The sequence below is a fragment of the Prionailurus bengalensis genome, chromosome B3 (assembly GCF_016509475.1).
Source record: "Prionailurus bengalensis isolate Pbe53 chromosome B3, Fcat_Pben_1.1_paternal_pri, whole genome shotgun sequence".
In the NCBI taxonomy this organism is placed as follows: Eukaryota; Metazoa; Chordata; class Mammalia; order Carnivora; family Felidae; genus Prionailurus; species Prionailurus bengalensis.
In genome coordinates, this window is record NC_057355.1 from 130,050,046 (window position 1) to 130,122,134 (window position 72,089).

Sequence of the window (72,089 nt, forward strand, 5' to 3'; positions counted from 1 at the left end):
CTAAGAATTTTGGGGGGCCCAGACATTCCTTCCACTGTAACTCCTGAGTTTATATAGCAGATCAAAAATAAAAAGTCAACGGGGTCCATATCTTCTCTTTGCAGTGTAACCCAATTGCCTTTCTATGTGCCACCAGAAGGGAGATGTTCATGTTTGACTTTTAGTTTTGACTCCACGTCTTGTCAATATCTGATGTCTGTCCCGGAATACCAATGTATTCACATTTCTCTTCCTACTTTTTCCCTACCTCCCCTTCTGTATCTCTGCAATTCATGAGGGAATGGTGACCATGGCAGGAAGTACATTTGCCATCTTGGGCCTTGTATTAAAGTGCTTAGGTTTAATTTATATTTCCACACCTGGTATTTAGCGGCCATCTTCATGGTAGTGGAATCAAGTATTTGAACATGAAGGGGATTAATTTCTTCTTTCAAAAGATCAACAAGTACATTGGGGAAAAAAGACTACCTCCCCTCTTCCATGGAGCTGACATTCTATTGATACAGGCAAAAAATAAATTAAAAAAATGGAAAAATAAATGAATATGATAAGAGGTCAGAGAGTGATAAGAACTGCGTAGAAAAAATTTAGAAGGGTAAGATTGTAAAATGCTAAGATGCAATAAAAGTGCTATATTAAAGAAAAGAGTCCTCCACAGGAAGTTGATATTGGAGTTGAAACATGAAGTAAGAAATTACATGAACCAAAAACCTTGGGAAGAGTGTTCCAGACAGAAAAGAACAGAAGCTGAGAGGGAGAAGGGCATCCGTGAGGATTGGGGTTTGCTTGATAGTTGGCATGAGCCAGACTCCTGGGATAAGGAGACTTCTGTACCTGGAGCACTCAGGACTTTTTCATCCCCAAACCCCCTTACCAGTTCCGTAGAAATCCCAAGATCCTGAGAGACCAGGCTGCATGTGGGAGGAGTGGCCCAGGCAGCAGAGGATGCTGCCATCCTCTGAGCTTCCCATGATGCTCAAGGAATTCCAGTCCATCCTCTTCCTGCCCCTCCATCTGGACCCGCACTTACCCCCCCCTTGCACCCCACACACCCAAAATCCACAAAAGGAATGCTGTGGCTTCCAGCTGTGTCCTGTTTGCCTACTGGGGGACCCCATACTGTACACAGCCAGCCCAAGACAACAATGGGTTTGGGTTACTTTCAAAAGGCATGACGGTCATCGTGCACAGAGCAATGTAATAAGGAGGAGGAAGGAAGAAGGTGAGGAACAAGAAATAGCTATTTGTTCATGTAGGCATTGATAGCACACGGTGCTTCAATTTCATTTTGAGCATGATGGAGACCATTGACAACTTTTGAGTAAGAGAGTGAAATTGTCTAATGTACATTATCAAATGTCACCCCAAATGGTATTTGGGGAACTGACTGGAGGCAGGGAAATCTGTTGGTAGTGTATTTCAGTCCAGGTGAAAGAAGTCTGTGGCTCAGTCCAAGTGTTAACAGAATAGATACTCTGACATGGTCAGATTCTGTGTGTACCTGCTTGTACAGTGAAAATAGCATCCACCAGAATCATTAATGGATTACATGAAGAAGAAGGGAGAGATAAAAAGGAGTCAAAGATTCCTCCAAGGTTTGGGGTCTGAATATTAAATGTTGGGTCTGTGGACTAAGATGGGGAAGAAAGGATGCCATTGGGCTCAGGAGTTCCAAGCTGGACATGCTGAGTTCAAGTGCCAGTTAGACATTCAAGGAGAAGAGGCAGGGGGCTACATATACCAGCACCCATGGGCCAATCAGGGTGGGGATCAACACATGGGAGTCGTGAGCACTGAGATCAGTGTAAGTTCATGACTCCGGATGAGATCACCTGGGGAGGAGTATATGCATTAATAAGAGTAGAAAACTTGCTCAGGCCTGTTGCTGTATGACAAAAGGTGTGATTCTTTACCTGAAAGTTATAGACAGCATCAATCTGACAATGGGGTCATGATTGGTAGAATATAATATACATGTTACTATAAAGAAATAAGAATATTAACGTTACTGTGGTTATCCCACAGCCTCCCTGAAAAAGCAATCATTTTTTTTTTTTAGTCCAAATTTAAGTGTGAATATCTTAATGTCCCACAACATATGAGTCATTTTCACCGCTGAACTCAGTTAATCTTGAGAGGCTGGCAGATTCACTTGTAAAAACTGGTAACACAATTGGGAAGAAAAACTGCTCTTTTGAGTAAATGCTTTATAAGGGCAATTAAAACAGAAAGATGTGTTTATGGGCTTTCACCCTTCAAAATGGCTATAGATCAAGTTTATTAAAAATGTAATTTGGAAGAGAAGCTGGCAATACAGTAATAAAAATAAAAATGAAACTAATTTATCTTAGAAGTCAGTGGTGGTTTGAGCCCTAACCAACCCAAAGATTTTGTTAGTCAAACACAAGTTGGGATTGAAAACTGCTTTATAATCCCAAAGCATTTTTGGATAAGAACCTAGCTGTTGTATATATGGTCACATGATGGATTCATTCTCACAGTTTACAACAGAAAATGTAGGTATAACTTATGTGTGTCTAAAACTTAATGAGAACAATGTTTAGGGGCTCTTTTTTTTTAATCTATGCATAGAATCTGGTAAGAAAAACAAATCTACTGTTCACATGTATATGCATCCAAGGGGTTGAAAGAGGCAATCTTTGTCACATATATTTAAATCAACATTTTTACCTCTTTTTGCAGTTACTCTTTTCTTAAGCAGGTGTTTTTGAAAGACAAAAGCAAATACCTTTTAAGTTTAACAGGACGTTCAAGATATCACATACTGTGAGAAATCAAATAATACTTTTTCTCCTAAAAACACACTTTTTTAAGATTAATTCTATTTATTGTATTTATTTTTTTACATTTATTTATTTTTGAAAGACAGAGAGAGACAGCGTGAGCAGGTGGGGGGGCAGAGAGAGAGGGAGACACAGAATCCAAAGCAGGTTTCAGGCTCTGAGCTGTCAGCACAGAGCCCGAGGCAGGGCTCGAACTCACGAACCATGAGATCATGACCTGGGTCAAAGTCAGACACTCAACCGACGGAGACACCCAGGTGCCACAAGCCTGTCCAACTTTGGACAAAGTCCCTCCCCAGTAGAGAACTAGGTAGCCTGCAGACAAGCCTCAATGTTGCCGTGTTCAAATAAAGATGGTTCTGAAGTGTTTGTGGGTACAGACAGGAAATAGCTGGGCCCCAAATGGGATTAGCTGAACAGACCATCTGCAGGGGAAGGATGATTCTAGCAGGATGGCAGCAAGGTCCACCGTGTCTTCCTGGCCTTGGCTTTAGCTTCTGTGTCCCCAGGATCGGGCAATGTTCTGAAATGTAAATCCCCCCATTTCCTTTTATGCCTCTTCCCAACGTTCCCAAAGATTACACTTCACCTTCAGATCTAAAAGGTTGATCTTTATCTTCGGTTCATTCAACACAGGAAAATGATAATTAAGAGCACACAGAGCAAATAACGATTTCAGGGTCCTTATTATCATATTAGCCTACCTGCAAGGCGATCTCAGAATAAGAAACGAAAGCTATTTATTTTAGCAGACTTTTAAAAGTCTGTAACACCATTGTATTTAAAATCATTAGAGGAGGGGTTCCTGGCTGGTTCAGTCTGTTGAGTGTCTGACTTTGGCTCAGGTCGTGATCTCACAGTTTCTGAGTTCAAGCCCCACATCAGGCTCTATGCTGACAGGTCAGGACCTGGAGCCTGCTTCGGATTTGATGTCTCCCTCTCTCTGCCCCACCTCCACTCACACTCGGTCAATCTCTCTCTCAGAAATAAATAAATATTAAAAATTTTAAATCATTAAAGATAGTTAATGTCTTCACTAACCAGATCATCTTGATATTAGCCTGAATTATCTAGTAAGAATTATTTTTGAAAACTAAGTGTGTTTGCTTATTCATTACAGTTGTAAAATACCATCCACTTATATCAAGTATTCTTAAGTACAAGTCTTGAGTGACAGTTATTTAGAAAAAATAATATCCAAAATATCTGCCTCTGGCCAATTTAATATTAGTCCATACCACACACAAAATAAAGTGTGAAATACGTTTCCAGGATTATTCCCCAAATAGCACTTCCTAGGCACATAGGATAAGAACCCAAAACATCCATTCTGTGTGGTTTTCCTAGTTCAGAAAGAGGCTATCACCATGAAACAAACAAGAATCGTCCTCTCTGCATAAATATTTGCTATTTTGCCATTAGAATTAGTGGAAGGTCATTTTAAAAGAAACAAATACCCAGGTCTCCAGTCCACTTTATATTTTCAGCGATGAAAATATAAAATAAAATCAGAAAGTTTTTATGTGATCAAATAATTTTCCATTTCTGGTCAAAGGAGAGGAATAGCTGATTTGCTGTGTGAATATATTTCACCAATGTCTATATAGAATGTGACAGTTACCTACTGCACAAACTGTATCCTTTTAGAAATGTAGTAAATTTAAAGCTTTTTATGAGGCTGTGTGAGGCTGTGTGAGAGCTAGAAAAACGGCATGTGGAAAAGGAGTTCATTTAAACTTCAGAGTCTGGCTGACGGTGTAAACCACGTCTTTGCCTGGAAGCATAGATCTACCTAAACGAGGATGGGCTAGTGATGTGTTCATGAGGAAACACAATGGAGCCTCCTGTCTGCTAAATAAATATTTAGCATGTAATTTACACCAAGTGTAAATTACATCAAGAATAGTAATTGCTATAAGTTTCGTTCTCCATACTAATATAAACATGTCCAAACACATTTTATATTAAAGGGCAGTTACAAATTTTTTATTAAATGGTTAATCCTTCTCTCTCTGGTTTTCTTCTATAGATACAGAGATATAGATGTAAATAGATGCATTATAGGCAGAGATATAAATGCATCATAGATAAGTCATGGATGTATAGGTATAGATTGATCTATAATAGATCATAGATATGTAGGTATAGATAGCTAGATGTCTGCAGATAGAATGTAGATACATAGACCACAGTTATTAGAACTGTGATAGAGAGATCATAGATAGATTTAGATAATCTAGGATAGATCATAGATCCATGACAGATCATAGATAAGTGATAGATAAATCTATGATAGGGTGCCTGGGTGGCGCAGTCGGTTAAGCGTTCGACTTTAGCCAGGTCATGATCTCGCGGTCCGCGAGTTCGAGCCCTGCATCAGGCTCTGGGCTGATGGCTCGGAGCCTGGAGCCTGTTTCCGATTCTGTGTCTCCCTCTCTCTCTGCCCCTCCCCCGTTCATGCTCTGTCTCTCTCTGTCCCAAAAATAAATAAAAACGTTGATAAATCTATGATAGATCTATACGTATATGATCCATGTACACCTATATATATATAGGAGAGAGAGAGAGAGATCAGGATTGACCATTTTTTTTCTGTGAAGAGCCAAAAAGTTCACATTTTAGGTTTTACTGGCCACATGGCCTCTGTTGTAATTATTCAATCGTTTTGTGTTATAGCACAAAAGTTGTAAACAATGTGTACATAAATGAGCACAACTGTGTTCCCATAAAATCTTACTTATGGACAGTGAAAATAGAATTTCATGGAATTTTTATGTCATGAAACATTCTTTTATTATCAATCATCTAAATTGTAGAAACCATTCTTAGCTAGAGGTCCATACAGAAAAAGTCCTCAGGACATATTAGCCTACAAGGCTGTAAGTTTGTAACTTTCAAAATATATAAAATAACCATTTTTTTTTAATTTCAAAGAATTCTACAGCCCATGTGGCCCATATCATCTTATTGTGATCTGCAACCATCTCTTCAATAAATACTAACTCTAGATAAGAAAATGGAAGTAGTTTCAAAGCAGAGGACTTTTTAAAAAGAAAATGTAATTTTATTGCACAAATTGGAACACAGCCAAGATAGAAAAACTCACACCTCTACTTTAAAAGAAAGTGCACAGCAAGAATATGTCTCAGCTAAACGTTTCATTACATGTAAGTTAAGATGTATAATTAGTCAAAATAAAATTCCAGTATTTTCACAGTGTTGCAAACACAGTACAATATTAATTTTCACATCATATTTTATATGCAAACAAATTGGCTTTGTCTAAAAAAAAAAGTGTTGCTTTCCTCAGAAAAGCTGTCTTTGATAATAAGAATTCCACTGAAAAATGAAACTTTCCATATGTGACAGATTTGGGGAATATGAATCGAAGAGAAATGAAGGCTTCTCTCTGAAATACATGATTCTACAGATGGAACTTCTTAAATTCATGTTCAAAATCTGAACGCCCCAATCCATCCGTTTATGCAGAGAACAAATGGATAAATAAACAAATGGTTTTGTGTGTCTGTTTGTTTGCTTTTAAGATTTCATTGGGCATCCAGGTCCTTGATATAGTGGACATAGGAAGTTAATTTTTCCCTTCAATGCAGTAAAAATTCCCAATCAGAAAGATGGATTTGTCAAGTGACTGCTTCATGGAAGTACAATGAATTTGGTTTCTATCCAATCTTGACGTTCAGAATGGTGCTGATGTTTGCTTGATTGTTCCCATGCGTGTTTGTTGTCGGTGGAGACTTAAAAGAGTCGAGAACTGATACCCGTGCCCTCACCTGAGTCATTTCTCTTTGCCACTCGGAGATAGAAATGGGCCAATTGAATGCACAGCTCCCTTGGGAACCTAGTCTCCAGACTACAATCATAGACACATATCAAACATTTCCTTTCGTGACACCAGAGGAATTTCAGAACAACAACAACAACAATACAAAACCAAAGAAACCTCTGAGCGGACTGGACTTCATCTTTTCCTTTACTCTCCTGTTACAAAAGCAATCAAGTAAAAACAACCATCTCTCATTGGATGAGGAAGCGAACATCATTTTGTAACAAATCTATACAAGAACAGGAAGGGAGAGCTGCTCAAAAAACCAGTGTGAAACCGTATGTGTAGATTGTGGTTTATTTTATTTTATCATTTATTTATTTGTTTATTCATTTATTTTGAGAGAAAGATAGAAAGAGCACATGCACACGAATGGGGAAGGGGAAGAGAGAGAGAGAGAGAGAGAGAGAGAGAACCCCAAGCAGGCTCTGCACTGTCAGTGAGAAGCCTGACTCCAGGCTCGAACCCACAAGCTGCCACAATGACCTAAATCAAGAGTCAGATGCTCAACTGACTGAGCCACCATAGCCTGTGTTTTAAAAATAAATGGATTGTGTGATTAGGACAAGCACTTTCCCTCACCGTAAAAAGGGTAATCCCTTTTTTGAATTTATTGGCTGGGTATTTATCTTTAAAAGATAAGAAAATACAGTTCACAGAGGAAGAGACTTGCTCTCTCATGAGCATCTTTGAATATCTAAATTTGCCATGATAAGCTCTGGGATCAATTATTTCCTTCTAAACAATGTTCTGATACGACTCACAAAAGTGCATATATAACAATATAAATATGAAAGAGATGAAAAGCAAGACCAAGAGAAACGAAAATTGTGCAACGTATTGATAAGCATCTAACATCAATTTGGTCTGCGAGTGGTTAGATTAAAATTTTCCGGTAAAATCAGCAACTTCATGGGGAAGTTCCTGCTTGCACTAATGAGCCAGGACTCCTCTCTTCATACTGATTTTCACAGAATTACTTGGCAAATGCATTGTCTTGTTTGCTCTGTGACATTCATAGCAGTCTTAAATACCACCTCCTAACTGACTACAAGTTGATGTAGAAAATGATCTTAGAAAAAGGCTCTGGCCAAGAAATTTCATCAGAACATCACTGAAATTTAAAGAACCCATTATGATATAAGTGATGATATAGCATACCTATAAACATCTTTACCAATATCACAGAGTCCAAATATATACTTGCTGGTCAATCTCCAGGTAAATTCAGATAAAGAAATCCCAGCTTGGCCTAGGAAGTGTACGTACTCTTTCTAGAATAAAAGCTGCATCATGTGATTTTGTAAGCAAAATCGGAATAGTAAATAACAACAAAAATATTAATAATTTACTCCACAAATATGTATTATTCAATACCTATTATATTTTCATCAACATGAATCATAAGACTTACAATAATTACATTATAATTGATGGATTTTTAGGAGGGCTATGTGAATGCTATTTCTCTTTGTTGGGTGTTGGCCATGATTATGGTGTCTTCCACAGTATTTCACCATGGTCTTGTTATTATAACTCTTGAGCCATCCATGAATTGCTTAAGAAATGATAATAGGGGCGCCTGGGTGGCGCAGTCGGTTAAGCGTCCGACTTCAGCCAGGTCACGATCTCGCGGTCCGTGAGTTCGAGCCCCACGTCGGGCTCTGGGCTGATAGCTCAGAGCCTGGAGCCAGTTTCCAATTCTGTGTCTCCCTCTCTCTCTGCCCCTCCCCCGTTCATGCTCTGTCTCTCTCTGTCCCAAAAAAATAAATAAACGTTGAAAAAAAAATTAAAAAAAAAAAAAAAAAAGAAATGATAATGATGACATTGTTATGGATGTTGCTAGAAGCCCTGTTGGGAACGTGCCTTCTTAGAGGGGGTTTCACCCATTATTACAGTAGAAATTGGTATTTACAGACCCATTTCTGATCGAATGAATGTTGTCAGCAGATGGAAGCAAGGTTGACAAAACCAGACCCACATGCCCTTGGGTCTCACATGTCAGAACCCACAAAGCAACTCCCAACTTCCAGCGTCTTTGTCTCTTGTCCCGCCACAGGTACCCATTCTGTCTATGGCGGTACCAGGAGAGGAAAGTCCCCAGATCAGCTTTCATCCAGTGACTGACAGGAGTAGGTGCTAGGTAGCAATGGCCGCCTGGACCCTCGATTGGGACGACTCTGAGCGTCACATGATGCATTGACTCCTAGGGAATCCTGTCAGGGCTAAATTGCCATCCACCTTGTTGGGAGTTTTCTTTATAACACACGTTTTCTTGGTTTTCCCCGACCTTCTTTTGCTTGTTCTACTTGCTCATGTCAATATGCAGTATTTCCAGGACCACGTTCCAAATAAACAACTTGTGTTTGAATCCTTTGTTTCTGGATCTGTTTTGTAACTTGGTTCTCCCATTTATAAAGTACCCAACTCCCGCCAACCATCTTGCTGTTAACGAATGCTGTGCTAATATAAAAAAGAAAAAACAAAGTCTTTGCCATTATTAATCTTGTTTAAACTTTATGACAGCCATTGATTAAAGATTGTGTGATGAAATGCAGTAACATGCAGGATCATTGTTTAAATTAGAGTCTGTACTCCCTAGCCCTAAATATTTTTCCACCTTGCTTCTATACTCTGAAGCCATTTAATAGACCTCAAATGAGAATTTTGATTCCTTCTACCGCTCAGAAGGGATGGTGTTAAAGGACATACTATCTATTAAAATATATAGCCTATATTAAATCCTTAAGTTATTCTGGCACTGGGATCACCAAATAATTATCATTGCTCCAGCACTATTCTGAGAATTTCCATTAATTCTTTAATTTTCCAAGACTTTAGGGAGCCCTTGATTTCTGCTATTCCACATGTAACCCTAGCCATGGGTCTGCTGATTCTGGCACTATTATAAGATGAGCTCAGAGAGTCAGAAAGTCCTAAAACATGTGGATAGGCTAAGTACTTGAGTGAATGAGAAAAATGTGAAATGTAAAAATATATGTATGCTAACATATTCTACAGCATGCACCCTCCTGGCATTCACCTCATCCCCGTGGAGATAATAATGCACCTGCCAAGTGCAAGACATCAGCTTCATGGAAGCACTCACTTTCAACTACAATCAGCCTGAGACTCAAACCTGAACTAGCAGTACCACCAACTACTGGCAAAAAACAAAACAAAACAAAACAAAAAACCAGCAACAACAATAACAAAGCCAAGACAACAACATCAAACACCAACAACACAAAGAGATTCCCAAGTTAGATAAGATTTTCTAAAATATCAGACAGGTAGTCTTTTCCAAATCTGGAGTGATGCACGCATTCGGTTACATCAAAGACGTTTTCATTACCATTTTTACTTTGCTTTAACTTATTTTATCTTTGTTTACAAACAGAACCAGAAAACTGGGTAAAACGTTCTGAAGGACACTTTCCTCACGCACCATGAGTCATAATATTCATGAACAATAAATAAAAAGAAATTATTGACACAGAAAAATACTGCTGTTATCACAAGCCATTGCATTTCACACCACTTTCCTATCTGAGCCCTTTTAAAATAGTTTTTATTTATCTTGTATTGATTTTTATTAATTCCAAGCCTTCTTGGTTTTTTTTATTTTCTAAGGACAGGGATCCATCCTTAAGTAAGAAACTAAAAGAGCAGATATACAGCCCTGAAATTTTTCACTGGCATTTAAACACCATGTTCTATGCATTCATTTATTCACTAAACATTAATAAAGTGAGCACTAACTTTTGACTAGCCATGTTTATATTTTCTGGGTATACCCTACCACCTGGATTATGACATGGAAAATTCTTTTAATAGAATAAATATGTTAAGTTCAAAGTACAAGTGGAAGGTAAAGTGTGGCCAGAAGGAAAGAGGGATCAATTTTCCTGAATAATAATGGACTTCACGGAAGAGGTCATAGTTGTGCTCAGACTGGAGGCAAATGGAGATATTCATTAGATGCGGAAGAGTCAGGAGGGCATCCCAGTCAGAGGAAAAAGTATGAGCAAAGAGGTGAAACAAACAAGCGTATTCAGGAACGGATATTCATTAAGAATCAAATGAACATCAAATGGAAATGTTTGGATTGGAAAAAACCAGGGGGTAGAATCCTATGTGTCTGGGATTTTATCTTGTAGTTAATGGGGAGCCAGTGAAGATATTGGGGATGGGGTAGGAACAGTGGAATCACAACATAGCATCTACTTTCGGGAAGGGTTTCTTCAAAACCAAGGGGGAAACTATATATATATATATACATATATATATACACACACACATGTATATATGTATACATATATATATGCACATGTATATATGTATATGTATATGTATGATGTATATACATATATATGTGTGTCTGTACATATATATGTATATACAACATATATATACATATATGTGTGTTTATGTACATATATGTATATATAAATATATATACATTATAATGTATATAAATATATATACATTATAACGTGTATATAAATATATATACATATATATGTATATAAAAATATATATACATTGTATATGTATATATATAATGTATATACATATATTTTTTAATGTGTGTTTGAGGGGCACCTATGTGGTTTAGTCAGTTAAGCGTCCAAGTCTTAATTTTGGCTCAGATCACGATCTCAAGGTTGGTGAGTTCGAGCCCTTTATCGGGCATTGGGTTCTGCACTGACAGTGCAGAGCCTACTTGGGATTCTCTCCCTTTCTTTGCCCTTCCCCACTTGTGATCTCTCTTTCAAAATAAATAAATAATTTAAAAAATTAATGTTTATTTTTGAGAGAGAGAGAGAGAGCACGAGCAGGGAAGGGACAGAGAAGGAGGGAGAGAGACACAGAATCTAAAGCAGGTTCCAGGCTTCAAAATAAATAAATAAACTTAAAAAAATGTGCGTTTGATATGGAATATGTTGCAGGCATGAGGGGTGGAGAATGGAAATCACACCTGTCACATACCTTCCAGCCTCCGTAAACATGCAAAGTGTAATCACACGTATTTCTATTAGTACTTAGACATGTGAAGCAAAAGCTGGTGGTGAGTGACAGCGACAACAGGGAACAGAAAATCCACAGAAGAGCGAAAAAATAAATCCTGCCTTGTCATATGTGCTCTGGCCTGGCCAACATTGGTCTCAGTAGCCCCCTGTCCAGCTCATTTGCCACCACTTACTTCTCTACAATGTCCCACCTCCAACCCCCACTCAGAAATACAGTAAAAAAAAAGTCTTTTGATCTGTACAAAAATATCCATCCATGAGAAAGGTGAGGACTTTTTAAAAGAAAGTTTTTATTTCATTTCATTTCATTTCATTTCATTTCATTTCGTTTCATTTCATTATCTCATTTCATTTCATCTCATTTCATTTCATTTCAGACACAGAGAGAGCAGGAGTGGGGGGAGGAGTAGAGTGAGAGAGAGAGAGAGAGAGAGAGAGAGAATCTAAAGCAGGCTCCATGCTGAGCTCAGAGCTCTGTCCCATAACCCTGGGATTGTGACCTGACCAGAAATCAAGAGTTGGACGCTCAACAGACTGAGCCACCCAGGTGCCCCAATGAGGACTCTCGGAGAGCTGAAATCCAATCAGAGACATAAAGATGACAGCGTTGTTTTCACAAGATGCTGTCAACATTAGGGGCCGGGTGCGCGCACGTTTAATTACCAGATGTTTACACTTCAAAACTTGGCCTTTGCAACCACTTGTAAAACCAATGCCTCCACTGTGATTGGACCTGGGGGATGAAATACCTTTAAATTCCCAAGCTCTGCATCCGTCACTAATAATTTTGAACCACGTAAATGGCATTAGAATGTGTATTATGCTTTCAACCTGGTTTTACATCTAATGTGCTTCTTATATAAGCTGCCACGCAGTCCAATGAGGAGCAATTATAGCGAATCAGATTCAGTACCAAATATTTTCCCTTTTTTGATGGCAGGAGGAAATGTCTTCCCCACTCTGAACATCAAATACGTCCATGAGGGCTTGACTGAAATAATGTCGTCAAAAAGGGTAGGCATCTCGTCAGGAAAAGCACACGATGAATTTTAGTCCATGGCCTTGTTTGGGGATAAAACTATGAGGGAAATAAAAACCATTTGTCAGTGGCTGTAAATGAGAATATGGGAGATATTTACACCCAGCCTCTGTTTCTCCTTATCCTTTGTCATCTCTCTTCCTGCCAGTATAATTGTCAACCTGTCTCTGGAGCTTCATACCTTTCCCAAATGTGTTTCCCCCCTCTGCCTTATCTCTTCAAAGCCATCAGTCACACAGCAGATTTGTAATGAACTTGCTCTCTGCCAAGGCAAGGAAAAAAAAAGTGACATCATTTTCAAAAAGGGGAGATCAGCACTTTAATCTCAGTGAGATAGAAAGGAGAACAAAGGGAATGTCTGGCAGGGCTAACAGGGAGAAAGAATGGTATGGAGCACACGCTTTCTTTCCCTCTCCATGCTTTGTACACTACGCTTTAGAAATTTGGACTCCATTTGTTTTCCATTCTCATCGTATCCTCCTGGCCCTGCAAGGTCCGGTCTGGACATGATTACCAAGAATAGGGTGTGGCATTCTCCTCCTCGCTTTTGTGAGTTTGGTGGAATGGGGTGAGGGTGAGATGTTTGAAGTCTTGTTATAGAGTTTCAACATTGATGCAGCATTGTACAATGTTGAGGTGAAGTAGCTAGCACATGAATCTGATCTGGCAGGTGTATTCTAGTTGTGGCTAAAATTAATCCAAATGAGAAGAGATGGCCATCAAAGGAAGAAAGGGCAAGCATTTTTTTTCTTTTAATCACTGCTGATCCCATCAGACTAAATTGTAGACGTGTGGATCGAAGGTAATGTGGGAGTCAGCACTGAAGGCTCAGAGGCTAAGATATTAAAACAGCTGTTTACAATAACTTGTGATGTGCAATCAGAATTATTATATAAAAAAAATTTATAATCCTCTTAAATAACTAAGCTGGAAAGAAACATAGGTTCTCTCCAATTACCATGATTTTAGTTACCGTGGGGCCATGTGCAGGAGATTATCAAATATGTACCATTTGTCAGAGAAATGTGATGAGTCACCCCTGATAAAAGAGAGCAAATGCTCTCTGTTTAAAGGGAAGCTGGTTTAGGATGAGACATGCGTGTTGGACATGAACCTCCCAAGCCACAAGTTCAGGTGTTCCAAGAATGTAACTGTTTAAAATCTTTTCTATTAGTTTCTGTCTGGAATCTTTGCTTCTCCTGTTATCAGGATCCCAATCTTAAGTCAGTTTCTGGTAAACCCACTTCAGCCCAGATTTTGCTTTTGCTTTTACTTCTCTGTGTTGATCCAAATTTCATGGGTTTTACTCAGTTTCCAGGTCTTTTTCCCAGTCCCACCTACAAAATCCAGTATCTACTAAGGTATGCATCACTCCATCTGGTTTCCAGTCTGAGCCCCTCTTGTCTCTTCCTAGTAAGGCATTCGATTTACCATTGTATCACTGGTTGTCATTTCAGGAACTATTTGGTGTCCCTGGGATCATTACCATGAAGTATATACAGCTCCTTTGGCCATTTCTCAGTTATGTTCATATCCCTCGGCACACTAGGATACCACAAGAAACCTCTAGATGCTTTCTGTCCGTCTTGTGGTAAACAGAAACTTGGGGGCCATTCCAGAACTCTGCCTAGATTGAGCAGGCTGCATTTTCTACTCTGCTGATGCCTTCTCACTCTGGCATGGCAGGAGATGGGGGAAATGATGTCTAACATGCTTCTGCCTCCCACATTCCACCCAACAAAGGAAGGCACTGGTCTGTGGATGGTCTGTTGGCTCTAGGTCCTTACCAGCAATCTGGGATGTGGTCCAGAGAGGGACGATGTAGCTGGATTTAGAGCCGTTCCTCAGATATCCATACAACCATCTCATTTCACTTCTTTCCTCACTCCCTACACACATAGATTTTGTCTCCTTTGTGATCACAAAAAAACAGAGGAGAGAATGTCTACCTCCAATCGAATTACTTAAAACCCCAGTCGATTGCGCTCATGGTTTATAATATTAAAAAACTTGAAACTTGAAATAAAAAACAAAACTTGTTGGGGAACTTGGGTGGCTCAAGTCGGTTAAGCATCCGACTTCGGCTCAGGTCATGATCTAGCAGTTGGTGAGTTCGAGCCCAGCATCCAGCTCTGTGCCGACAGCTCACAGAGTCTGGAGGTTCCTCTGAATTCTGTGTCTTTCTCTCTGTCTGCACCTCCCTTGCTCACGTTCTGTCTCTCTCTCACACAAAAATAAATAAACATAAAAAAATTGTTTCCCCTATTATCTCTACAGTATTTTTTTAAAGTCTATTTTGATTATAAAAAACGAGTTTTGATCTTGTTCGTTTTTTTGGTATTTCTGCTAAACATATATACCCTAAATGAAAGTGTATCAGGAAATTTCAGGGAAATATCATATGCTAATATTTCAAAATGCTATCAATTCTATGTTTCTTTCCCCCTATAAATATTTGCCTACCAAAAATAATATGTGATTCTTGCTTACTTGTCCGGCTCTCCTCCAAGAAACAGAGAACTGTGTCATTATCTTTAATCCATTTCTCCAAAACAATAAATTCCACACAGAACAAAAAGAGAATATATATACAAAGTACAGTCCCCTCTACAGAGGTCCTCCAAGATTCTGTGGATAAATCTACACGATGAAGTAAAGATATGTAGCCAAGAGAATCCATCCATTGGCTGAATAGACTTTTATGGACCGATGTCAATGTACAAAGGGTTTTGTCTAGACAGAGTCCAAATGAAGCTGTCAGAGCTTCCTAGTGATGTGTACCATGAGACACCAAAGTTAATCTGCATTTATCGATGGACACTTGAGTTATTAAGGTCATGTGGACCAAATAGTCCCAAGGCTTGCATGAAGAAAAACACATGGACACAGTGGAAGTTAAGAGGAGGGGATAGAGAGACAAAAACAAAGACCTAGAACAAGGGAAAACAAATGGTAAGAGTCACAAAAATTATGACAGAAAAGTGGAGGTGACAGACTGCAACTGATATTTTTTTTAAGAGAGAGAGAGAGAGCAGGAGAGGGGCAGAGAGAGAAGAAGAGAAAGAATCGTAAGTAGTGTCCACACCCAGCGTGTGGGGCTTGATCTCATGATCCTGAGGTCATGACCTGAGCCAAAATCAAGAGTCAGAGGCTTAACAGACTAAGCCACCCAGGTGCCCCTGACTGATATCTACTAACTACTCTATCTCCCTTTTTCTTTCTACCAGCTCCATTTTCTTGACTTGAGCTCATTTGAATGTGTTGCTTTTCCTTGTATCCAAATGAACCCTGGTGATAACAGGTGTGGGGAGTGAGCCTAGTCAGCTTACAGACCTCTTTTCTTTATTTCAGGTGAGTAGCATACTTTCTCATCATTACATTCTTTAAGCCTCACATAAACACTGACCACATGATGTCATGAGCTTGTTGGAAGGGCGTGGCTAAGGGTGCCTATGCAAATCCCAAGGGGCAGGTAGTACAAATGAAAAAGGAGAAAGATAATATACAGCTGTTATATCCAAAGTGGCAGAAGGTCTGGGACCCGGGGAAGCAAGTGATCTTTCTTCATTTACTGACATGGTCTTAAGGGCAGTGAATCGTTCATTAGTGGTCCCCTAATGTTAGTGAACATATTACCAGAGCACTTACTAAAAATGGAGGTTACAAAGTCCAACTCCCCCCAATTAAAATCCCATCAATATCTGTTGTCAGCCAGGCATCTGAATTCTTAGTCAAGACCCCAGATGATACTTAAACCACCAGGTGATCTGAATGATTTTGGCCCTCCAAAATTCACCTGTTGAAATCCTACCCCCCAAAGACGGCAGCAGTGGGAGGTGGGGCACTTGGGAGGAGCTTCAGCTGCACTAAAAAGTGATCAGGCTGACATCTGGATCTTGGACTTTCCAGCCTTCAGAAATGCGAGAAAGAGATTTCTGCCATTTCTAAACTACCCAGTCTCTGGTATTTTGTTATAACAGTCCAAACAGATTAAGACAATACCAATGCAAGGGGTTCTTTAAATACATATTGAAGATAAAAAAAGCTCTAATTTGATCTGTAATGCTTAGAGTGCCATGTTCCCAAGATTCTAACAGTGGTCCCCCACTTCTCAATCCCATCTGCCTCTGAATCCTGCATAACTTTAGACATTCAGAAATTAAACGACAGAGTATAAGAGTAGATGGGATGGAAAAGGTGAGGGTTGGCTCTTGTGTTGGTTGTGGTGGCGTTGGTGGTGATTTTTTAATTAGCTAGGCTTTGTGTTGAATGTCTTGTGTAAAACGTCCTACCTTTAGAGCTGCATGGGACCATTGCAAGAACATAACCAATTGATTAGAGTGTTAACAATACCTGAGATATCAAACTAGCAATGTCCTGGGCCACACTCCTTTCTATCAGGTTCCCCCAAATTGTATTATTTTACTGCCTTACTTCCTACCATCAGTTAGAACTTTGGCACATTTTCTTGCAACTATTAACCTCATGTTTTCAGACATGGAATACATTTCATGAGGTATGTTAGACCCTTTCAGAGGCTACTAGGCACTCTTGAGAATAGGACAATGAGTAACAAATTTAATGCAAACTTTGGACCTTGATGACTATTTTGCCTCAGGGCTAGCAGGGAAGGTCATAATATGAAACCTGGAAACTCATGAGGATTAAGGTAAACCTTTATAATTCCATCCAGTAAGCTCCCTGAATCTGGTGGCTAGATCCAAGAATAATATGTAGGGTTATATAGGTTACTGATTAGATCACATCTTAGATCCCTATCCTTGGACATACTCAGATCCTAGGTCTTTCCAGCTGATTCCTGATTCTTTCTCCTAAAATAAGACCTCCTGAGAGGAAAGAGTTAAACCTGTTTTCAGAAGGTTCTGCCTGACTCTGAAGAGGTCATCCCTCACCACGGCCTGCCTACTTGATGAAAAGTAGCATATTAGGCTTCTAGATAGAGTTATGAGAGAGAGAGAGAGATCAAATAAAGAAAGAAGTACCTCCCACTCATAGACTTACAAAATATATAGCCTTTTGCAAAATGTACAAAGGAGGATTCATAGACTGATGAGCAGTTTGGTGTTCCCAAAATACAGTGTCTCATGTAAGAACTTGAGAAGATAGAAGACCCAGTTAAGGCAAAGCCATAAAAACAGAAGGCAAAGTGAATTCATTTTGTAATTTGTTTTATTATCGCAGGATTTATAGGAAGCAGTTCTACCTATTGCACAAATCTTTTTTAGTTTTGTTCCCTTCCATTTTTTTTCCCCCTCTGTTTTAAACTTTCAATGATAGGTGGTCTTGGAAAGTGCTGAATTAAGACTTAGCGAAATCAAGTCCTATATATCTGGCTGGTCCTATAAGTACTAACAGTCTCACAAAACAGTGCCGCACTTTTGTCTGAGAGACTTAAGACCGAAAGAGTAAGCAACACATACTTACAAACACTCGCAACACACGTGTCTGAACATGGAGACATGGACAAACACAAACACACACACGCGTTACCTTTCTGTACTTTATTCTGGCTTAGTTAGAGAAAGCAGTGTTTGCACCTCAACACTTTCTTCCTTGTACCCTCTCAGGATGCAAAACCAAGGTAGGATTTATTTTGTAAGAAAGGGTGGGAATTATCTGTCTTGCTTCAGTAGCACTCAATAACAGATTCTCCATCATAGTATATTAGGAGACAATAACATTTTAATAGATTTTTTTAGATTTTTTTTTAAATTTTTTTTTTAACGTTTATTTATTTTTGGGACAGAGAGAGACAGAGCATGAACGGGGGAGGGGCAGAGAGAGAGGGAGACACAGAATCGGAAACAGGCTCCAGGCTCTGAGCCATCAGCCCAGAGCCTGACGCGGGGCTCGAACTCACGGACCGCGAGATCATGACCTGGCTGAAGTCGGACGCTTAACCGACTGTGCCACCCAGGCGCCCCAAATTTTTTTAGATTTTAAATGTAGTTTTACAGCCATTATGTATTCATTCACTTTTAACTATTTGCCCAGCACCTGCTATGTGCCAGGCATTGTTCTAGGCTCTTGCGTTAGACTGTGGGCAAAGATCTCTGTGCTCATGAAGATTATATTCTAGAGAATTATCTCACTTGAGACCTCCAATACGTCTGCCATATACTTTCTTTTGAGGGAAACATGACTTGAACCCAGATTGTAATCCAGAAGCTCTGTACTTTTACTGGACTGTGCTGTTTATCTTACAAAATCTAATCAGTAAAAAATAGGGTAATTGTAAGAACCTCTGTAAATATCTACTCCATACTAGGAAACATATAAGTATACTAATCAGTTTAGTAAATGGGTAAATGATTTGGAAGGCCAAATCATTAATCTAAGTAGTAAACTCAAGCACTCCGTGAAGGTATTCAGAAGTGACCCAAGAAATAGTAATTTAGTATCTATAGAAAGTGCAGAATGTGACTTTACATACTCTGCCATGTAGTTGTTTGACTAATTAATTTGACTCTAAATTAAAACTGGGATATAACACAAGAAAGAATTTCTGGTTCCCATTACAAGCGTACTTTAGTTGGTTTCCACCTAAGTGCAAATCTTTTTTTTAACCAAAGTAATTGGTATTACAGCTCTCATTTCCCTTTAAAACAGTGGTATTTTCCATTAGATTCAGTTTTAAATGTTTTTCAAATATTTGTCACATTAGGTTCGCATCTCAAACTGATCAAGTAAAGTGGAAATCTCCAGCCTATCCCTAATTTACTTTTAGTCAAGAAACATGAAGAGCCCGTTTCCATCTTATAGGTGACACAGCTTGTAAGATTTATTTGAGAATTTTAGACTAATTCTGTACAAAAGCTATTCAAATATGAACTAATTAGTGTACCACATAGGGTAGTCTTAAACCCTTATGTTTTAAGTTTTTATTTCACTTTTATGAGAAGAGAAGCTTATTTGATTGTGTTGAGACCATTCTCAAAATGGGTCAATTTTGCCCCATTTTCCCCTCCCTAATGTCTTCCAACATTTTCTATGCTTTTACCTGCAATGCTGAAATCATTACTTTTCTTATACTTGCCCAACTAGCATTAAGTCTTTAGTTTCTAACAACACAAAGCCCCAGTGCAGGTATGTGTTTAAGAAGAAAAAAGATTATGGGGCGCCTGGGTGGCTCAGTCAGTTAGGCATCCGACTTCGGCTCAGGTCATGATCTCACACTCCGTGAGTTCGAGCCCTGCGTTGGGCTCTATGCTGACAGTTCAGAGCCTGGAGCCTGCTTCAGATTCTGTGTCTCCCTCTGTCTGACCACCACCCCCGCCCCCCCTCCCCCCCCACCTTCATGCTCTGTCTCTCTCTGTCTCAAAAATAAATAAACATTAAAAAAAAGAAGAGAAAAGATTGTGACTACAGATTGAATGGGGAAGAGTGTGGAGTGAGAAAGAAAGATAAGTTCCAAATAAAACAGAAATGATCCCACATCACTAACAGTCCACAAATTCATTTAGAAATTCCATATTAAACTTCAGATGAATTTTTGCTTTCTAAAAAAAAAATTCCACCACTTTTATTTTCTTGACAAATTTTAAGCTGGATACATGGTTTTCCTCTACCCAAAGTATTCTTGGATAATATAAACCCAAAATAACTTTTCTTTATATTGAAAGGTTCTAACTGGTAGAGAATTTATCAGATCTTAAGATGAGAACTTTAAAATTACTAGAAAAACAGATGTAATTTTTAAATACTCTGATTTCTGGGGCGCCTGGGTGGCTCAGTCGGTTGAGCGTCCAACTTCAGCTTGGGTCATGATCTCGCGGTTTGTGAGTTCAGGCCCTGCTGTTCGAGCTGTGCTGACAGCTCAGAGCCTGGAACCTGCTTCGGATTCTGTGTCTCCTCCTCTCTCTGCCCTTCCCCTGCTCATGCTCTGTCTCTCTCTGTCTCTCAATAATAAATAAACGTTAAAAAATTAAAAAAAAATACTCTAACGTTCTGGAACCTTATAGAGCACTACGTAGAATTGGTTTGCACATAGTAAAAGACTTGACCAGCCCGCACAATATTTTCTATCAGGGCATCATGCTCTGGGCAGGACGGGGGATAGTTTATCAGACAGGTCCCTGTCAAGAGAAAAAACAAACAAACAAGACCACTAGTTATCTTAACACAAGGATTTGTTTGTTATACATAATTGTCAACCAGACATTACAGCAATGAAACACAAAAGGAAGACATTATGGATTTATAAAAGCACTTACTCTTCCTTTCCAACCCGGGCCGGGAGAATGGCTCCCGCAAGAAGGGTCGCGAGAAGGGCAGTTCTACCATCAATGAGGTAGTGACCAGAGAACACGCCATCATCGTTCACAAGCGCACCCATGAGTGGGTTTCAAGAAGCGTTGCCCCTCGGGCACTCAAAGAGATCTGGATAGTTGCTATGAAGGAAATGGGAACTCCAGATGTGTGCATTGACACCAGGCTCCACAAATCTGTCTGGGCCAAAGGAGAAAGGAATGTTCCCTACCGTATCCATGTGCAGTTCTCCAAAAAACATAATGAGGATGAAGATTCACCCAACAAGCTCTATATGTTGGTTACCTGTATACCTGTCACACTTCAAAAATCTACAGAATGTTACTGTGAGTAAGAACGAATTGCTGATTATCAAATAAAGGTATAAAACTACACACACACACACACACACACACACACACACACAAATTACTGGGAGAAGCAACTGCCATCCCTAGGGCTCAGGGAACAAATGGAAGAGGATGGTATTATTAAAATCTGGAAGCTTAGAAGAGGGTGCGATGGAGTTTGGACACAGAGCTCTGCAGAAGGACCTTGGTTGGCTGATGCTGGCACATCAGAAATTAGGAGGAGGGACCTCCTGAAGTCAGAACCTAGTTTAACTGGTTCTGATAGAGCTGAAAGGCACTAAGAGATTGTTTTTAGGATGTGAAAAAAAAAAACAACTGTAAAATAGCTATTGGAACCCACTGTCAATGCCAGTGGAAAGAGGAACTTCAAGGGTGGCCCTGGTAAGAACCACAGATTATGAACGTGCCCCTTTTTCCTCCTCTTACTTTCCAGCTTCTGTCTCGGGCCCCCTGTTGGCAAAGCCTAACAAAGGCCAGCTGGCAATGGAGAAGTGGAATTAGTTGTTCCTGGAATCACAAAACAAAATATAGAGGGATGGATTTGAAGCTGAGAAAGACAGCCGCTTAACTGCTACAGAAAGAAAACATATCATTAGGGTTTATAAAGCTATATGTGTAGTTCTAGAACAGAGAAAACAATATTAGTAATTGCTAGCCTATAATAGCATCTACTGTATGCTAGGTTCTATGCTACCTGATACCTATGTGCTGTCTTATTTAATTGTCCAGACATCTAATGAGACAGGGATCGTCATGAACCGTGAACACTTATTTAAACTGATTAAAATTGTGGATTTCAAGACAGAAGTTCCCTTAAGCTATCATTTGCATTTGGTCCAGCCCTTTCTCTCTCTCTCTCTCTCTCTCTATATATATATATATATATATATATATATATATGCTCTTGTTATTTGGGTAGATGATATAGATATAGATATAGATATAGATATAGATATAGATATAGATACAGATATAGATTGTAGGTGAAAGTTTTTTTGTCAAAGAAAGAGTTGAATTTATTGGTTACTCTAGATATCAGGTCTTTGAATACTATTTTATTTTATTTTATTTTATGTTATTTTATTTTATTTATTTTGAATCCAGTATAGTTAACATACAATATTATGTTAGTTTCAGGTGTACAATATCGTGATTCAACAATTCTGTACATTACTCAGTACTCATCAAGATAAGGGTACTTTTAATCTCCTCCACCTATCTCACTCATCCCCTACTCACCTCCCCTCTGGTAACCATCTGTTTGTTCTCTGTAGTTAAGAGTCTGTTTCTTGGTTTGTCTCTCTTTTCTTCCCCTTTGTTTGTTTTGTTTCTTAAATTCCACATAGGAGTGAAATGACATGGTATTTTGCTTTCTTTGACTGACTTATTTCTCTTAGCATTATACTCTCTAGCTCCATCCATGTTGTTACAAGTGACAAAATTTCATTCTTTTTTTTATGGCTGTATATATACACACACCATATCGTCTTTATCCATTCAGCTCTCAATGGACATTTGGGCTGCTTCTATTTTTTGGCTATTGTAAACAGCGTTGTAATAAACAAAATGGTGCATATATCTCTTCAAATTAGTATTTTTGTATTCTTTGGGTAAAAACCCAGTAGTATAAGCACAGTATCTTAAAAGCAAACTCAGCTAACAGTGTTACTCTAAGTTACCCATAGCAACCAGGCAAGTTAGAAGTGTTTGAATAATTCTTTCATTGGAACTATAAGCCGCAGCTGTATATAAATATCATAGCCTTTTCTCTTAGTCATAATGTGAGAAAAAAATAGTAATATTTAAGAGGAAATAGTAGCATACTAGAGACATGAATTGGTTGAGCTTAGAAGCACTTTGATTAAAATATATTTATTTTTCAATTCAGACAATGACGATACAGTTGATAAATTCTCTTAGCTGAAAATGAAGGAAGAAAAATAATCAACTCCTAGAGGAGTCATTAAGAGTCAGAACATACAAGTGAGATTTGAAAGTGAAAGTGAGGCAATAAAACTAGTGGTTAGCAAGGTAATAATTACTACTAACATCTAATAGAAAGCCATTGTATTATTATAGCATATATGTTATTTAGATATATAATAGTTTATATATGTACTATTAACATATATCATATCTATATCTATACATAATAGCTATAACTAGTGTTTACTATCATCTCTGTGCCAAGCAGTTTGGTTGACAAATAAATACACAAATATATGTAACTCTCCTCAGTGACACTATGAAATAGTCATTGCTTTCATTGTTTTGTAGATAAGGAAGCCAAGAGCTAGAAGATGGTAGAATGGAATTTAAACTCTGCTTTATTGAATTCTAAATATTTCATTTGTTCTACCTCCCCCATGACCAAATGTTCAGAGGTAACATGCCAGATGCCAAGGAGAAGAACCAACTTGGTTTCTCTTCTTAATTCCTTTTCCCTTTCACCCAACCTTGGGGTACTCATGGTAGCATATGAAGAAGAGAATGGGGCAAAAACTCACCTGTCTCATGCCAAGTCCCTAACTCTAATTCCATCCTGTCTCCCACATCAGTTACAACTAAGGCATTGTCTATCTTCTTTCAATGATAAGATATCCTAGATCTTCAAGTTCTAGCAATACTGCACAAAAATATACAACTACCAATCAGCACAGAAACTATTGGTTTGATGCACAAGCGATATAAAAATGCTTATGAGTGATACACTAGTTATAATTGACAGGAGAGCCTAAAGGTGAAGTCATCCCTTCCATACTTAAATCCTGGCTGAATTCTACTTACTAGTTCCATGGTGTTAGGCCAGTGATTTCACCACTGCAAGCCACACACACATACAGGCACAAGATAATAAGAGTCCTATCTCACAAGGATGTCAGGCTCTAATAGCATAATACATAAAAAGCACTTAGCACAGTGCTTGGAAAATAGTAAGCGCTTAACAAATTTTAGCTTTTGTTAGTGGCATTCAATGGGTTTACACACGGTGTCACATCTTATTTTGTATCCTCTGAAAGTTCTTTATGGGACAAATCTAATATTTATGAGTCGACGCCAATATCCTTGGAAACAGATGTCTACAAACTGTTCCTGGTACAGAAAATGCAGTGGAAGTTAGTCTTGCACACTCCTTGCCTAGCAGCAAGGTAGAAACTCAAGGCAGTCAGATCATGTGACACCCTCCTAGGCACAACTTGAGTTATACATTCTCATTGACAGAACCCGCAGTCCGTTAACACCTCTGCATGGAGCCTCTACCACACTGTTTTACAGTGCCTATACCTGACACAATGCTATAAAGTGAACAATTTCATAATGAGTTCCCTAGCATGGTTGGTATAAATTTATTGCATAAATCCAAGATGGAGCCTCCTCACACCTGGGTCCCATCCACTGGAATACGTTCGGTATGCTTGGGTTTATTTTTGGAAGCCTTTCTTATTTGTTTGTGTCGCCTTCTCTTATCATTATCCTATCTTTACTATTTTAGTCTGGCAGTTAGAAGCTTTTGGTTACAAGTAAGAAAAGGCCAAACTATTGATTTTAGTAAGCAATAAGAACATGTAATTGTCATGCGTGATAGGAAACTGGAGATTGGTTTTTCCAGGGTTGGCTCAAGGCTCAGCGCTGTTGCCCAGGATCCAACCAGCTTCCATTCCTCTTTCTTATTATCCACCGCATGTGTTACTCTCAATCTCAGACACTAGAGGTGTAAGAATGGTATCCAAAACATGCAAGGAAACCAATGTTTTTGAATAGTACTGAATCATCTACAGTCAAAATGAAGAAAAAAAGGTCAAATAACAACAGATACTAAGATTAGTATCACCTCCAGCATCAAAAAGAAAGCCACGTAACGTTCCTAGAACTCTACTTGCTCATCTCCCAAATGAACATAAATGTTCTTAAATCATCATTAAATGCCTCACTTCCCACCTGTCACATTTCAGGCACTTAGTAATAAATAAACACATAATGAATGTGTTAAGAAATACGGAGTTAAAGGAAGTGCATTTTAGTTATTCATTCTTATATACTTGAATATAATCGGACAGTCTAGGTTTCCATGGGACGTTTAAAATCATGGAATTTCAAACGGTAAAAGGTAGGATTTGCCTGGCGCAGCCATAGATCTTTGCCTTTCCTGTGTACTGATGTTGCTTGGCTGATCCGGGCACGCCTATATGTGAAAAAGCCTCAGTGTTGATTCGTCTCCAGTTTACCTAAACCTGTCTGAATGGTAGAGCCAGACAGCTGAGTCATTCTCTAACAATTGCCAACTGGCGATGACTTTCCAAAGCCAGACAATCCTCCTTCATGGTCATTTCTCCCTCTCTTTTTTTCCCCTCAAGGATCATAAAGCATATCCATTATTTTCCATCCATTGTGTCATAAAACAGTGATTCCAAATGCTGGGAAGGTGAGTGATTTCTTGGAAAAGGAAACTATAAGGCAGAAGCTGAAACAAAGACCCAATTATGCGTAGAGGTGCTGAAAGGCATCTAGACCGGGAAACACACTACCAATAATCAAAGAAGTTCACAGTTCCTTCTGGGTTTATTGTCATTATTTAAATGTGAGTGAAAGAGAACAACAAAAGAACTCCACAATGAGAGACCAAACTGCACTTGCCCAGATTCATGCTAGGGCTTGCTTGAATTTTCCTTATACCCAATTCCTTCCCCATAGCCCTACTCATCTTTTCTTGGAGATAAATGTAGGCTCAGTCTCCCCAGGGCTCAGCCAGAAAATCCAGCTGCCAGAAATGTGCTGGCTGATGGTCTTTCTGGAGCTACTTCTCTGCTACTTACTTGGGTCTTTCAAATTTGGGAAAGGAAGGAAGAACAGAGTGCCTATGTTGTGAAAAGCCTGGCGACAAGCTCTATTAAAAACCAGCAACTAATAATAACGCTCAAGCACTGAAGTAGTAGTAATTAGATTTCTATGCAGTAACATTTGTCCACTATTAACTATAGTTTCATTTTGCCTATCTTTACTTTATTTTTACAATATTGACCAAAAAAAATGTTATTTCAATAGAGTTCTTTTTCAGTGTTTATGAAAATGTGACCCACCAGGGACTTTCTATAAATAACAAATAATTAATCTTTAGTCTAACTTACCTGCAGAACTAGTGGTAAGATCCTATTAAGGCCAATAGAATACTTTGCTTATCTACCTAAAAACAGTAGTGTTTGTTTGTTTGTTTTTAAGTAGAATCTCTAGCCATATTAAAGAAAATGAAATGACAGTTTCATGTGAGGTTTACACGAACACATGGAGATGATGGAAGTTATTTTGAATATTGGCAGACTTGAGAAGGGAAATGGAATTCTTTTAAGTGAATTACTATAGGGTGTTAGCCATAATTCAGTATTTACTTGCAGACTTTCAGAAAGAGTAGCTCACTGTTCATTTTATGTGATGAGTTGTTAATATTACATGAAATAACAAATTGGCATCATAACTAAACAGAAACTCTGGAAGGTTATCATAAACAGAATGATGGGAATGTAAGTATGGGAGTTAGGTGTTTACTGACAAATGGATTATTCTGCACAATGTGAAATTAGTCAACACTGCTTTTCGATCAGCGACTCTTCATTCTCAATTATAAATGCCTTCATTACACAAATCTTATTTATTATAATTGTGGGTGAGATTAAATTTTTTACAAGGAGAGCCTATTATATCATTCTGTTATTTTTGAAACCTTAGTTGTTTCACACTTACCCAAATGAAGAACTGATATGTGGCCCTACAACCATTCCAGTGATGGCAAAACCATTCCAACAGCATTCTTAACATGCTTGAAGCTGATGGCTCCCAGACAAATGTCCCACTGTTCCCCATTCCCTTCAGTTTCTGGTGTTAAGTATTAATGGAGCTCCCCACCACCCTGCAGAAGATAAGATAAAATAAGATAATAAAAGAAAATCTACAGAAAATACCATGGAAGCTTCTGGTTGACGCAGTGCTGGCTACAGGAAGGCATATTAATGAGTGGCTCTCTGAAGTGGAGGTGAAATAATTTTTTAAAATGTCAATGAGGGATGCCTGGGTGGCTCAGTCAGTTTAGTGTTCCACTCTTCATTCGGCTCAGATCATGATCTCAGGGTAGTGACATTAAGCCCCACAGGCTCCGTGCTAAAGGAGTTTGCTTAAGATTCTCTCTTTCTCCCTCTACCCCATCCCCCCCCTTTTCTCTCTCTCTATCTCTTTCTCTCAAATATTTTTTTTTAATGGCAAGGTGATGACCTCTTAAAAAGCTCCTGTGGGGTGAGCAGAGGGTAATTTAGCCAAGGCATCATATAAAGGGTTTCAGGCCTAGACTTCTTAAACTTGTATTATTATCTCCAAATGCTGTTCTACCTTGTTATGAATTGAACTGTATCTCCCCCCAAATTAATATACTGAAGTTCTAACCCTGTAATGTCACTGTATGTAAAGATAAGGACTTTAAGGAGGTAATTAAAGTTAAGTTATTGGGACCCATGGGGTCCCAGTCCCATGGATCTGATGTCCTTATAAGAACATTAACACCAGGAGTATGTCCACACAGGGGAAAGACCATGTGAGGACACAGCAAAAAGGTAGCCATCTGCAAACCAGGAAAAGAAGTCACACCAGAAATCAGCGCTGATAGCATCTTGATTGATCTTGGACTTCCAGCCTCCAGAACCGTGAGAAAATACATTTCTGTTGTTTAAGTCACCTTCTACTGTTCTGTTATGGCAGCCCAGGCAGACTAATACATATCTATAATCACAAAAGATAATCTGACATATTCGAAGATGTTTGTCATTCTTCCAGTGCTTGTCCATTTATAAAACCACTTTGCCTGAAGCCAATAATAACAATAGAAGAATCTATTAAACTTTTTCTCTTATTGGACACTGTTCTATGCATGTTAATTTCATGAAGCAATTCATCTTATTACTTGCTTTACAGATAAGAAAAGGAATAAAAGACAGTATAAGTAAGTCAAATGACATACTCTAAATGTTGTAACCAGTAAAGTGAGCTACAGAATAACATGGGATAAGTGCTGTTTATGGGAATAACATGTTTATAAGTCTTGTTATTATCTGGGGGAAAAGCACAAGTGTATCATCACTGTGTATTTGTGTGTTTAAAGGTATTTCTTTAACAAATGTGAAAAATTTTAATTTTCCACAATTTGATAAAGCTTTTCGGTCATAAATTTCATAACGTATTGGGAATCTCAAAAGCAGGAGATAAAAGGATATTACTAGGAAAATCACTCTAGAGATGTACTGAGTTGTATGCATTAAGTACATTTATCTAAACATGGGGGAAATTGCTTGTATTTGAAAACAATCATGATTTTTATATATTGGCTTTAAAATTGAATGCCCAAATTTTCTTTTGAAATTTCTCACAATGGGCTTAGAAGCCAACATCTTTCCAGGAGGTAAGAAAGCTACTCTAAGCTTATTTTTAACTTGTCAGCAAGTAAAAATCTAACTAATGTTGATCTTTCTCTGACAGCACTTGCTTGGAAGGTTCCAAAGCTTTGATTAATATTTAAACACTAGGGCTTTCAAAGCAAATTTACAAGCTGAAATTACTAAAGCTACAATAAATACAGAAACATGTTACTGCTTTATTTTCTACATGAGCTGAAAAGAGCAGCCATTAGGAATAAGCAAGTAAAGTAGGAAGAACTTTGTTTTCAGTTTGTTTTTTCATTGACCATTAGAAATGTACAGTATGGGGGCACCTGGATGGCTCAGTTGGTTGAGTGTCTGACTCTTGATTTTGGCTCAGTTCAGGATCTTGAGATTTGTGGGTTCAAGCCCTGAGTCGCTCCATGCTGATGGTGCAGAGCCTGCTTGCATTTCTCTCTCTCCCTCTCTCTGCCCCTCCCCCATTTGCATGCTCTCTGTCTCTCTCAAAATAAACGAATAAACATTAAAAAAAGAAAAGAAAAAAAGAAATGTACAATATGAGAAGTAACCAGGTTGTGGTTTTATTTACTAGCCCTGGAGCTAGACTGGCTGTGAGTGCTGGACCCACCACTTACTGGCTATGTGACATTGGGCAAGTTATTTCTCCTTTCAGTTCCTCAGTTTCCTCACCTGTGAAATGGGGTAGTAACAGTATCTATTTCATAGGAATTTTACACATTTTAAATGAGTTGCAACATATACTGCAAAGGAGACTGCCTAGCATATAGGAAATATTCCATATGTGCTTGCAATTAATATTTCCTATAAATACAGTGCTTAAATTAAGTCATGATTCTATGATATTCAGCTATTAATTCAACAAATATTCATAAGTTCAACAAATGTTTATTAAGTCCAACTCTGGCTGTAGAGTTGAATAATCCAAAGACACATTGTCTCTTAAGATCTAGCATTAGAGTCGAAACTGAAAAATTGTTGATAGGTGCTGTCTACCGAGCTATCTATTAGAACATGGACGTGAGACATTGCAGCTTCTGGGAAGGGCTTTCTGGAAGGGGTATTGCTGGAGTTCAGTTCTGCAACTTTGATGACTTATTTAGTTAGAAGAGAATATGAAGAGTGCCATTCTTAGCAGAGGAAACACCACAGCAAAGACATAATGGCCTGAGGAGTTTGGGAAACAAAAGGGAGCTGTGAATAGCTTATGAAGCATACATAAAGGGACCATGAGGAAATCAAGCTGAGAATTAAAGGCTGATCCCATAACTTCTCCCAATTTTGAATTTTCTACAGCACCATGATGGTCCCTTTCATTGAGGACCATTAATTCAATTCTGACTACAAGTGGGGAAGAAAAAATTGCATAATACCCTTGCCTCGTTGTCCAAATTGGGTCAACAGTGTAATAAATAACCAGGTCAAAATCTTCTTGGTCTAAAGAATACGATTAATTGGACATGATCCAGTATACACTAATTTCAGAGTGCACTAATCTCACCTGCAGTTGAAAATAGTTTAATATGCAGCTCGGAGATGGCTAGACAAGTGTTAGCCCAGAGAGCACCATAATATATTTAAAATTAAAGCTCAATATTAAGTAGTCCCATGAAATATAATAAAATTTCACATCTGGTTACAGAGTACACATTGTCTAAATTATGGAGATGGGAAATTGCAAACTAAGTGTGAAAGCAGCTTCAACTAATGACGGCTATTTATGACCCAGCCTGTTCTTTTGATGCATACAAAATTATTGAGCTTGTGGCACACAAAAGCCTGAATAACTACAGAAAAAATTCGGATAAGAGAAATATTTAATCATGCCAGTTGTAGGTCGGCAAAGCCATATCTTTAGGTGGGCCTAAATCAACAATATTAAAATGAATAATTTACCCTGTTCTGACTTGAAGCTGACTGACTGTTTTATGCCTAAGGAAGAAAAACACTGGGCTTTGTAGGTCTTCACCCTGATTGCTTGTAATGCTCATCGATCTGAAACAAACAGTGCATAAATCTGTTCTTTAGCAACAGACTCAACTAAGGTGTCGATTAGAAATGACCAAGCAGAGACTGGAACATGATTACCATATCCATAGTACCCAACACCATTCACTGACTCATACACAAATACTTCATTGAGAATAATGAACTAAATAAAATACTCTTTCAAAAAGTTGAATTGCAAGGGACATTTTAGGAGATATCTGTGAGACAATTTTTTTTTCTGAGACAAAAAGATGAGTTCCTGATATCCCTGAATATTCAAGCCATGCCCCTTCTAATTTTTCTTTCTTCCCTTAATGAACAAAGATCGTGGAGTGAGGTTTCATTTTCCACTTCTGTTGACAATTTGGACAGTAAACTATTTCCACCTAATTTCATTTAATGTTAGAGGAGCTTGATTCAAGAGAGCAAGCTTATATTTTCAAAGGGAAAATAAGATAATCTCATGTTACTCTTTAGACCGAAGGATAACAGCAAATGAGATGAGTTTTGTAGTCAACGGCTGCTTACCAGAAGCCATTGGGGAACAAAAGATTCTCCTCTTCTGCAGGAAAGGAAGCTGAGACATGGAACAGCTTAGTAACTAAGCCACTCGCTAGACTAAGATATATCATCAGTGAGTGGCAAAGCCCCCAATCGAATCTAAGTCTGATGGGCTCTGTGGTTGTCATTAGTGCAGTTTACCAAATATTTATTGCTCTTCACCTTCTGGGCACATGGTAGAGTTGCACTTCCTTGTTTCTTTGTGGTTGGAAGGGATCATGGGTCTAGTAGTAGCCAATCAGCTTCAAGCACGAAGACACATGACTCTTCTGAATAAAGCTTATGAGTACTGGTGCAAGACTCTCCAGAGCTCTCTTTCTCTTGGCCTGTGCAACCGGCAAGGTTCCAGCTAGTGGCTTCCATCAGCCAGAGGCCCAGAGAATCCCCAGCTAATCTACAGAGCAGCACTGGAACAAAAGGCCTTTTTTTATTTATAACTTCTGGGATTTGGGGTCTGTCGGTTTCCAAAACCCAGCTTCACCTATGCTGATGGATGAAGAGCACAAAGCCTTATCCATAAAGGAACCCATAAACCAGGGATATCATCACAAAACCAAGTCACAAGGAACAGAGATAAAGCCTCGTGATGGAATGAAGAAGAGAATTGGGCCTCAAAGAAAGGAAAAATGAACTTAAGAAGGGCAATTGGAATTCCAAGCATAAACCAAGTGTGGAGACTGAATTCGCTTGGCAGTTTTGGAGAACCACAAAGAATCTTCCCAAAGAATTCAAGGTGTCAGAAAGCAATTGGAACTTGAGAAATAATGAGCTACAGAGTGGAAATAGCAAAATGGGAACTTACTCAAAATATCTCTTCTCAATGTAAAATGGCCCATTTATAGATAACTGTTCATTTTTATGACCATAATATCATTCTTGGAAATACCATACAATGCCAGGACCTCTACAACCCTCTGGATGAGAAGAAATTATTACAGTCTCTTTTCTAATTGTTTGCATGTGTTTCTAAGATAGTGTTTTTTGATAAACCAAACACATGTGCTGTCTTAGGAGCCCTCATTGGGCTATAAACCCTCTGGAGGAACATTTGAATGGGAAAATGCTAGCTTAAGAAAAGTCATCTATTCCAACATGTGTCCAGCAATGGCTTTCAAAGGATGATTTTGGGAAACTCGGAGAGCGTTTGTGTTGGACTCTGCATATGCATCCATAGTCCTGAATGTCTTTGCATTGACTTTTGGGAACCAATGAAGAGCCATATACTTGGGATAATGATCAGCAGAAAGACAGCCTTGTAGAAAGTACACAGGGTCTTCTGCGATTCCAGACGAAACCTGATCAAGCTTTTTGATATTGTGAGAATGGATCTGGAGAACATGGCCAGTGGGAGAAAAATATATACATAACAAATCGAATTGGCTCTCTGAATTTTCCTAGTAAGTGGAGTGTTATAGCAGAGGGAAAAGACTACATCTTGGTTTTCTAGTAATCAATTCTATCCTGCTTTAACTAACATTTTCCTGATACTTATTCTGGCAATATCTGGAGGCTTTACCTTTACTGTGAATTCTTCCCTGGAAGTTCTAGGTTGGATTGGGTTAGGTTACCTAGGTTCCCTTATGTGGGCCCCCCTTAACTCATACATGGCACTATGAATATATCTGGCATATTTCATTTTAATTTGTAAGTACAACTGTGTTTGACTCTCCTGCAAGACTGAAAGACCTCTGAGAAAGCGGTCCATGTTCAACATTGTGTCTGTAATACTCAGGACAGAGACAGACACAAAGTAGCTAGCTCAAAGCAAGTTTATTAAATAAATTAAAAAAAAACAAAAAAAAATGAATAAATGAACTTGAAACTAAATGGTACAATGGTTGAGAAGGTAACATATTCTCCATTGTTTTAGAAACAAACCTCAGGAGAAGTCCCATCTTCTTACCTCATCAGATTGTTGCAAATGTCTTTACTATGTGGTGTCACATTCTAATCTATGTCCCTGTTACTTGCCTCCAAATTGTTTCATTTGACAACAATATATTATTGTCTCTGATTTTTTAGATGAAAAACTAAAGCTCAGAGTGTTTAGGTGTTTTAAGGGAAATAATCCTTTTAGGGACAAGGACATATGCTTTATAACCAGATGAGTTTATTGTAATAATAGCAAATCTGATGACTCTGAAGTGTGAGTAATTTTTCTCCACTGCTGTGATTCTAAATAATTTAAAATAACATTCACATGAACTCATAAACAAATTCTCATTATGGAGATGTCTTCAATGTAATTTTGTAACCAAGGTGTAATGTTGTCTCTAAGAGCAAAGATTTGGAAAGTAGGCTACATGGCTTCAAATCCCAGCTCTACATAACCTATGGCAAGATGTCTATGTTTTAATTTCCTCACTTGCATTATGGGTTGCACATGGTTGTTGGAGGGTTCAGTGATTGACTATCTATCAAGTACTTAGGGCCTTGGTTACCACAGAGCCAATGCTTAATAGATATGATTTGTATCCTCATTGGAGCTATTTGAGTCAACAGACAATTATCATCAATGTTACTAAAAACAGAAGAGAAAAATTCTATTTTTCTTTTTTTAAAGGTTTATTTATTTATCGAGAGAGAGAGAGAGAGAGAGAGAGAGAGAGAGAGAGAGAGAGCATGAGCTGGGGAAGGGTAGAGAGCAGGGGGAGAGTGAATCCCAAGCAGGCTCTGTACTGTCAGCATGGAGCATGATGCAGGGCTTGACCTCACAGTTTGTGAGCCAAAATCAAGAGTAAGAAGCTTAACCAACTGAGCCACTCAGGTGCTCCTAACAATTCTATTTTTCTGCATATTACTATAGGGTTAGAAATTGTGGCTTTAGCATGGAAGACCATTCGTGGTCCAAAAGGCCATGCACGATCTGAGTCCCACCCACCTTAAACCTGTTCTTCTGCTGTGTTGAAGGTTCTGCAAGTCTTATAAAAAAGGATGCCTCCAGGGGTGCCCGGCCTTTGCACAGTTGCTCATTCTATACAGAATGCACTCTCCTCTTCACTTGCTGCCCCTTTGCCTGGAAAACTCCTCCCACAAATTTAGGATTAAAAATCGTCTTCTCTGAAAAGCCTCCCATGTACTGCTTGCAGCCATATCTGACTAAGAGCCCCTCTAAGTACTCCTACAGACCCTGCACCTACCCTGTGATCGTACTTATTGATCTGAGTCTGCCCTACGCTTGCTTTCCTCACCCAGTGGACAGACAACAAACTAGCCAGAGGCAGGAGCTGAGTCTTTTCATCCTTTTAGTTGTCATATCTGCCACCATATTGGGAACATCAGAACGCTTAATAAATAGGTGTTGAATGAATAAACAGGTGAGAGATATCTTTCAAGTGGAGTAGAGTATCTCAGTTGCTCAGAACAGTATCTCCTAAGAATTTTCAAATCAGGGCATAGAGTCCCATAGAAAAAAAGTGGGCAGTTTTTCTGCTTGAGGCTAACAGCACAGGTCCCAACCAGCCTGGACAACTGAAGGAGTCCATTCACCACACCCAAGCATGGACAGACATCTTCACCCTCCCCCTTCCCCACAAAAAAAAAAAAAAGAAAAAGAAAGAAAGAAACTCTGGCTCAGAGCACAGAATATGACAACTCCTCCTTCTGCTTTTCCAGCCATTTTCACTCTGTCTTTCTTAGGAAGCCCTCATGAATTAAAGGTGATATTCTGCATTAATAACTGTGAAGATGGCATGTTTGGTACCATTGGTTGGAACAATCAGAAGGTACAGGATCTAGTGCCCTGTCTGCTATGCAAAGATGAGCACTGACATACCCTTGCCAAGTAACAATTTTTTTTTCCTTATAAAAATGAGCTGTTAAGACCTGCCCAGGCTATACCATGGGATATTGCCAGGATAATATAATCTGTTATAGACAAACTCAATCTGAGATAAAATTCTATACAAACATAGTAATGAATGGCAAGTATATGCATCTAGTATGTGAAATGATGTTATCCATTGTAAGTAGGTTCACTCTATAATTTATTTTATAAACCAGGACATAAATGAGAGTGAAGTAAGGTACTGTTAAGAAACACAGGACAACAGGCAATCATTGACAGGGAATCATCAGGACTTTTTCAGGAACATCATTCCCCAAATTATAATGAGTATTCTCAAAGCTGCCAGAATTTGAAATGCTTCTTTTGTTGGTATCCATTTTTGTCTATGCACTACTGCAACCCTCTTTTTAAATTTGTGGCTTTAGCATGGCTTCCCATCTTTTGAAGGGAGCAAAGTACGATCTCTGTGTTGAGTCTTTCTTGCCCCCACCCCACAGCAGTTAAGGTATAGGCATGGCAACTAGGTCTTGTTAGTCAGACATTCTTCATCTAGACCAGGAATGCAGGAAGCAGACGTTGCTCTGTATCCTTGTAGACAAGTTTGGTGGCTGTTGTAATAGTTACACTCAGTGTCCAGAGGAGCAATGATAGTAATTTTAGCAGTGAGCTCTGATTGGTTCAGTGGTACAAGGTAGGAAAGTCCCAGGCCCAAAGATGGGGGAATGCGGTCTTCAAAGGGCCAGTCCCCCAATCTGTCCTTCCCAGCGTTACCAATGTTGTTTCTTCTTCCTTAACTCCCAAGACCAGGTCTGTGGTCATCCCGAAGGATCTATGAACCACCTTTAACCTGAATCCTTTAATGCATTTCTTTTCTGCTTACGTTAGCCAGAGATGTTTCTTCTTAAATCTAGATGCATCCTAATAAACGAAATTAACTTCGCAGATGAAGCAACCAAAGACCTGGAAGTCATATAACTTGCCACTAGAAAAAGAATGAGAACCCAAGACTGGATCTAGTCTAGCTCCCAGTCTAGACAGATTTGTAACTGCACATACTGAAGATACTCAATAAACATTAGTTTAACTGGCTACTTTGTGTGTCTTATTATATATATTTTTAAGCATGCTTTCTTCAGGGCCATAATTTTAAACTGGTTATTGATGCACATACTCTTGCATGGGACGGTGCAAGTATTCAAACAAGATTTAAGGAAGTTTGCGGCTGTGGCTAGAAAGCTAAGAAAAAAACAAAACCTGGGAAACTCTTTCTATACCCTTTGTTTTTCAGAAATGATAAAATATATTTCATGTTAGAAAATAAGAGCTAAAATTAAGCAACGTACCGAAAAGAGAACTGTATGGATATTAAATGGGCAAGAGTCTAATCTTTTTTCTTCTATATGGGGTCTCGGAAACACAGCATTTAATAAAGGTGTCAATGAAAATTGACAAGAAATAACAATTACTCCTTTGGAAAGAAATGCTATTGGAATGGATACTCTTTCCCGTGTGTTCTTGAAAAGCACACCTTTTCCGTGGTGTCTTTAGACCGTTAATTATAGGTAAATCTGTCCCCCTTAGCTAGATCTTCCAATCCTGCATATCATCCCAAAGGGATAATAATTTTAATGTACATTTGTTGTTGTCTATAACACTGTATCTTCATTGATACCTTTACCAGGTATCAGACATGCTGGCCATGTCACAAGCTGCTGCTAAAATAATCCTAACAGCCCAGAGCAGTGAGTACATGGAAATGCATTTATTGGTGCGGCTCCCATTGTTTCACCTGGCTTAGCTTTGCCGAGACCTTTAAACGATCTGAATCTCTCAGCTTTTAAAACCAAGAAGGCAACTCTCAGTCCAAAACATCTGCCCCAGCTGCATTTCCCATTTTGGCCCTGGGCTCCAGGAAGTACTTGGGTCTGCGAAGCTGCCAGGACATATATTCACAAACTTGGAACTCGAGTTACCATGGAGCAGCTTCCATAGAAATCTCCTTAGACTTCTAAAATCCTCCAGTATCAGCAAAATGGGGAACACATAGCCATTAAACAAATTAGTCTGAAATCTGTTTAGAGACCAAAAGTGGTTGGGGCCCACATCTGGAAAAGGAGTACAGGGTGGGCTCGGATAGGGAGGGGGAGCCCAAGAAACCAAAACTATTCATTGAGCAGATTAAGACAAAAAGGGGAATAGAAAAGTATCGAGCTGCACATGGACACAAAGTCCTTAGCGGATACTGCTTTGTGTGCAGAAATGGAGCCACACGGGCTCATGCCAGAGAAGACTCGTTCCAAGACCCAGCCTTTGCAAGTGTGCTTGGCTGGTTCCTGCCCATTTTCTGCTTCCCTCTCACTCCACCAAAACACTTATCTTGACACCAACATGTCTGGTTGTGTTACCGGCAGTGCAGCCGGGTTGAGATACCCTCAGCACCGCACAGAGACACCTCTTTCCTGGCCTGCTGCTTCTGGGCCCCAGGACCTCAACTACTGCTAATCAGGTGGCTCCAACTTACCCCATGTTTTCCTTTTGCTTAGTCGGGATTTTATGACTTGAGTTACGCCGACGAGTAGAACAGACTGGTCAGCGACCACGTGGATTTTAGAGCGAGTCTTGCTAGGTTTGAATCCAGGTTCCATCCCTTATGTGTTTATTTTCTTTATCTGTATGGGCCTTGGTTTCCTTACCTGAGAAATGGGAACGGTAGCGGTGAAGCAGTACCTTCTCATAGGGCTGTTGTATCCATTACATATGTAAATCTATGCTTGGAACAGTGCTTGGAACAGTACCTGGTCTAGCAGCAGCGCTAGGTAAATATCTGCTTTCATCATCTTCTGTGTGTCCCATGAAGTTTCAGTCTGCATAATTACTTATTATGAATTCAAAATAATTCTCCATCGTAATACCTTCCATTGTTCCCAGTTTATTATAAACCCAGCATCTAACCATTTATCCTGCCATTATACAGCCCTCAAAATGGCACTGACTGACTTACCAGAAGCACCTTCTTTTGTCTCTCAGCCCCCTGGTGCATGCGGTTAGTTGATGACAAATAGCCTCTAGGGAATTTTGGAAGATGCTGGAAATGTTCTAAAAGTGGGTTGCGCTGATGGATTTGCACTCTTCCAATTTATTAAAAAATCATTGCATTCTGTTCTCCCACGGTGTGAATTTTGTGGTATGTAAATTATACTTCAAGGAAGTTGGAAAAAGAAAAAAATAATCATGATTGTTTAAAAAAAATCCTCATTTTGTCCTTTAGGGGAGAAGAGGCCTTAAAGGATAAAGAGCCACTATGGAAATGGAATGAAAACAAGTACTACATCACTCTAATTCTTTCAGAGTTTTGTTCTTTTTTTTTTTTTTTTTTTTTTTTTGGATGGCTCAGTTATTTACTTTAGAAATAGTAACACATTCCTTGGCTACCAAACATCTAGGACTTAAGAAATCAGGCAGTACTTCTGAAATCCATACCAGGATATTTCCCAGACTGAAGAGCAGGGTGAGTAGGGAGGGAACTTGGGGGTTGTTTTGAGAAATCTGGAACTTGCCAAGAGAAAGCTGTAGGTGTGTCAAAAGAAGTGGAAGGTCTTTTGCTTTATAATGACAAGATAGACTTGGATCTTAGGTAATCCTCTAACTGCTCTGAGTTTCATTCAATGAAAAGAGCCTTAATAAAGGAAACTTATTACTGGAAGCAAAGTTGATTTTAGCAGAAACCTTAACCTCTTTGAATAGCAGAATTTACTCCTATCCAAATGGAGATGATCCATAGGAAAGAAAACATAGAAGAAGAAAAAAAATGAGGAGGAGGAAATACAAATGGCATCACATAGCAAGTGAGTAATCAGAGTAATAATAAGCTTCCAGGTTTAACTGTGCCAAGAGGTTTACTTGAAACACCAATCTCAAGGAAATATTTCAGCAAATCCTCTTGGTGTTCGGTGTTTCTGCTTGGCAGTTTGGCAAATTCCTGATTCATTCAAAAGATAGCTGATTCTCTATCCTGAAACCTGCCCTGGCAGAGCGGGTGGCAGAAAGAATGAAATTTGAATTATGAAAATAATAGCAGTGTATCTGACTCTGTTTATGCAGTAACTACAGAGAAGCTTTGCGGTTGTCATTTTGTTTTAAGAATATCAAAAGAAAGAGATTTAGGGTGTGTTTTAAGAAGCCAGTTGAATCCATTCATGTTTTTACCCTCATCTTTGAGATTTTATTTTATCGAATGATAAAATATCAATCCATGTCACTTCCTGTAAATTGCCACACTAGTGACATCCAATCAAGAAATACACTGCGTGACACTCTCCAGGGTTGGAGATTTGTATTTCAAAAGATTTGGAAGTTGATCCGAAGTGCCTGGGGCTCCCAGAGATCTCAGGGGCAGGACAGGGTCAACCCAGGGGTCTGCTCACAACAGGAGGGGACACAGATGACATTCCACTGGGAGTGCACCAGGCCATTCAGGTGGCTGCTTTCGCTTTATTAAGAGCACTGATAAACACAGATCTTGTCTTCTTTAGAAGAAGATTGGCCTCTTCAGACCTGCAGACACGAAGGTACCAGGACACTGGATTTACTCTGAGTTAATATTTACCTGAATTATTGATTGCCACGTGAGTTACAAAACAGCTGGCCACTCAGTTTGTGATGCTTTTTCTTTGAATTACAAAAGCTGAGCTATAAATCCTAATCTGCGAGGATTTCTTTCATCTTTTCTGCTTGTGAAATGTACCGCTTCAACAGAACCGACCCTGGGTCATTTTAAATCAATTACTAATAAATCAGTGGCACTTCCCTTTTCTCTCATTGAAAGAGAAAGTACCATTTTAGGAATTACTTTCGTCTCTGGCTATACCTCTGTTTGAGCTGCTTAGCTGTGAATTTCCTTATTTCCACAATGAGAGGTTATTAATTGGATGTTAAGATGCCTTGAAGTTTACCATGTGAAACCACACGGTGGGTTAAAATGTTCCAAACACTGAGACAGATGTTAACAACCAAACTGAACATCATTATATGGCAAAATGAAGGGTCTGAGATACTTACTGCAAGTATTTCACTGATTTCCTTACCATTTTTCTCAATAAAAAATAGTTTAGAGATGATATGCAATAAAAAGCGTACTCAATAAGACAGTTCTCATTAGAATAAGAACAGCAAATTAAAGCCATGAATTAAAAAGCAATGCAAATAGTTCAATCACTAGGAAAGACTGAAGAAATATTATCATACATTTGAATTTTATGTTGGAGATCCCTGGCAGCTGAGGATAAAAAGGAGGAAATGTAATAAATTATGCACATTTTTTATCCTATAGGAGTTAATATAACATTTATAAAAAAATATTTTCTACTGTTGGTATTCTGAAACAGAAGCTCAACCTGAGTATGCATCTTGGTCACAATGTATAAAAAACTAATGTATATCCAAACTACACATGTGTATTGATAATGCCAATGCCATTATGTTGAAGCACAAATAAGTGAATTGACGCCTCTGCAAATAAAGTCCATGTGTATAATTTTCTATTTATCTAATTTCATGCAATGATATAATTAGAATACCCAAAAGGCTAAATAAATAGAATGATCCCAAGATCATCTATAATAGATATAATTTCTAATGTCGAAATGTCTTATACAACGCAAGGGTATGTTTTTCAATTGTTACTTAAGGAAGTATCCATAAGTTTTATTTTATTCGCGTGTGTGAGTATGTGTGCACACATTTAGTTCCACATTTTTATTTTAATTCCAGTTAGTTAAGATACAGTGTAATATTAGTGTCAGGTGTAGAATTCAGTGATTCATCACTTGTATACAACATCCAGTGCCCATTGCAAGCGCTTTCCTTAATACCCATCACCTATTAGCCCAAATTTTAGGTACCACGTGAGCAGACAGAGTTAAACATTTGTTTTGAAATTTGAGAAGCAAGACAAGTATTCTTTGTAAATTGGTGCAGCCACTATGGAAAACAATATGCAGTGTCCTCAAAAGATTAAAAATAGATCTACCATACAATCCAGCAATCCCACTTCTGGGTATTTTTCTGAAGGAAATGAAATTACTATCTCAGAGATATTTGCACCCCTATGTTCATTGAAGCATCATTCACAATAGCCAAGACATGGAAACAACCTGTGTCCACTGACAGATGAATGGATACAAAACTGTGGGGTATGCGTGTGGGTGTGTGTGTGTGTGTCCATTAGAACATTATTTGGAAGTACAAAGAAGGAAATCCTGCCATTTGAAGCTACATGGATGAAACTAGAGGTTATTATGCCAAGTGAAACAAATCAGACAGAGGATGGCAAATAACATCTCACTAAAAGGTGGAATTTGAAAACACCAAACTCAAAGAAACAGAGGACCGATTGGTTGCTGCCATGAGGAGGGTTGGGGTGTGGGAAATGGGTAAACGTAGCCAAAGGGTAAGAATTTCTAGTTATAACATGAATAAGTTCTGGGGATATGCAATATAATGACTATAGTTAACAATACTGTACTTTATACTTGAAGTTGCTAAGAGAGTAAAAAGTTCTTCCTACATTCACATATGTGAGGTTATGGGTGTGTTAACTAACCTTACTGTGGTATTCATTTTGCAATATATACATTTATAAAACCATGTTATACACCTTAAATTTATACAATGTTACTGTCAATTATATCTCAATAAAGAATCAATATTCTCAATTGTATAAAGTCTTCCCTATGGCCACTTGGAGGGGAAACACCAAACCTTATAACAGGCAAAATATAGCCCTTTCCACATTTGTATCATTTGCAATAAAATGTTTAATGTCCATTTTCTCTTATAAACTATAGTATCCCTGAAGGCAGAGAGTTTGTCTTTTTTTTCTACTTTTAATTTCTGGTACCTAACAAAGAGTATAACTCATGCTAGACATTTAAAAGGCATTTATTGAATTGAGTCTCTCTCTCACTATATACATATATATATATAATGAATATATATGAATATATATTATGAATACATATATAATGAATATATATGAAATATATTATGAATATATATAATTAATATATACAAAATATATATTATGAATATATATATATGAAGTAACTATTAATTTCTTTAACCATCTGCAAAATCACAGAATGGAAAAACCATCTTGGACTGAATTTTTTTTTTAAAAAAAGCTCAACTCCTTCACAGTTCTAAATGGGATAACTTCTTGATATGCCCACTAATGCAGCTAAAATTCAAAATCTACCCTCAGTTAATATTCTGAATACAGTTCTAAATTTGTTTATCTTTTTAAAAATATGGTATCTTCAGATTATAATAATTTTAATCTTGATGTGTTTGACTGGTATTGAGCTGTTATTTCAGGCAATAGTCAAATGTTTATGAAGCCATCCATGGTTCACAATAGCCCATCACCTTTTGAACTTCTAGTCTAGATACTCAATCTCCTCTTCCAATTTACTTCAGCTCAAGAAAAGATCATTTATGAAAGATACTTTTCTTTCATACTTTTCTTTCTTGTTATCGTGTTCAATGCTAAAAAGTATAAAAAGTATTTGCAGGCCTTAAACTGATCTTCAGTCTTAAACAACTGCAAAACTACCCTGAGTTATCACTAGCTTTGATAAATGTGCGATGTAATTCCAGAAATTACAAAGGACCAAAGCATCTCATACAGTAATACCTTCAATGTAGAACTTGATCTAATTTTATCGTAGCAACAAACCTACAAGATAAGAAGGTCTCAGTAGCCACATTTTACAGACAAGAAATCAGAGGCTCAACCTCTGTTCAGGAGTTCAATCAAACACAGGGGACCAGGAAATCTGTTAGTACCATGTGTCTAAGAGATAATACATTGATGTCTCTTATCCTAGTCCTCTGCTTCTCCCAGTACCTCCTGTCATACAGACCTCAATTGATTCTGAGGGACTGAAAGCAGTATCTAGCCAGGGCAATGCAGAAGAGCTCTTGAATAAATATGGTTGTGAAAAAACCATATTCTTGCAAAAGCAGTTTGACTACAGAGATGAAGGATGTGGCCACTAGGGTCAGACCATGGCTTCCAGGTACCAGTGTGTAGTTTGTGCACTGTACAAGAACTCCAAACCTAGTTGAGACAACCTACCCCTTTAGCTTCTCTGCTGTGATCATTTAAATCTGACATTTAACCTTCCTAAGCCTCCTTTTCCCCCACTGTTAATGTTAGTATAGAAATAATACTTAGCTTAGAGTCTTGCTGCAAAGACTAAATTAAATAAGACATGCCAAGTACTTTCCACACTCCAGTCTACACTCAATAAACAGTAAACACTCAACAAAAGTAGTTTTCAGTGTTACTAAAAATATTATTCTTTCCTCATCATTACCAAATTAATAATTATGTGAACTTTTGATCCTTTACTGAAGATAAGCTGTTGGAAGTGGAATAACTGGACCAAACTTAATGAAACTTTTGAAGGCTTTTAACTTGCATTTGCTTTTGGGAATGATCACGCAATGTACCTTCCTACCAACAGTAAATGAAGCAGCCTATCTCACTGTATTTCAACCATCCTTGTGATTTCTAGCAACTGCCCCAGATTTCCTCCCTGCCGGCCTCCTGGGATATTCCAAAATCTATTTTAGAGTTACTAAAACTTCCATTTTCTGAAGACAAATATTTTATTTGAAGGAATAGGTCGGCATTCCCTGATGCATGAAGAAACAAGACTAGTGATCAAATCAGTAACACACAGCTAAATGCACATTTTTGTATTGTGTAAATACACATTGTGTGAATAAAAGCCCCATTATTGGTGGCGGCGTAGAGAACTATGGAAATTTCCAGGCAAAGGAAAGAGCACAGGCAAGGAAAGGATTAATTGAAGGAAGACTTTGGCAGATGGGAAAAGCCTGGAGATTTCGATACTGCCTAGCAAGGAGAACCACTGGTAGCCTACCTCCTACAGGTATCATCTAAGGGTCTATTGGGCCCCTAAAACTGAAAAAAAAAAAAGGATTGCAACCCTCACAGAATCTTCATAGTCTGTGGACACCGACACCCACAGAAGATGAAGAAGCCCCTCCGCACAGTGTTGACTCCTGTTTACATTTGACTACACTTGTTCATTCTCCATTCTGAAAGTTTTTACACAGCAACGCTGTAGTTGAAGCAAACTATCTGTACAAAAGCACACATGTAAACTAGCTCCGGGGGTCGGTCCAGAGTAAGGTGCTGATGTCTTTCTTGGAGGAAAAATATCTAAGGAAGCCAGTGGTCGTGTGATAGAGAGAGGTTATTTTCGTGAGGATTTGAGGAAATATTTTCTACCTTTGCAAGCAGAACACCTGCTGGATCGGGTGGGCCTATGAGAGGACAGCCGCCCAGAAGAAGAGCACAAATATATTCTGGAAGCCTATGCTTGAATCTGTTCAACATCATTATCTTTTCTCCTCAATTCCCTCTGGTGAGGAAAAATTCCCAGTGCCCTTTTCCACCACTGTGAAAGTAAAACTTTTATTTTAACCTTTGAGGAAGCAAGCTCCAGTGCAAATGTTCCTTCAGGTCACTCGTCTATGCCTACTCTATTTAAACAGCTGTATATCAAACACTAGAAGCACCAAGATTCTTGCCTTGTTAGCACTGACCCTTCTTAAGAGCAAGCCCCAAATGTCATAACATTTCATACTTCATCTATACACCAGTTTAAAAAAAAATGGGAGAAGTTACCCATCTTCCAGTGATTGGAAATTTTTCTCTGTTGTTCTCCGTTGTGTTAAACAACCTTAATCACTCAGATAAATACTGCTTGAGATCCCCACACTTTCCCTACTATGAATGTTTTATTCTAGAATATTCTGAGTAATACCTTCTCCCAAAGCATGCATACACTGAAATATTTCAAGGATTAAAGTTCTAAAGAGTCTTTCACTGAGTCATGCTTTAAAATTTTATACTGTGATGGGGAGTGGGTTCTAAATTTAAACCTGTTTCTCTGTTTGGATTCTTAGCTACTTTGTACATATTTTAGCTCATCTGCTTCTCAGAATGGCATCCCAGGAGTCCCAAAGCATTAACTCTATGCCTTGAGTCACGCACATAAGGAGAGTGAAGATGCCAGACCCAGAGAAACTATAGGCCATTGATAGTCCATGAAAAGTAGTTTATGTTGGCCAGTCACTGTTGGGTTTTAAACATCTTTTCTGGCTGCTTGCAAATCTGTAAACTCAAGAGATGGTGAGCTAGAACACTAAAGACAAAAGAGTCAAAGAAAAAAGACTTCCAAATGCTTTGCAAATCCAACAGCAAAGATCTGTATAGTTGTAGAGGAAAACAAATGCAGAAAGACAGAAGAAACGGGGAGATATTTAATAAGCTTTTAACACTTTCTATATCAAAGAGCTGATTTAATATGAAATATTTCTGTCCAAGATATGCCTAGCATGGCATAATTGCAAGCTCTCAACAGGGAAATTGAGATTAATAGTTAAAAGTTCTACTCTTAGGATCGAAATTTAGAAGTTTTGATTTCTCCTTGTGGAAATTTCCGAGGCCAAAGCCCCAAACCTTGAATATCCTTTTGTTTTTCTTCCTTTCCCCTCCCTCCTCATTTTTCCTACTCCTCCTTCACCTCCTCCTTTTTCTCTCCTTTTCCTCCTTTTCCTCCCCTTGCCCCTTCTTCTTCCCTCCTTCTTCTTCCCCTCCGTCAACTCTCCTCCCCTGCTTCCTCCTCCTCCTCCTTGCCCCCCACTCCTCCTCATTCTCCTACTTTTCATCCTCCTCCTTCTCTCCCTTCTTCTCTTTGTCCTCTTCCTCCTGCTAGTCCTCCTCCTCCTCCTCTCCCTTCTTCTTCCTCTTTTCTTCTTCCTTTCTCCTTCCCCTTCTCCTCCTTCTTCTCCTCCTCCTCCTTCTTCTTCTCCTTCCCCTTCTTCTTCTTCTTCTTCTTCTTCTCCTCCTTCTTGTTCTCATTCTTGTTCTTCTTCTTGTTCTTCTTCTTGTTCTTCTTCTTGTTCTTCTCCTCCTCCTTCTTCTTCTTCTCCTTCCCCTTCTTCTTCTTCTTCTTCTTCTTCTTCTTCTTCTTCTTCTTCTCCTCCTCCTCCTTCTTGTTCTCATTCTTGTTCTTCTTGTTCTTCTTCTTGTTCTTCTTGTTGTTGTTGTTCTTCTTCTTCTTCTTCTCCTCCTTCTCCTTCTTGTTCTCATTCTTTTTCTTGTTCTTGTTCTCATTCTTGTTCTTGTTCTTGTTCTTGTTCTTGTTCTTGTTCTTGTTCTTCTCCTCCTCCTCCTCCTCCTCCTCCTCCTCCTTCTCAGAAATGTAATGTGCTGTTTAAAACAAACCCCCCATTTGGCCTAACTGGTCAACCCCCCCACCCCATTTGGCTTCCAGTACAGTTAGCAACAGGAAGCAAATAATGGACAACTTGATCATGAATCTTCTCCCCATGCATCATCTATGGAAATTTGCCAAACACTAAACATATGGCTACTGAATAGGGAATGAAAAATACACTAAACATTTATCTATAAGAGCCCAAACACATGGAAAAGTAAACATCTCAATAAGAAGAGATATTTGAGTTTTATATGAAATATGAACACTCATGAGCACCCACACAATTCCTGATTGTCATATGGAACAAAACTTTTTCTTATAAGTAGATTTTGCTACTTTGTTGAAATAATATAGGTTTAAATATATTTTCTGCTGACTTGTTTTCTGGTCACCATGACCACATAGCTATCTGCATATATTGAAGGATGTGGAAGATTTTCTTTTCGTCTTCTTCTTTTTTTTCCCTATCTCTTACACATAAGTCTGTCTTAAATGTGCACGGATGCAATATGGTGATTTTTAAAGAGGTAGTTTGGCTGTACTATTTAGAAATCACTGTATTCTAATGTTTTACTCAATAATTTTTCTAGTCTGAAATGGCCACAGCAAGTCCTTCCCCTAATTTCCAAGTAAGAAGTGATGGTATTTTTTTAATGTATAACTTATTATCAAGTTGGCCAACATATAGTGTATACAGTGTGCTCTTGGTGTAGATTATCAGGATTCATGCTGACATACAATACCCGGAGCTCATCCCAACAAGTGCCCTCCTCAATGCCCATCGTGCATTTTCTCCTCTTCCCCTGCCCCCATCCACTCTCAGTTTGTTCTCTGTATTTAAGAGTCTCTTATGGTTTACCTCCCTCCCTCTCTGTTTGTAACTACTATTTTTCCCCTTCCCTTCCCCCATGGTCTTCTGTTAAGTTTCTCAAGTTCCATATATGAGTGAAAATATACTATATCTGTCTTTCTCTGACTTATTTCACTTAGCATAATACCATCCAGTTCTATCCATGTTGCTGCAAATGTCATTGCGTTTATCCATTCATCAGTTGATGGACATTTGGGCTCTTTCCATAACTTGGCTACTGTTGAAACACTGCTATAAACATTAAGGTACATGTACTCCTATGAAGTAGCACTCCTGTAACTTTGGATAAATTCCTAGTAGTGCTATTGCTGGGTCCTAGGGTAGTTCTATTTTTAATTTCTTGAGGAACCTCCACACTGTTTTCCAGACTGGCTGTACCTGTTTGCATTCCCACCAAGAGTGCAAGAAGATTTCTGTTTCTCCACATTCTTTCCAGTGTCTGTTGCTTCCCGAGTTGTTAATTTTAGCCAATCTGAGTTGTATGAGGTGACATCTCATTGTGGTTTAGATTTGTATTTCCCTGATGATTAGTGATGTTGAGCATCTTTTCATGTGTCTGTTTGCCACCTGGATGTATTCTTTGGAAAAGTGTCTATTCATGTCTTTTGCCCATTTCTTCACTGGATTATTTGTTTTCTGGTGCTGAGTTTGGTAAGTTCTTTATATATTTTGGATACTAACACTTTATCTGATATGTCATTTATAAATATCTTTTCCTATTCTGTCAGTTGCCTTTTAGTTTTGTTGATTGTTTCCTTTTCAGTGCAGAAGCTTTTTATCTTGATGAGGTCCCAATAGTTCATTTTTGCTTTTACTTCCCTTGCCTTTGGAGACATGTCAAGCAAGAAATTGCTGTGGTTGAGGTCCAAGAGGTTATTGCCTCTTTTTGCCTCTAGGGTTTTGATGGTTTCCTGTATTACATTTAAGTCTTTCATCCATTTTGCGTTTATTTTTATGCATGGTGTATAAGAGTGTCCAGTTCCATTATTCTGCATGTTGCTGTCCAGTCCTCCCAGCACCATTTGCTAAAGAGACTGTCTCTTTGCATTGGATACTCTTTCTTGTTTTGTCAAAGATTAGTTGGCTATACACTTGTGGGTCCAATTTTGGATTTTCTACTCTATTCCATTGGTCTATATGTCTGTTTTTATGCCAATACCATACTGTCCTGATGATTATAGCTTTGTAGTGGAGGGTAAAGTCTGGGATTGTGATGTCTCCCACTGCAGTTTTCTTTTTCAACATTACTTTGGCTATTCGGGGTCTTTTGTGGTTCCATACAAATTTTAGGATTGTTTGTCCTAGCTTTAAGAAGAATGCTGGTGCAAAAGACATGAATAGACACTTCTCAAAAGAAGATATACAAATGGCCAATCAAAACATGAAAAAATGCTCAACATCACTCATCATCAGGGAAATACAAATCAAAACCACAATGAGATACCACATCACATCTGTCAGAATAGCTAACATTAACAACTCAGGCAACAACAGATGATGGCGAGGATGCAGAGAAGGAGGATCTCTTTTGCACTGTTAATGGGAATGCAAACTGGTGCAGCCACTCTGGAAAACAGTATGGAGGTTCCGCAAAAAATTAAAAATAGAACTACCCTATGGCCCAGCAATTGCACTACTAGGTATTTATCCAAGGGATACAGTTGTGCTGTTTCAAAGGGACACATGCACTCTAATGTTTATAGCAGAACTATCAACAATAGCCAAAGTATGGAAAGAGCCCAAATGTCCATCGATGGATGACTGGATAAAGAAGATGTCGTATATATATACAATGAAGTATTACTTGGCAATCAAAAAGAATGAAATCTTGCCATTTGCAACTACATGGATGGAACTAGAGAGTATTATGCTAAGCGACATTAGTCAGTCAGAGAAAGACAATTATCATATGACCTCACTCATATGAGGACGTTAAGATACAAAGCAGTTGAACATAAGGGAAGGGAAGCAAAAATAATATTTAAAAAAAAGGAGGGGGACAAAAACATAAGAGACTCTTAAATATGGACAGCAAACAGAGGGCTACTGGAGGGGTTGTGGGAGTGGGGGCAGGCTAAATGAGTAAGGGGCATTAAGGAATCTACTCCAGAAATCATTGTTGCACTATATCCTAACTAACTTGGGTATAAATAAAAAAAATAAATAAAAGTTAAAAAAAAAAGAATGCCTGTGCAATTTTGATTGGGTTACATTGATGTGTAGATTGCTTTGGGTAGTATTGACATTTTAACAATATTTGTTCTTCCAATCCATGAGCATGGAATGTTTTTCCTTTTCTTTGTGTCTTCTTGAATTTCTTTCACAAGTTTTCTGTATCTTTCACCATACAGATCTTTTATATCTTTGGGTAAGCTTATTCCTAGGTGTTTTATGGTTCTTGGTGCTATTATAAATGAGATCAATTTCTTGATTTCTCTTTCTGTTGCTTCATTATTGGTGTATAGAAAAGCAACCGATTTCTATACATTGATTTTGTATCCTGCGACTTTACTGAATTCATGGATCAGTTCTAGTAGCTTTTTGGTGGAGTCTTTTGGGTGTTCCATACAGAGTATCATGTCATCTGCAAAAAGTGAAAGTTTGACTTCTTTTTTGCCAATTTGGATGCCTTTTATTTCATTTTGTCACCTGATTGCTGAGGCTAGGACTTCCAACACTGTGTTAAACAACAGCGGTGAGAGTGGACATCCCTGTCGTGTTCCCAATCTCAGGGTGAAAGCTCTGTTTTTCCCCATTGAGGATGATATTAGTTGTGGGTTTTTTGTATAAGGCTTTTATAATGTTAAGGTATATTCCTTCTATCCCAACTTTCTTGAGGGTTTTTATTAATAAAATATGCTGTATTTTGTCAAGTGCTTTTTCTGCATCTATTGACAGGATCATATGGTTCTTATCCTTTCTTTTATTAATGTGATGTTCCACATTGATTGATTTGTGAATATTGAAGCAGCTGTGCAGCCCAGGAATGAATTTCACTTTATTATGGGAATAATTCTTTTAATATATTGTTGAATTTGATTTGTAGTATCTTGGTGAGAATATTTGCATCCATGTTCATCAGTGATATTGGCCTGTAATTCTTTTTTGTGGGGCTTCTGTCTGGTTTAGGAATCAAGGTAATGTTGGCTTCATAAAATGAGTCCAGAAGTTTTTGTTCTATTTCTATTTTTTGAAACAGCTTCAGAAGGATGGTATTAACTCTGCTTTAAGTGTCTGGTAAAATTCTCCTGGGAAACTATCTGGCCCAGGACTCTCATATGTTGGGAGATTTTTGATAACTGATTCAATTTCTTCACTAGTTATGGCTGTGTTCAAATTTTCTATGTCTTCCGTTTGAGTTTTGGTAGTGTGTGAGTGTCTAGGAATTTGCCCATTTCTTCCAGGTTGTCCAGCTTGTTAACATATAATTTTTCATAGTATTCTCTGATAATTGTTTGTATTTCTGTGGTGTTGGCTGTGATCTGTTCTTTTTCATTCTTGATTTTATCTTGCTGGGTCCTCTCTCTTTTCTTTTTGAGACGTCTGGCTAGGGGTTTATCAATTTTGTTTATTTTTTCAAAAAACCAGCTCTTAGATTCATTGATCTGTTCTACTGGTTTTTTTTTAATTCTATATTATTTATTTCTGCTCTAATGTTTATTATTTCTCTTCTTCTGTTGGCCTTGGGGTTTATTTGCTGTTCTGCTTCTAGCTCCTTTAGGTGTGCTGTTAGATTTTGTATTTGGGACTTTTCTTGTTTCTTGAGATAGCCCTGGTTTGCAATGTAGTTTCCTCTTAGGACTGCCTTTGCCACATCCCAAAGGGTTTGGACTGTCATGTTTTCATTTTCATTTGCTTCCATACTTTTTAATTTCTTCTTTAATTGCCTGGTTGACCCATTCATTCTTTAGTAGGATGTTCTTTAACGTCCATGTATTTGTAGGTTTTCCAAACTTTTTCCTCTGGTGATTTCAAGTTTCATAGCATTATGATCTAAAAATATGCATGGTATGATCTCTATTCCTTTATATTTATTGAGGGCTGTTTTGTGACCTAGTATGTGATCTATCTTGGAGAATGTTCCAGGTGTACTTGAGAAGAATGTGTATTCTTCTGCTTTTTGTATGAAAAGTTCTGAATATATCTGTCAAGTTCTTCTAGTCCAGTATATAATTCAGGGCCATTGTTCTCTACTGATTTTTCTGCCTAGATGATCTGTCTATTGTTGTAAATGAGGTATTAAAGTAACCTGCAATTACCATATTCTTATCAATAGGATTGCTTATGTTTGTGATTAATTGATTTATATATTTGGGTGCCTCCAAATTATGGCATAAACATTTATAATTGTCAGCTCTTCTTTATGGATAGACACCATAATTATGATTTAATGCCCTTCTTTATCTCTTACTACAGCCTTTAGTTTAAAATCTAGTTTGTCTGAAATATGTATGGCTACTCCAGCTTTCTTTTGACTTCCAGTAGCATGATAGATGGTTGTCCATCCCCTTAATTTCAATCTGAAGGTGTCCTCAGGTCTAAAATGGGTCTCTTGTAGGTGGTATATAGATGGATCTTGTTTTGTTATCCATTCAGATACCCTATGTCTTTTGATTGGAGCACTTACATTCAGCGTTATTATTGAAACATATGGATTCAGTGTCATTGTGTTATCTGTAGGTTTCATGTTTGTGGTGATGTCTCTGGTTCTTTGTAGTCTTTATAGCATTCCACTCACAGAGGCCCCCTTAAGATCTCTTTCAGGGCTGGTTTAGTGGTCATGAACTCCTTCAGTTTTTGTTTGTCTGATAAAGCCTTTATCTCTCCTTCTATTCTGAATGACAGTCTTGCTGGATAAAGGATTCTTGGCTGCCTGTTTTTCCTATTCAGCACATTGACTATTTCCTGCCACTCCCTTGTGGCCTGTCAAGTTTCAGTGGACAGGTCTGCTACTACCTTTGTGTTTCTACCCTTGTAAGTTAAGGCTGGTTTGTACCTAGCTGCTTTCAGAATTCTCTCTTTATCTTTGTATTTTGCTAGTTTCAGTATGATATGTTGTGGAGAAGATGTATTCCTGTTATGTCTGAAGAGAGTTCTCTGTGCCTCTTGGATTTTGATGTCTGCTTCCTTCTCCCGATTGGAGAAGTTTCTCAGCTATAATTTGCTCAAGTAAACCTTCTGCACCATTCTCTCTCTCTCTTCTTCTGGAACTCCTAGGATACAGATACTATTACATTTCATTGAATCACTTAGTTCTTTAAGTCTTCCCTTGTAGTCTAGTATTTTTTTATGAGCAGTGGAAGGACAGAGAGAGAGAGAGAGAGGGAGACACAGAATCCGAAGCAGGCTCCAGGCTCTGAGCTGTCAGCACAAAGCCCGATTCAAGACTCGCTCCCATGAACTGGGAGATCATCACTTGAGCCAAAGTGGGACATGTAACCAGCTGAGTCACCCAGTGCCCCAGGGGCCTATATTTCTGAGGCCCAAAGGCCTCTCTTGACATTTATCATTTTCTGCTTATACAGTTTATGTTCACATTTTGTTTTGCTAAACACATTGTTAGTCTTCAAAGTCAATGGGTGATTATATTTCTTTATATTTGCTTATATTTATGTTTTTTTTATCCAGCACCCAGTATATTTTTAATTTTAAAGAACTTAAAATCACAAATGGATAGGCCAAGGCATTAAATTATCAAAAAGCATTTCCTCAGCATCCACTAACTTTAATTTTAGCATTAGTGTATTTTTTATGAGTTGGCTCACTAGATGTTTTAAAATTGGGTCAAAATGTACTATTAAAAATCATTTAAAGTACTCTAATGAAATAACAAAATACCCTAATGTAATTATAAGTGATTGTATGGTTCTTCCCAAAAATGTATTGGAGAAGAAAAAGAAGTCTTACTTACCTACAGGAACAAAGCCAGGATTTACAGGACTCTGGTGTGTTTCCCTGTGTAAAAGCCCTGGCTACATAAAATTGGATTTTCCTGCATGAGGCAGCAAACAATACTATACTTTTTGCTTATGGAGAATGTCTTTTTCATCAGGATTTTCTTATGACATTTTTTTAATGTTTATTTATTTTTGAGAGAGACAGAGAGGGACAGAGGGACAGAGCTCAATAGGGAGAGGGACAGAGAGAGTGGGAGGCACAGAATTGGAAGCAGGCTCCAGGCTATGAGCTGTCAGCAGAGAGCCCGATGCAGGGCTTGAACTCACTAACCATGAGATCATGACCTGAGCAGAAATCAGATGCTTAACCAACTGAACCACCCAGGTGCCCCATGACATGTTACTCAAATCAGGAACAACAACAGCCACAAAACCCAAGGAGATTAAAAAGCTTTTATCTAAGCAGGATTGGTTAAGTGAGTTGCCATTTCTTTTTGGTAAATCTATTTTAAAAAATGATGGTGGTGTCCTTGCCTTTGTCTAAAGCCAGAAAGTCATGTTACTATAAGGTTGGTAAGGGAAAGTCAGGACTCATAAGGGACAGCTCAGACCTGAACAAAGGGTCAGGTTGGATGAGTCTGGAGTTAGCAGCAAATTGGAAACACCAGACCTAGAAAGAAAAAGGATCAAGGTGAGAGGGGTAAACTTTGAGACCAACTGTGTGCACATAGTACTTGAAGAGTCTATTTTGAAGAAACCGACTTATGACCACCAGGTACACAGCCTGCCTGCTTACATTTCTTCCTTTCTCCCTTCTTTCCTTCTTAGCGTCCTTTCATATATATTGTTGTGTGTTTGGGTACAACCAGGACTTTGAAGACAATCAACCCATAGGCCCTATCATAAAGGATTTCTTATACTAAGTAGACTATATTTTTCAAACTTTTATGTGCATAGTTAAGCATAATTTGGGGATTTTTTTATCTTTTTAAATTTTTTTCAACTATTTTGTAAAGTTTATTTATTTATTTTTGGGAGAGAGAGCACAAGCAGGAAATCTCAAGAAGGTTCTCCAATACCATTGCAGGGCCCGATGTAGGACTCAGTCCCATGAACCATGAGATTGCTACCTGAGCTGAAATCAAGAGTTGGATGCTTAACTGACTGAGCCACCCAGGCACACCAAGGATCTTTTTAAAGTGCAGAGGGAGAGCCTGGGTGGTCAGTCAGTCAAGCATCTGACTCTTGATTTCAGATCATGTCATGATCTCACTGTTCCTGAGATCAATCTTCAAGTTGAGCTCTGTGCTGATAGCAGGGAACCTGCTTGGGATTCTCTCTTTCCCTCCATCTCTGCACTTCCCCTGCTAACACATGCACTTGCTCTCTTTCTCAAAATAAATAAATAAAAGTAAACAAATAAAATAAAATAAAATAAAATAAAACAAAGAGATGATAGGCCTGGAGCACAATCCCAAAATCTGCATTTCTAGTGAGCTCCTAGTCTATAGATCCACAAATCACACTATCAGACAAAGGTTCTAATGTGGGTCCTTTGAACCTGTGGTTGATGGCATCTGAAAATTCCAGAATAAAGGTTGTACCCCCTACTCCAGTTTTGTACTCGATCCCCAGCAAATCCAAAGATGTGAACAGATTATCATTACCAAGAAAATATGACAAAACATTGACCACCGAGGAAAGTGAACGAGTATTATCAACCTGATAAGCAAGGGAGACATCATATGTAAAAGCAACACAAGCATTGTGATACCATAGGTTAGACTTCTAACCTATGATTAGGAGGTTAGACCTTCTAACATAGGTTAGAAAAGGTTAGACGCGTTTAGATAAACAGGAATACCTTGAACTGGATGCATGTCTTAGTAAAGATTCAATAAAGAGCAACATTTTCCCAGATGTCTTGACCATTCGCTTTATGCATACCATAAAGTGCAGAAGATCAGAGGACAATAATATGTGGTGATAAACTTGTTTGATTACACTTCCCAGGTGCTGCTGGGTCCAATTATCTTGGTGCTCAAATAGCTCCTAATTGGGTGTGAAACACACATCAGAGTTAATTACACTGTACAGTATTATACAGGCTTGAAATAATTAAGACTCAACTGGCCTAGAAAAAAAAGTACATTCATTTTAAGTTTCAATCCTTGGAGATTTCACTGAAACTCATGAGATCAGCTAGATATGAATTTATGCAAATTTCTAACCCTAGAATCTTATTGAGACCATAAGCCTCTTATCATAACCTAGATACTTTGATGTACAAAGGTATAGATATCTGTGTGTTATGAGTAGCATGCGCCCTTGAAAACTGAGAAATCAAAACATTATGGGAAGGTCTGTTATATTAAAAAATTATATTATATTATACTCTATTTGTCAGTTAAAGGTAATATTTTGGGGAGTTCATTTTCACAAAAAATATTGGATTACTAAGGCCAACTATTTACAGAACATAGGTTACATAACACGTGAACGGTATTGAGAGAATTGGAAGATTAAAACTAAAATGATCCCCAAATCTACAGATCATGGAAATACATTGGAGTTGAGATTGTCTATCACAAGAGGATCTACCATTTTAGCTTTGGAGCAAAAATGAAAGACATGTTCTTTTTTTAATGTTTTATCCTGAGAGAGAGAGAGCATATGCATAAGCAGGGTAGGGACAGAGAGAGAGGGAGACAGAGAATCCCAAGCAGGCTCCCTGCTGTCAGCACAGAGCCGGATGTGGGGCTTGATCTCAGGAACCGTGAGATCGTGACCTGAGCCAAAATCCGAAGTTGGACACTTAACCAACTGAGCCACCTAGGCACCCTGAAAGACATGCTCTTGACTAAAATCCTCTGTCTTTTAACCTAAAATACTGTATGTGTGTGCGTTTGTGTGTGTGTGCATACATACATGTATGTATGTATATATAATGGAAATTTGAAACTAACATGGTTTATTAATCTTCTGAAAGGGCAAATAGATGCCAAAAGGTGATAATGAGTTGAAGCGTCAGCAACTTGTTTCTCAAAGCCTCTGGGCCCACTGTTTTGCAAGTTTGTGGCCATATTGGCCCTTCCCCTACTGAATCATCTCCTGGCCTTGGTGGATTGACTCATGACATCTGCCAGGTTTTTCATGACCTGACTATCTGATCACTAGCTGACTCATCCATGTTGTCATTGGTTTCTTCCTTTACCCTTTACTTCTCCGGGCTTCATCCATCACCTGCTGTTCTCCTCCTATCTTACTATACCAATAGTTCATGCTTCTTTGAGTCAATATTCTCTGCCATTACTCATCCCATGCATGGCAATGCTTGCCAATTAAATGTTAAATCATGATAACTCATCTAAAAATATGGTACACTCTACAGCTGCTATAAAATGAAGATCACAAAATATCTTAGATTCTTCTGATGTTAAATCATTTCAGAGTCAGGATTTTTTGATGAGAATTTCTTTAACTTCTCTTCTCTCTCCTGAATAATTTGATTGATTCTAAATCTTTAGTGACACACCTTTCACCTAACAGCATGGAATCTGATTGTCCTCATTTTTTTTTCCATATCATTTCAATGAATCAGTTCACTAACCTGAGCAAAATAATCCAGAAGTAACCAACAGTTATGGTTTGCAAACTTCTATTTATCTTTTACTCCATTGTCACTTTGGGAACATAAAATATTTACAGAAGTCATGTCATGTTTGATAAATAGATTATTGACTCAAAAACTGTACAGCATAAACCATGAGAAAGAATTAATGTACCTGTACTTTGCCCAGTTTGTAGGTAAATGTTAAAATATTTAGAGTATTGGTGACTTTTTATTTGTTATTCTTTAAAATTCAGTTTCCATTAAAATTTGGATTTTACTTGGCTCCTTTATTTATCTCCTAAGAAGATAAATAGAAGGAAAAGGAAACCTGCTTATTAATCGTAAGAGCCAGATAATTAAATTGTTATGATGAAAAGAATAAGTAGCACTGTTTAAATTGATTTTAACCTTGGAAATTTACCAAAATTGGAATATGGCTTTGTAATCACAAATAAAGCCACTTTTCCACTTTTTCATTTCATTTTGTATTGTCTTCAAAACTCCTGAAATGTTTAAGCTCTAGTTAATTCACATAAAATTTTATATACTTAGAAAAGTCAGTATAAGTAATGAATGACTTGTAATTCCTTTTTTTTTTCTGTTAGTGCTCCTACAACATATATGCTTCCATTAATTCCAAAAACATTTATTGAAAATCTCCAATAAAAAATAAAATAAAATAAAGTCTCTTTGCATTGGTGATGCAAAGCCTTGGAGATTCAAGATCTGAGCCATGAGAACTCTACCGCATGAAACAAAAATTGACTGAATAATCGCATTAATACATTATTACAAGCTATGAAACAGGAGAGGAATACCAGGTTTAGTCCGAAGATCAGAAGTGTCTTCCTAAACCAACTGGCATTTGAGAACTGAAAAGGAGAACTGTCTAAGTGAACAGGTTAAAGGGAAGTTTTGCATTGTGGACAGAGAGGAGCACGTCTACGTTTCCACGGTGGAGGGAAGCATGTCACACTGAGGAACATTGGGAAAGCCAGAGTGGCTCGAACAAAGAAGGTGAGGGAGGCAGTGTTGTCATTGCATTCATTCTGTATTGCCCAACCCTCTGGGCCATCTACCAGCCTCCTACCCCACTCCCTAAAAAAGGCTGTTCATTCTGAAAAGACAGGTACCAGATATCTCCTGTAGAGCGCATGTTTGCACCGGATCTCTGGCAATCTGGGCTGGTCCATCAAAATTCAGGCATGAAAACAGCTGTCCATCCAAGCTGGTACCCTGTCTTCACCCAGGCTCACTTCCTCAATATCTTTGGGTCTTTATTACATACAGAGAGGAGCTGACAGCACAGGATTTCATATCAGAGCCTGTTCTGGAAAGATAACTCTGAATGGCAATCTGAGGGCCAAAACAGTTCTGATCATTCCAAGTTCTATGCTAAAGCAGATTGTATTGTGGCTGGTCCTTCATGTGTTCTTAGAATCTAAGAATAACTCAAAAATGAAGACAAACATCTATCCAGAAGAACTTTTAAAGGGTCTTATCTGAAATGTTTTGCAAAGGCAAATGACCAGAGCTGTGATTTTAAATTGTCTCCTTTCATTCTGACTGTGGGGATGAAGAGTAAGGTTCAGAAAACACATTCATTTATATTTTGGCAGAAACTTGCATGTTATAATCCTTGGGAGTGTGCGATCAGAGGCCATGGGGCTGGAAGAACTATGCTCCACATGGGTGGTAGAAAAACAGGCCCTTTACAAAAATAAACTAAACACAATAGTTTTAGATAAAAATTATAAACACTAGATTATAAGGCCTTTTCGGGCTAGATCATATCTTATTAGCACAATAAATGTCGCAGCTGGGGGAAAAGTAAACGTACTAAGTAAGGACAATAATGAAGGGTCGAATGAATGAATGGATACCACTGAACGTACCTTCAACACCCTGAACACTTAATCTGTAGTGAATTGCGGTGTAAATTATGCACTTGGGGTATAATGATGTGTCGATACAGGTTCATCGATTGTCACAAATGAGCCACTCACGTGGGGGATGTTGACCATGGAGGTGGCTGTGCATGTTGAGGGGGCAGAAGGTACCTGGGAAATCTCTGGATCTGCCACTCAATTTTGCTGTGATCTAAAACTGCTCTAATAAATACAGGCTAATAGTCTTAACTGTTACGGAAAACATGATTTTTTTTTTTTGTTACAGTGTAAGCTTGAATTTACAATATCAGCAGCATAAGGCGGCAGTTCATCTACCTGTAGCTTAATGTATCTAGTATCAGGTACTATGTGATGGCCGTAGCTGGGTCATTTACACAGTGCTTCCTGTGTTCTAAGCACCAGGTGAGGCACCTTTGCCTGCTTTTCATTGACTCTGCACAAGAGCCATGTGAAATAGCTCCCGCTTTTATTCCCAACTTCAGATGGAAAAAAAAAAAAATGAGACTCAGAGAAGTTAATTAAATTCCCCAAGGTCACACAGATAGCTTCTGTCAGAGGGATAAAAATGATTCTTACACACATCTGGGTAGCTAACTCTTAAGCTTGGCTTTGGGTTAGGAGTGGATATGAGACGGTGGGAAGAAAGAATCCCTTCTTACCCCAAAATGCTTTGCTCTCCTGGAAAAAAAAAAGGTAGGTACAGGTTATAAAACTCGATTTAAAGATAACCAAAAATGCTAATGCCAGATGGGATCATTCAATCATGATTAAGCTCAAATTGGGTTGGGAAAGAGGCCCAAGAATGCATGCATCATTCTTACTGATGTTGAAGGCCAGTATGCTCCTCTCTTGGATATGATTTAGGGCAAATGCAGTTTTATGCCAGTGTGAGTAGAAAGAACCTGGGCACAGAGAAACACATTAGCCAAGGTGTGATTATGCATAGGCAGGACATAGCAAATTGTTGTTCAAAATATATCATTAACTATCATCTTGAAAACTTCTGAGTTTTTACTACAATTAAAATTAGTCACAGATAGTTCTATGGAAAATCCCTTTCATGAGTTTTTGACTCTGTGACCTGGTCTGATAGCATCAGGACAAAGGAAAGGTTGTATCAGTACCCTTCAGGAGTCCGCAGTCAGAAGAGGAGAAAGAAATATTGAATCAGGCCAACGTGAACCAAGAAAAACAAAAACAAATGTTTTGAACATCTAGGTCAGTTTGTGGACCACAGCAAAACATGGCATTTATAGGAAAGTCTCAGGAAAAAAATGAAAACCACAATAATTTCACTTATCTTTCCCACTTCCTAGGGCATCTGGGCCAAGTTTCATATTTGATCAAAAGAAGCCCAATTCTGTAATTTCTGCTCATGGGAGAATAGACTAAGAAGTAGGAGGGGAAAAAAAATAAAGAAATTCGTCTTCTTCATCTTCTTTTTTAAAAGCCAGAATTAAGATTATTGAATCCCATCTGTGGGCTGTGGTCAGTTTTCAAAATCAATTCTCAGAGACATCGTTGTCTTATGTTTGCCTTCCAGGTGTCTACTTTCTCAAGGTAACAAAAAGGTTCACAAGGATTCTTATCTCAAAGCGATAAACAGATGCAAACAGAGCCAGGCCTATCTGAGCTACCACAAGGCCTGTCTGACTAATTGCCCTGATAGATCATTCTCCTGATGTCTGATGTTGTTATTGCACCCAGCGTAGCTGAGATAGCACATGTTTAACCCCTGACCTTCCAGCTGCCAAGAGCACGTTGCTCTGGAACTAACCGTTCTCCATCATCACTTCCTCCCCATGGCGGCCAGGGAAAGAGATCTGTTTCTAAGCAAATAGCAAAGGCTCTGACCCCGTCATGAGTCACCAGTCTGTCTACCCACTTCCAAGATTCCCCCTTCATATATTTATTCAGCTTGTCAGAGTTCCTGGCAAAGAGGATAGTGATATTTGAGGTAAATAGGATTCATGCTAACTCTGGGAACAGTTAATTTCAGAAATCTGAGATACCTTAAATGACTTCCACGGGCTTCATATGAACCAATCCATTCCACTTTACCCCCTTTTAAGGTACGTTTTTCTTTAACAAAAAATGATAAAATATCAAAAGCCACGGAATGAACAACAACAAAAAATATTCCGGGGCCATTTGTAATAATGTAAGGAAATATCTAATTATTCTGTGCCTTAGGGCACTGATTGAAATTACTAAAAGACAGGCTAAGTACTATTACTAACTGCAGAAGTGAGAAACAAATATATTTTATCTTAGATAGGTCATCTTTCTTTTATTGCATGCTTCACACGTCTTATTCTCAGAACTTACACTCATCAAGTTTTAGCAGATACTCTGCCAACACTTGGTAATTTAGCTGCTGACACTCCGGGCTGAGTATCTCTGTGCGAGAATTTCACATTATGCCACATTATAGAAACATTAAATGGGAATAACACAATGGCAAGTGGTGGTTTTTATGACCATTTGTGTTAATTAACGAAATTATGTTGTCTTTACAGAGAGGCAGAAAATAATACAGAGAAAAAGAAAAACATACTCGTCATGGAGTATATTGGCATTTCTCTTCATTTTCTCTAAATATCTCAATCTTAAATAGACATGAAATATTAGAGGCCATCGCATTGGGAAAAATAGATCCATTTTGGTCTATATTGCATTTCGGCTTTCACTAAACCATTTAACTAACATAGAATCAAAGCATCATAGCTTAATTATAAAATTGCTCTATCTTTCCAACACTTTGTTCAGCCATGTCTGTAGACCCTTAATAACTTTTCAACCAAAAGAAAAGCATATTTGTTTTGTAAAACTAATTCCTGGACACTAATGCTATCAATCATTATTATCCTTCTCACATAATAAAGTTCTGATATTTTCCTCTCTCCGTTAAGAAAGCAAGATTGCAATGCTTAAAATATTGAGTGGATTGACAAGATATTGAAAATGCCTGAGGGAATAACAGATAAATCATTAAAGTTATGCTTGTCTGTGAGTTTTCAATGAAGGAGAACATGACACAGAAGGGGCCCTCATTGCCAGATGATCTAGGGTTAGCCTCATCTAGACAGCTTCGAGGATTTAAACAAATTTTTTTTTTAATGTTTATTTATTTTTGACAGAGAGAGAGACAGAGAGAGAGACAGAGCATGAGTGGGGGAGGGGCAGGGCGAGAGGGAGACACAGAATCCAAAGCAGGCTCCAGGCTCCCAGCCGTCAACATAGAGCCCAATGCGGGGCTTGCACTTGTCAACCTCGAGACCATGACCTGAGTGGAAGTCGGACGCTCAACCGACTGAGCCACCCAGGCGCCCCTGTTTTGTTGTGCTTTGCTTTTTTCTGAATCTCACTTTTCTCTTAAATGACCAGCTTCTCTTGAAGTTTAAATGATGTGAAGTCCTCAGCACTGCCATTGAAAAAGAGCAGATCCCTGATGGATCCCAAGTCCCTTCCTGCCCTTTCTTGTAAAACTGCTGGAGATGCCACTTTAGTCGAATTTACCTTCAAGCCACTTAGAGAATAATTTAACTGAGCTTACTCAAATTTTGGAAAGCTTGACCCCATAGTGAGATAGCCTGTCATCTTAAAAGAAAGACTAATGTTAAGCATTAACAAGCATTGTCCCATTGAAAGATATAAAGATACAAGGTGAACATTTCTACAAGCAGAACCAAAAGTGAGATCTCTTTTGTTTATTAAAAAATTCAAGGGCGCCTGGGCAGCTCAGTGGGTTGGGTGTCCAACTTGGGCTCAAGTCAGGATCTCGCGGTCCATGAGCTCAAGCCCCGCGTTGGGCTCTGTGCTGACAACTCAGAGCCTGAAAGCTGCTTCAGATACTGTGTCTCTCTTTCTCTATGCCCCTTCCCCATTCATGCTCTCTCTCTCTCTCTCTCTCTCGCTCTCTCTCTCAAAAATAAATAAACATTAAAAGAATTGAAAAAAAAAAAAAGAAAGAAAATTTAGGGGAAGATGCCAAACAACAGGATCGTGTGGGGATGAAACTCAGAGGCCAAGGATGTTACAGGATAAAAATTAACTCAGGTTCTGAGGAGAAGCCATTCTGGGATTCTTCATTCAGCAGCCAATTTATAGAAACTTAAGACCTGGTTCCTTCATCTGTAAAATGGGATAATAATATTTGTTTCACAGGAATATACTAGGATTAAATGATGTAATGTGAGTAAAGAACTTAGCCTAGCAGAGAAGATAAACTCAACAGATACTACTTTAATGTATGTAGTATTCATATGAATTAATAATGTGAAATGATTTGAAAGCAATTGAGAATACCTTGATTCTTTATAGAGTTTTAGGGTTCTCACTCTCTCACAGATTTAAACCTCTTCACAATCATCTCTTAAATATTAATTCATGTTGAAAGTCTTTGCCAATTTCCCCTTTCTTGTTCCCTGCCTAATTCTCCAACCAGTGACGCCCATTCAGGTTAATGTCAATAGAGCAACTCATGTTAGGATGAGATCCAGAACACTGAATTAACAAGGAAATACTCCTTTCATAATTTTGTTATAATTTATATAGGCAAAGCCTAAAATAAATCACATCTCCAAACATTTGGATCCAATAATGTAGGGCATTGGGCAAGTAATTTACCAGATTTTCAATGATTCCAAATCGAGTTTGACAAATATGAGAAAGAGTAGACCAAGAATTTGTCTACACCTGGTGTCAATCTTTCTTTCTTTCTTTCTTTCTTTCTTTCTTTCTTTCTTTCTTTCTTTCTTCCTTCCTTTTTTTCTTTCTCTTTCTATCTATCTGATCTGGATAAATCGTTTTATTTATTTTAGAATAATAGGTTGGCAAGTTTGTTGCTTGTAGTGTCTTGTTCTCTTTGCAATAAAAAGAAGTTAACTATTTAGTTCTGCAATGCATTTAACTAAAAGATACCCACTACCTTGCCAATTTCTATACAAATACATTGTAGAAAAACTACTTTTTAGTGTATTAATAACCAATAGACACCACATTGCTCAAGGACAACTTCAGTATTGGGTTTATGGATTTAACATCTCAGCAATGATATTTTTAAACTGGAGATCTCTTTTAAATAAACGTAAGTAATTGGATTTTCTTCTATATAAAAAACTCTGTCAGATAAATGCTATAAATCTGAAAGCAGAAAAGTAGAGGAGAAATAGTAATTTATAAACCACAATGGAGTGTTTCACAATTTTTGTTTAACAAAACATATTTTACCCTGCTTACACCTTGATCTATAGGCCCCTACTGATTACAAGGCTGTAAATTGCATGAAGAGCTCTGCAGAAAATCATAAAAGGGCAGCGAGGGGGCCTTATATCATGGAGTCACTTGGTCGCTAAGACTCAACCAAGACTTTGATATTTAGTTTAAACACAACCATATATTTTTATTAATAATGAACAGACTCACTTATTTCAATTTCATAAGCCCAGCGCACCAAAGCTGGTGAGATTTCTATTACCCATGACCTGGATATTAATACTTTGATAAAAAAAAAAGTCTCAATTTTTCAAATGTTGACTGAATGCCGAAACAATGAAAAACAACTTTCCCAGAAATTTTGGCACATTGATCTGGGAAAAAAAGAGTGACCATCCTTTGTTCACTAGAAGAGCTATTAAAAATGCTTTTGGTACAGGAAATACTTTTTTTCTCCCCAGATATTAGAACATATCTTCAGGAAACTCAGCAGATTAATCACATGAGCCCTGGCTCAACTTTATTTAGAAGTAAAGCTTAAGATTTAACACTCATCCTAAAATGTAAAATCCCTCTTTCAGTATTTCATGACGCTGATATTCCTTGTTGCAGTGTTTTTCCGTTGGCTCAGAAAGTGATAGCAAAGAGATTTTCCTTCTTCTTTTTATTTTTTTAATTTTTTTTTTTTTAGTAGTGTGCCTGGGGAAAGATAAAAGGAGAATGTTGATTCTCCTTTTGATGAAATTTGCCTGGATTTTTAACATGAAACCACAAGATTAAAAACAGTAATGTATTTTGTTTTAATTCACAAAGGGATAGGCCTAAGTGTAGAAGTTTCTAAAACTTTCCATTTGTGTTGATATAATAACTTTGTAACAGTTATTCTCAAAAAGTTTCAGAATAAGAAAACTTTATGGAAGAAAGGTGGTGTCCCTTCATTCTTTGCTGGGTGGAGAGTATTCTGCTTATTTGTAGAATTTTCCAAAATAGCCCAGAATGGTGTCTGACTTTTCTAAAAGGTATTCTAAGAACATTTATTTCCTTACACTTCCAAGCAAGAAGATATAACTTACATCCATTTTACTAAAACTCAACATCATTCCCTTTGGCTGACACTTAAAATAATCACATGGACAAAAAACAAAAACAAAAACAAACAAACAAACAAAAAAAACCATGTTTCAGGATCACTGCTCTTAAACCCAGAGCTAAACATTGGAGAGGATGGTTGGAGGAGAGGAGAAGGGGATAAAAATGAAACATCTCAATTCTGTTTTTAAGGAGCATTATTTGCTGACTGTGAAACAAGAAATTACGTAATCTAAATAACCCATTTCTGAAGCCACATTCCAAGTGCAGATTGTGGCAATGCTACAGACAAGGAAGGTGCAAAGTAGGGAGATGGTTGAGTTTGTGAGACAGGGACATCTCCTGGAGGATGTGAGAGGCTGGGACTAGTCTAGAAGAAAGTGTGGAGAATGAGCTGGGTAGCTGGGAGGGGTTGGGGGACACTGCAGACAGAGTCATCTGGGCAGTGGTGTAGAGTGCTAAGGACACTGAGGCCAGAACTCTGTATTTCCCTCCACCCCCCCTCCTCATTTCCCATACTTTGAGCAGCTTTCGGGAAGATACCTGGAACCAAGTGCTTTATGTGTAGATTCATATTTATCCATGCAACTTCTTCACACCCTCAACTCGAGCACAAAAGTCAAAAGTATGCATTTTAAAGTTGCTTCTAGGGGCGCCTGGGTGGCGCAGTCGGTTAAGCGTCCGACTTCAGCCAGGTCACGATCTCGCGGTCCGTGAATTCGAGCCCCGCGTCAGGCTCTGGGCGGATGGCTCAGAGCCGGGAGCCTGTTTCCGATTCTGTGTCTCCCTCTCTCTCTGCCCCTCCCCCGTTCATGCTCTGTCTCTCTCTCTCCCAAAAAAATAAATAAATGTTGAAAAAAAAATTAAAGTTGCTTCTAGGGGTGCCTGGGTGGCTCCATCGGTTAAGCATCTGCCTTCAACTCAGGTCATGATCTCACAGTTTGTGGGTTCAAGCACCATGTCCGGCTCTGTGCTGACAGCTCAGAGCCTGGAGCCTGTTTCAGATTCTGTGTCTCCCTTTCTCTCTCTGCCCCTCCCTTGCTCACCCTCTGTCTCTGTCTCCAAATTAAATAAACATTATTTTTTTTTTAAATAAAGTTGCTTCTAGTCTATCACCTGGGTGGAGACTATCACATGATAGTCACGTCTCTGAACTTCAGTTTCCTCATCTGTGAAATGGAGACAATAATGGAATTGTGAGGATTGAGTTATTTAATGTGTACAAAAATTGAGTCAAGTGCTTGGAACCCAAAAAGTGCTAGTCCATACCCACTGAAAGTATTGTAATCTTGGAGCTTATTCCCATGAATAAAGATGCCTTGAGCAGCCTACACAATGTTTTGTAGGATTTTACCTGTAACTATCTACATCATGAATGGAGTGAATGAAAAGGAAGGATAAAGCATTTACAGCAAAAAGATGTTTTTGTAATTTGTGGTGTGATACCTGGGGACTGAAATTCCTTATTTTACCCACTGTCCACCTTTACCCTGGGTGACAATGATAATGTTAAGTTATGATGAGAACACAAAGTTCTATTTAGGCACTTGATAGGTGACTCTTTTTTGATTATCTGAGAACCGGTGAGAGGATATAAGAGTCTGAACTCAAGATCCTCAAAGATCACTTAAACTATTGCTCAAAAAACAAACAGATACTGGGGATAACCATGAAATATTTTACCAGATAAGGCAGTTTGCTTTGCAATAAAGAGCAAATGTGATACAAAAGTGATAATGTTAGTACATGAGAATGTACCTTACCACTTCTTATTTTAGCTTTTGTTTTATTTTAAATGAAAAATATGAAATTTTACATGAGCTAATGCACTTTGAAAAGAATTCACCAAAAATGTTGAGATCTAAAGGTAATGTTTTAAATGCACTGGATATGAGAGTAATAAAAACATTTTTTTTTTAATGTTCAAACATCCTATGGGGTTGGTCTATCCATCCCTTTCTCAAACATCATCTCCTACAAGCACCAACTTAGGTAGAGAAACTTGAAAGTCAGCATTTCAAATAAAATGCTCTCAATGTGTTGATCTCCATGGGTAATTTGTAACAAATCTGGAATAGCAATTTTCTGCCAAATGAAATACTGTAAGAGATGACTTTTTTTTTTCTTTTTAAAGAACAGGTCCCAGTCAAGAGACTATAAAGAGGTTCTACTAGTCAAAAGAAATTACCTGCAGTCCTTTGGGACTTATAATTCCTGAAAGATCAGGTGCTCTGTCCCTAAAAACGTTGGCTGGTACAGGGGAAGTGGTAACCCACTGAGGAAACAAAGGAGAAGGGAACTTTCAAAGCACTCAGCTAAATTTTGGCTGCAAGACTTCCCATTAGCCTGGCCATGTTGTTTAGACACCAACTTTATATTCCCCTAGAGGAGAGAAACACAAATTTGCAGCACAAGGGTCCCTGGTCCCTAGAAAATCAACCTGCTTTTAAGTAGAAAGAGTAGGAACTGGTCAGGTGGTTCTCTTATGTTTCTAATCCAAGCAAATTCATTTTTCAAAAAGCCATATATATGAGGAGAAAGATAACTCAGAAAAGCAAGCACAGGCTCTGGAAAAGATTAGACTGCAAAGGGGAATTTTTAATGACACCTTTAGAGTCAAGTATGTCTTTTACTAGCTAATTAAAGTGATCACAAATGCCATTGCATTTTTTGTCTCACTTGGATCAGCAGAGATGAAAATGGCCACTCTCTAAATGCTGTTCCTGCTTCAATTTAGATGGCTGAAATTTAGTTATGTTGTGAATGGAGACAATGTGTAGCGTTTCCTAAGTATAGGTTGACAGTGTGCTTATGGCCCATGCTACATTTTAAGCTGTCCATGGCAAAAATGAGAAAAAATAAAAACAATGTTGAGAAAGCCAGTATATTTGATTTAAAGAATTATCACTATGTATTTCCTACCTTTTTTGGTATAAAAATGTCCCATGTTCAGGAAATGTTGGTGATGGTGAACGTTCCTTGTGTTCTCTCCTAGTATCTGTAATGCGTACAATGTGAAGCTAGCTATATGTTAGTTCTTTTTTGAAATTAAAATATCAAAAACCTCCCGATACATACTAGTGGCACTTACTATCATTTAGAATGCCTAATTCACAAGGAAATGTGCTTTATTACACATGCATTCGGGATGAAAATGTAGCAAGTACATTTAGATCATAGTGCCCAACATGTGTTTGGGGAGGCAGAAATCATTATCCGTGTATGTACAAGCATGGAATCATGCTGTGACATTTTGACCTTCTGAAGCTTTGAAAATTTGAGATGCCCCCAATGACCACTGAATCCAAGGACGATTTTCTCCTGAGATCTCCTTTTCTCCAAGGATGATTCGGCAGATGTTCTTTCTTGAAGAGCCTCTCTTAGCCCTGTTATTTTTCCAGCTTCACAAAAACAAACATACTGACACAGTCAGAGAGTGGTTCACAAACCCAAAAGAGAAAAGAGCCATGCTTTAACAAAGAACTAAAAAGTGCTTCCAGGAAACTCATACTCAGTCGATAGATGAGTCAATAGCATCACCGACCTGGCACCCAGAAGTGTGGGAAGAGCTGGTAAAAGGGTTGGGGATTGGAAATAAATGTTGTGAGCTGACAGGTTTAAAATCTGATTGCCTGGTATTCCTGTCACAATTCATAATCATGTAGAAATGAACAAAGCCTGGAAGAAATGTAAGTCTCGTTATTATGAGTATAAGCAAATGCAGGGGGTTGAATGAGAGACACTGACAGGTCCAAAGGTGGCATATTCCTTTGCAGTCAGCCAAACAGCCAAAACGTTTGTAGTACTTTGCTTAGGTGTGTGGCTTCTTTCCCCTTCCTGCTAGCTTGTGGACTTTTCTAGAAAGATTGTGGAAAAGACAGAAGAAGCTTATAGATGAAATTTAGAACGTGATGGCTTCATGTCCCAAGAGATGCCACGAGAGGAGTCTGACAATTAGGTCAGCACCGTGCAGCATCTGGTGGGAGGTAGATGCTGTCACTCATTTATCATCCCTTCCATGTCCAATGATGGAAAACACCCTGAATTCAGCGTCTTTACTTCTTGGAACTTCATAAATCTTTTGGCGCCCACAGATAAGTGAGGATCTTTCCCCTGCCTTCCAGTTATGGACAGTTCCCAGAGACATGAAGGTAATATAAATAATGCACCTTATGGTCAGTGTAGTAGGAATTTTGCATCAAAGGTCATATACAAGTCTCGCTGCTACTCATCTAAAATATTATATTGAAAATATATCAGCTTCTGTGGTCTGAGAAATGGCAAGACCTCCATTGAATTATGTCCCATGAACTTGGTTTTGGTTTTTCTAGTTATTAAGTGGAGGCCAATGGTTTTACGTTATTACATAATTATCCCTAGTATAATCCCGTGGAATAGAATAATCCACCTCTTGGGAATAAACTTGTTTGTAAATTCAATAGTTTGATTTTCATGTGTTTGACCTGGAAATTGGAGTGTGCTAACCAGGGGGATTTTTCATCAGTCCATCACAATTAGTTTCTACAAAGTGTTTACTTTGGCTTTGGCAGTAACAAAATTTTGGAAGAGAATTCTGGGATTCTTCCTCACTCATCACGGTTGTCACATTTCTGTGCCTCTACTGCTACTTTAACTAGAGAATAAAGGTTTAAGCACAAAATCATAGAAAGGCATTAAATTGGGATGGATATTCTGGCTTCTTGGCTCAGTTCCACACTTTCTGATTTGTGTGAGTACCAGATACTGCTCAATATCTATAGACCTAAGATTCTCAAAATAGAGCACTGCAGTAAATATTCTCAAGTACCTTCAAGCACTGATTCTCTATAATGCTCAGACCCCCTCACTCTTATCATCCCTTTTTCCCTTGAAATGAGGGACGGGGTGGTCACTAAAGACTTCCTGGTCTGAGGTTCTGTCCTTGTTCATGTCTTACTTAACTAATATACATTGAACATTTATATATGCAGTTCACTTTCACACAGATTTCTCCCTATAAAAGATACTATTATCCCCGTTTTATAGATTTAAACAAGTTAGTTAAAGGTTAGCTAAAGGGGCTGTTTAAGGTCATATACTCACTGAGTAGCTGAGTTGAGATTTCACATCATTGGGGAATATTTCCAAACCCATGACCCAGTTTATCACAGTGAAGCTACCTTAAGGCTCTCAAAAATGGTCAGAATTTTGTCTTTGGGCCTCTTTTTCCTTAAACACTTCTGGAAGTGCCTGTGGCCTGCACCACTCAGATCAGTAGACCAGCCCTCTCAGCCTTCAAAGCCCTGCATCCAAACCAGATCTCTATCAAAGTCCTCTTAGAGGTAGCAATGCCCTTCCAAATTGTCTTGGAAACTGGGAAACCCAACAAGCAAAGTTGGAAATGCCCTGTGGTGCTTGCCATTCCTGAAAACCCAGAACTAAGTTTATTCCTGAACTTCTGGAGATGTCAGTATAAACCTACGCAGTGTTGATGTTTTCTCAAAACTTATTCAAAACCTTCCAAAGTAGACATTCTGAAACCGTTCAGACATTACTGAAACCGAAATGCCTAACTTCTCCCTCCCCCAAGTTGACCTTTTTCTGGAACATGTGGAGAAGTATTATCCTAAAACCTTCCTGAACTATCACTCACAGAATACAGCTTCTTTATTTGACTCTCTCAGCTCGGCAGAAGATCACCACTAGCTTCTGTAGGAAGCTGCTCTCCATATAGGTTCCAGCAGGCAGGTAAATGTGAGGCCACACCCAAAACAATTTGACATGTTTATTGTCAATGCATGTGACCTCGGTGAATTACAATAAAAATGAGTAAAATAATATAAAACTGTGTGTGAGACATAATTTTCCTACAGTCCAAGTTGGCCGTGGCTCAGTAAATAACATTTTTTCCTGCCCAATTCTGAAACAATTGAGAGATAAACAATGAAGTCGAGCAAGTGGAGACAAAAAGAGCTATTCTGTACTGGTAAAAATTGGATTGGAGAATTGTGGCTTATGTAATTGATTACAGTGCACTTTCCACCAGTGAATCTTAGAATGGGCCTTATGCCCACAGCCCCAGGTAGCACTGAACAACCCCGGGGTTCCTCACATCAGGGTCCATTCCTGTTAAATGTGGAGTGTGAGGCCCAGACTGGAATGCACCCTCTGAGTGAGCAGATTAGTTCTCCAGGAGAGCAGAGGGAGAAGGGCAACCCTGGGTTTTTGGGCTTCCTAATTTAACCTTTTTTTTTTAAGTTGATTTAATTATTTTAAGAGAGACAGAGAGAGCACAAGCAGGGGAGGGGCAGAAAGAAGGGAGAGAGAGAGTCTGAAGCAGGCTCTGCATGGACAGCATAGAGTCCGATGCAGGGCTTGAACCCACGCACCGCGAGATCATGACCTGAGCTGAAATAGAGTCAGGTGCTTAACCAACTGAGCCACCCAGGTGCCCCCAAACTCAGCATTCTGACCACTCCTTCCCTTCTCTGGGGGGAAGAGTGAGTGAGTGGGGCAAAAGGCCAGCAATGTTTAGGGAAAAGCTTCCTTCATGAGAAGCCACAGAAGTGAGGAAGAGGTGAATCTACAAAAACAGATGGTAGAGATCCTAGGAAGTAAGCATCTCACAGGAGGCTCTCCTCAGAGAGACGCCCCCAAATCTAACTTTGCTTAGGAGTTCATAGCTTTCCTATCAATCTGTGAAAATTCTACCTTCTTCTAGCCTTCTGGTCTCTTTTGTAGAAGTGGTTGCCTGGTGGCTGAAAACCCTTAGCTCCCTGGACAACGGATGGCTTACATCAGGATTTATCCCTCTTTTGCTGGAACGTGTGTTCCCATGTGGGCTTCTCAGACTATAACAATATCCTCAAAAGGACTCATTCAAGCAAGTCATGTGGCAATCCAAGCTCCACAGGATAATCCAGAAGAAGGAATGAGTGCTTTGGGGCGACATTTTGTCACTCCCAGCCTTTCTGAGTAGACAATGGTAGGTACTTTCCTCTCCACCCTCCATCTGTGCCCTGAGTAGCCTATAGATACACCTTTCAATTCTTTTTTTGCTGCT

The 72,089-nt window shown here is 38.5% G+C and overlaps 1 pseudogene; it reads left to right on the forward strand.

The window, feature by feature from the left end:
- Positions 1–1,636: 1,636 nt before the first annotated feature.
- LOC122468115 lies at positions 1,637–21,368 on the forward strand (annotated as a pseudogene).
- Positions 21,369–72,089: the final 50,721 nt, after the last annotated feature.